Raw genomic sequence first — 72089 nt, 5'->3', positions numbered from 1 at the left:
CGCCATTTTGGCTGGCAGTTAATTTGCATATCACCCTGATTAGCCAATGGGAAGGGTAGTGGAGGTACGGCTAATTACCATGTTTCTCTTTTATTAGATAGGATGTTATTAATTTAAGGTATTCAATATAAGTTTAATCTGTGAAGATTATCAGAAATACTTTCATCTTTATTGCTCCTAAAAATTTAATACTATTCATGATTATGTTTTTACTCAATTTCAAATAAATATGAATTGAGTTAAAGACATAGCTGAAAATCTGATGCTTTTATTTGAACTTATTTATTTGTGCTACCAAAATAAATGGTTTCTTCTTTAGTAAATATTAAACCATGTATATTTAAATTGATTTTAAAAATAGCTTTTTTAAATAATCAAGTCAATTATATAGCAATTACTCCTTCCTATTTTTTGCATGTATTATTAGGAGAGAAATTTGTATGCATTGTGTTAACTTATACAACTTAACAAAAGTAAGATAAATGACCCAATCAAAAAATGGCCAAAGGACCTAAATAGACACTTTCAAAAGAGGGCATACAGAAGCCCAAGAGACATATGAAAACATGCTCAAAGTCAATAATCATCTGAGAGATGCAAATCAAAATGACAATGAGGTACCATCTCACACCTGTCAGAGTGGCTATCATCAACAAATCAACAAATGACATGTGCTGGAGAGGATGTGGAGAAGAAGGAACCCTCTTGCTGGGAATGCAGACTGGTATAGCCACTCTGGAAAACAGTATAGAGTTTCCTCAAAAAATTAAAAATACAACTCCCATTTGACCCAGTAATCCCACTTCTAGGAATATATCTCAAGGACTCAGAAACACCAATCAGAAAGAATGATCATTGTTTTCCTGATTTCTTCACAAACATGTTTTGGATGAAAAGTTAGTTAGCTCAAATCCTTTTAGTTAGTTCTATACCTGTACAAAATGTAGGAAAGTACCTGGCCAGTTTGGCTCAGCTGTTGAGCATCAACCTATGAACCCGGAGGTCACAGTTTGATTCCTAGTTAAGGCACATGCCCAGGTTGCTGGCTTGATCTCCAGTAGGGGCGTGCAAGAGGCAGCCAATCAATAATTCTCTCTCATCATTGATGTTCCTATCATTGTCTCCCTCTCCCTTCTTCTCTGAAATTATATATATACTAGAGGCCTGATTCATGAATTGTGTGCAAGGGTAGGCCTTCCTTTCCCTGGCTGCTGGCACCGGCTTCCCTCTGGCACCCAGGACCCAGGCTTCCCTCACAGCTCCAGCTTCATCCGGAAGGATGTCCAGTCTAATTAGCATATTATGCTTTTAAATAAATATATATATATGTGTGTGTGTGTGTGTGTGTGTGTGTATATATATATATTTATATATATACATATATTTAAAAATGTAGGAAAGTATGAAAGACTATTTTTTACACCAAATTTTACCTATGTGCAAATACTTTAATGCCAAAAATCTCAAAAAAAAAAAAGATATTGATCTAATTGGGCTATGAAAAACACTAAATTGCCAGATAACAATCTATAATAATAACAGCATAATATGCTAATTAGACCAGACAAGGATGTATGTAGCCAAAGCTGCGAGGGAAGCCCAGATCCTGGGTCCTGGGTGCCAGAGGGAAGCCGGTGCCGGCAGCCGGGGAAAGGAAGGCCTACTCTTACACAAATTTCATGCATTGGGCCTCTAGTCTAATCTAATAAGAGACACATGGTAATTGGCGTACGACCGCTACCCTTCCCATTGGCTAATCAGGGAGATATGCAAATTAACTGTCAGCCAAGATGGCGGCCGGCAGCCAGGCAGCTTGAAACTAACATGAGGCTTGCTTGCTTCAGTGATGGAAGATTCCAATGTTCCCCGCGTGCCTTGCCGGCCTCTGAGCCTGCAGTTTGAAACATTTTAACAAATATAGAAGCTAAACAAAACCCCAGAAACCAGCTTTCAGCGAGCTGGGATCTCAGAGCTGGAGTCAGAGCTGGAGTTATACATTGTTTCGATTACCTACTTTTAGCAGCGGAGGCCTAAGAGCTGGAGCCTCAGAGCTAAAGCTGGCCCAGAATTTAAAAAAGAAAAAGAAAAAAAAGAGCGGTTGGGAGCTTCTGTCACCCGCCACCCTGAAAACAGCCCTCAGCCCCTCACCCAGACTGGCAAGGCACCCCAGTGGGGACCCCCACCCTGAAGGGTGTGTGACCAGCTGCAAACAGCCCTCAGCCCCTCACCCAGGCTGGCCAAGCACCCCAGTGGGGACCCCCACCCTAAATGGTGTGTGACCAGCTGCAAACAGCCATCATCCCCTCACCCAGGCTGGCCAGGCACCCCTGTGGGGACCCCCACCCTGATCCAGGACACCCTTCAGGGCAAACCAGCCAGCCCCACCCATGCACCAAGCCTCTATCCTATATAGCAAAAGGGTAATATGCCTCCCAGCACCGGCATCAGCGGATCTGAGAGGCCTCCCAGCACCGGGATCAGCATGACAGGGGGCAGCGCCTTAACCCCCTGATCTGCCCTGCTGTGTGTCTGACAGGGGGCGGTGCCCCAACTCCCCTTTCGGCCCTACTCTCTGAGTGACAGGGGGGAGCTCCTCAACCCCCTGATGGGCCGGCAGCGCCCCAATCCCTGGATTGGCCCTGCTCTGTGCATGACAGGGGGTGGCGCAGAAACCTCCCCATCAACCCTGCCTTGAGTGTGACAGGGGACCATGCCCCAACCCCCCAATCGGCCCTACCCTGAGCGTGACTGGGGGTGGCATCGCAACCTCCAGATCCGCCCTGCTCTGTGCATGACAGGGGGTGGCGCCCCAACTCCCCAATCGGCCCTGCTCTGAGCCCGACCAGGGGCTGCACCTCTGGATTGGGCCTGCCCTCTGCCACCTGGGAGCAGGCCTAAGCCAGCAGGGAGTTATCTCCCGAGGGGTCCCAGACTGCGAGAGGGCACAGGCCGGGCTGAGGGGCCCCCTCTTCCCCCCGAGTGCACAAGTTTTTGTGCACCGGGCCTCTAGTATAATAATAATAGAACAAAAGATTGTCATTTAAAACAGTATAATTGAGATGATTAGACCCATATATTGAGATATTTATAAGAAATAAATGCAGGTAATAATTACGAAAGAATATTTAAAAGCGTACAAAACAAACTGTAACTGCCTGGTAGTTTTGGGGGCGGGGGTATTTAAATTAAATTTGCTATTTTAATAATAGTTTTGTCAAAATTCACAGATTATTTTAACACAAAATCTGATATAATATAACTTTAATAAGCATCAAAGCTACAATAGTATCCCTTGGAATTCTGCAATATTGAGTCCACTGGAAATACTATGTGATATTATCATTTTTTAAAAAAATACATTGTCATTATTTTGGGAGAGGACAAAAGAGGGATAGAGAGAAATATTGATGAGAGATAAGCATCAATAGGCTGCCTTCTGCATGCCCCCTACTGGGGATTGAGTCTGCAACCATGGCATGTGCCCTGACTGGGACTCAAATTGTGACCTCTTGGTTTATAGGCTGACACTCAATTGCTGAGCCACACTGCCAGGCTATGTGATGTTATCTTGAAGCATCTTGAATATAGTCCATACAAGTAAGGACTTTATGCATGTGGTGTCTGGTATCTTAATATGAGTTTTATTAAATTTTACACTCAAATCATGAAAAGCAATTTGTATATTTCATGTTTATATTAATGTTGACAACAGGTGAATTCTAAGTATTTTGAACCAAATAATGACTGAGTTTTGACTGAAATACTGAATAATTTCCCAATACTTTGTCTTCAGACTTTTCAAAATATTTTCTGATATTTTCATAAACTTCTGTCATTTTTTGAAACAACAATTCATGCAAGTATCTATCAGGTTCCTAATATAAGTTTTTAGAGGTGCTCCATTGATGCAGCACTTATAACAAGTTCATTCAAGTAATATAGAACATTCTAGTTTCTAGAGTCAGATAACAACATTAAAATGATGCTTATAGAAGGTAAAATATCCTAACACAGATAACATTGAAAACTTTCATCATCAGTTAAGTGAAGTTTACATATTTATTTTTCCTTTTAATCCACTAACTCTTTCCATATAAGAAAAAGATTTTCAAAGGCGACATGTTCTTTCTGCTGGATCTAGAGTTATTTTGAACTGCAGGAAAGCAGTGCACTTTTGAGATGACCCTGATAATTGGCTTGTGTAGTGGTTTATGTAGTGAATATGCATGCTGTGAAGTGCTTACTTCTTGGTGTAACAACAAGGAAATCAGAGGCTACCCAGATATCTTGTATATCAAGAAGATTAAATATTTTCAAAGCTCTAATGAAACTATAGGAGTTTTGAGAAATTTGTTTGTACTTATTTTATTGAGACTCTTCAAATAACCATACATACACAGCAAGATTCATAGACTTGAAACTGTTTTTAAAATTCTATGTTATTTCTTGGATTACCTATATACCTTATTCATGACTAACTTACAGCTGCTGAGATATCAGTATTTACCAACAAGGCCAATATATTTTCCCCAGTTGCAATATAATGTTCTCATTTGGGTGTATTGATAATTTATACAGCTTAGTATGTTGACTTTGTAAAATGATTATCTTATATAATAAAAGGCTAACATGCAAATCGACTGAACAGTGGAACGACCAGTCGCTATGATGTGCACTGACCATCGGGGGCAGATGCTCAATGCAGGAGCTGCCCCTTGGTGGTCAGAGTGCTCCCACAGGGGGAGTACCACTCAGCCACAAGCCAGGCTCACAGCTGGTGAACGTAGCAGTGGTGGTTGGAGCCTCTCCCGCCCTGTGGCAGTGATAAGAATGTCTGACTGATGGCTTAGGCCCGCTCCCTGTCCACGGGGAACAGGCCTAAGCCATCACTAAGACATCCCTCGAGGGCTCCCAAACTGCGAGAGTGCACAGGCCGGGCTGAGGGACCCCCCACTGCACAAATTTCATGCACCAGGCCTCTAGTTATTTCATATTATTGATTAATTTAAAAATGTGCTCAAAGGCAATCATTTGAAACATGTTAGTTTTAAAAATTAGATGTGGCATTGACTTATACACAGCTATGGATCCAAATGTCTTTAAAATCAAACCACATTTCCCATAAAATAATGGGTAATGTTGTTGATTAAGTAATAATTCAAAATGTTGTTTAATTGTTCTTTAACTATTAACCACTAGAGAATTTTGATGAAAGGCACACCAATCTAATCATCACACATTGGTCAAATCGGTCTTGATCCTTAGAAGCTAAAAATCTATTTTATGTGCAAAATGATTATCATATAAAAACATGTTATAAGTGCTGCCTCAATGGAGTAACTCCTAAAAGCTCATATTAGGACCCTGTTAAATATTTGCTTGAATTATTGTTTCAAGATATGATGAAGATTATCAGAATGTCACATTATATTTTGAAAAGTTTTTGGAAAATAATATATTTTTAAAGATTAGAATAAGTTTCAAGAATGAGTAGGATTACTTCCAGAAGATAATGTAGGAGAAAATCCAGATACCTTTGGGTATGGTGATGACTTGTTAAATACAAAACCAAAAACACATCCATGAAAGAAATAATAATATGGACTTCATTAAAATTAAAAATTTATCTTTTTCTAAAGAGAATGTCAAAAGAATTAGAAGACAAGTCACACTGGAAGAAAATATTGCTAAAGACACATCCCATTAAAAAAAAATGTTGTCAAATGCATATAAAGAACACTAACAACTCACAAATGGCCAAACAATTTGATTAAAATTCAGACAAATACCTTAACAGACTTCAAAAAAGATATACATATGACAAATTAGTATGTGAAAAAATGCTTAACATCACATGCCATTAGGGAAATGCAAATTAAAACATCAATGAGATACCATTACACACCTATTAAAATGGCCAGTTTCTGGGAGATGACACCAAATGCTGGTAAGGATGTGGAGCAAAGGGAACTTTCATTCACTGTTCCTGGGATTGTAAAGTGATACAGCCAATCTGGGAGGTAGTAGTTTCTTACAAACTTAACATACTTTTGTCACATGATCCAGCAATTGCAGTCTGTGATATTTACTAGTACTTAAAGGCTCCCACAGGGGGAGTACCGCTCAGCCACAAGCCAGGCTCACAGCTGGTGAGTGTAGCGGCAGTGGTGGAAGCCTCTCCCCCCTCAGTGGCAGTGCAAAAATCTTCACATGGATGTTTGTAGCAGTTTTTTCATAATTGGCCAACTTGTAAGCAACTAACATGTTCTTCAGTGAGTGAACAGGTAAATAAACTGTGGCACATACAGATAATGGACTATCATTCAATGCTAAAAAGAAATGAGCTATCAAGCCATGAATAAACTTAGAGGAACTTTAAATGCTTAACATGAATTGAAAGAATCAAATCTGATAATCAGGCTACATTGATTTTAACTATTTGACATTTTGGAAAAGGCAAATCTATGGGAAAAGTAAAAAGACCAGTGGTGGCCAGGGGTTAGGGATGAGTAGGAAGATGACAGAGAACTTTTAAGTCAGTGAAAATAGTACTGTATACTACCATAAATATGGACCCATGAAATTATATATTTGTTCAGACCCCTAGGTGTATAACATCAAGAGTGAAATGTAAACTATAGGCATTGGGAGACAATTATGAAAAAATGTACATTCAAAATGTAACAAATGGGGTATATAGAAAATAGAAAGGATATGCATGTGTGGTAGCAGAGGATATATGAGAAATCTCTATACTTTACACTCAGTTTTTCTGTGAACCTAACACTTCACTATTAAAATAAAATGCTATTAAAAAAAAAAAAAGTGGCCTAGTATAAAACTCCATTTCTTTACCCATTTCTGAAATATCTTTACTATTCAGTCATTTTTGTATTCACGTAATTATGATCAGGTCCTCAGGGCAAAGCACAGTTTAAATTGCTTTCAGTTTATTAAGGCCAATTAATGAACATAGAAGGAAAGCAATTAATCATAATTAGGCTATTAGCAATTGTGACAAACAGTGCAATTTACCTCAAATTATCAAATGGAGGGGAAAAGGGAAAAAGAAAATAATCTAGGCCTAATTAATGACAATGAGAAAGGCTTTTGTTAGTATAGTGTTGTATTAGGATATAATTTCAGTACATAATAGAGAAAAAATTTGTCAGTGGCTTAAACAGAATCAAAGTTTATTTCTTCCAATGTTATATTCTGTATTGAACCTGTATAGCCTTTTTAGGGTTTTCGAGAGATCTCTATACCCAAATGTGATCACGTACCCTGTCTTCTCTGTCTTATGGCTGCTTTGCTTTTAGTGTGATGGCCACATCTGCATTTTACAAGATGGGCCTTTGTGGACTATATTCCAGGAACCTGGATTAAAAACAGAGAGAAAAGGAGTTCCATTACTTTGATGGAAAAACATGGAAATTGTATATATTATTTCTGGACACATCTTGGGTTGCCAGATTAAGTGAATAATGTAATATGATAACAAAACATAACATAACATAACAACATCTATATATATAAAAGCCAAGTGACTAAAATGACCAGAATGACTGGTCTCTATGATGCTCACTGCAGCCTGCCAACTGGCCAAATTGGGGCAGGGCTGTCTGGCCAACCTCTCTTGACCCCTTCCTCCAGTTAGCCCACCTCTCACATCTCCTCCCCCAAGCCAGCTGGCCCCAATTGGCCCCAATCCGGGTGGGGCAGTCAGACACCATCTGCTGGGGTCCAACCCCAGCAGGTCCAGGGGTTCCCAAAGGCGTAGACGGAGTCGGCGAAGAAGGAAGGACACAGAGACAGTGTTCAGTTGATCAGCAGCCTAGCCAGGATCTCCAGCCAAGTTCTGGTCTGGATCTCCAGAGAAGTTCTGCTTTTTATTGTCTTGTTGCATCCGTATTTATACCAGTTGATTTTAATCCTGTCAATTTCTATTACAAAGGTTAGGGCGTTTCTTATCTCCATTCCAGGGAGTAAAGATTATGTAGCTTAAGCATGATTGTTTGTAGTTAAAGTGATTAACTACCCGCCTGGCACTTAGTTAAGGAGTTTCCTCCCCTCCCTAACTTCAGGGAAAAATCCCTACCTGGGAAAACAACCTTTCTCAGAGAGGTGACCTTGGTTAAAACACACAGCGCTAAGGGAAGCAAACATATTAAGAACAGTATGCTATATACGCCAGGTCCCTTGAAACATATGCTGTGCAGATGTTACTTTCCTGCAGCAACTGTGTCAAGCAGCAAGGATGGACCGTCTTCCTGCAACCATCCATGCATGAATCTGTGCACTGGGCCTCTAGTACAATATAATAATACATAAAATAATATGTATAAATGATATAAAAATTATCTGAAATTATTTTATCTGGCCACTGTACTCATATTCCATTAACCAGAAATTAGTAAAATATCACCCAGTTTTAATGAAAACTAAGAAATGTAAGGCTATTTTGTATGGTCTTGTAGTGAGCTAATAATTAGTTGTTCTGTGATTATAAATATTGGAATTACAACTACAGCCTATAAATGCTATCTGCTAGGTCTGATATGACATAATAGCAAATTCAGTCTTTCTACTACCGAATGAAGGAACTAGGGATAAATGAAAGAATCTACCCCCAAATATATCCATAATTATTATGGATTTCCTATTTTAAAATCCCACTGTTCTAAAAATTTGCAGGCTTACTTTCCATGTAATCCACATCTATGTCATGAGGTCCTCAAGGTCGTCAACTGTGATATTGGAGCCATTTAATTCTCATTTTTTAAAGCTTATCTACTCTTTTCGTTATCACACTGGGCTAGTCTGGAACACAAAAGTCAGATCAGATATTTGAATCCCATCATACTTACTAAAAATTTAGTTGGTGATTCAGGTTTGTTTAAAATTTGTTTTCCTAATTGATTAAGATATTACATATGTATCCTTATCCTCCCATTGCCACCCCACCTCCCCACTCATGTCTGTGTCCATTGGGTAGGCTTGTATGCATGAATACAAGTGCTTTGGTTGATCTCATCCCCTTACTCCCACCCTCCCCTACCTTCCCTCTGAGGTTTGACGGTCTGATCAACACTTCTCTGTCTCTGGATCTGTTTTTGTTCATCAGTTTATGTTGTTCATTATAATCCACAAATGAGTGAGATCATGTGATATTTATCTTTCTCTGACTGGCTTATTTTGTTTAGCATAATGCTCTCTAGTTCCATCCATGCTGTTGCAAATGGTAAGAATTCCTTCTTTTTTACCACAGCATAGTATTCCATTGTGTAGATGTACCACAGTTTTTTAATCCACTCATCTGCTGATGGGCACTTAGGCTCTTTCCAAATCTTAGCTATTGTAAATTGTGCTGCTACGAACACAGGGGTGCATATATCCTTTCTGACTGGTGTTTCTAGTTTCTTGGGATATATTTCTAGAAGTAGGATCACTGGGTCAATGGGAGTTCCATTTTTAGTTTTTTGAGGAAACTCCAAACTAAAAAGAAGGAATTTTTACCATTTGCAATTGCATGGATGAACTGGAGAGCATTATGTTAAGCGAAATAAGCCAGTCAGAGAAAGATAAATATCACATGATCTCACTCATTTGTGGAATATAATGAACAACATAAATTGATGAACAAAAACAGATCCAGAGACAGAAAAGCATTGATCAGACTATCAAACCTCAGAGGGAAGGTGGGGGAGGGTGGGAGTAAGGGGGAGAGATCAACCAAAGGACATGTATGCATGCATATAAGCCTAACCAATGGACACAGACACCAGGGGAGTGAGGGCATGAGTGGGGAGGTAGGGGAGGGGAATGGGGGAATAAGTACACATATGTAATACCTTAATCAATAAATAAAAAAAAGGAATGTTTTCTTTTATAGTAGATGAAATATTTTGAAACACATATTTTTACAAAGAGGTTTTAGCTTAGCAATTAAATAAATGAATAAATTAGGTTTGAACTATGGCTTGAAACCCAACTAAATCAAAACAAAATGAAGAATTAAAAAAATTATTGTTTTTTTCATAAACTTCTTGATTATCAGAAAAGTAGTCATAAATTAGAGGAACTTCTTCCGGTAAGTCAATATATTCTTTTAGTATATCAAATTCTATTTCATTATCTTCTTTTATTCATGTGAGAGGAACCCTAAGGTCTTTATTTGTCAGCATATAGAGACCCCTGAACCCCCTTTAGCAGATGCTCAGCTTCCCTCCTCCCTGGGGACCTCGATTGGTGGAGCTCTTCCCCTCCCAAATCTCCTGCAATTTCATCATGGCATGATAGGTAGTCTCAAAAACGCATCTTTGAAAATTTGTGCAAGAATGTCATTGAGGGAACCTCTTAGGGTGAGCACTGCTAGGGGAGGTTGTGCACCTGTAAAACTTTGACAGGTCCGGCACACTGTTCTCCCAGAGGAGGGGACTCCACACTGCTCCCTAGAAAATCTGCTGGTGCCTCTGCTGCCTCACTTTGTCCCCAGGACTGGTCCCCACTAGACAAGAAGCCTGTCAGTGTAATGGTTACAGTGCTCCCTCCCCAGTGTTCACAGTGTATATCTCCACTTTGGGGAGGTAGGGCATCTCTGAGATGTACTGGTATGTGCACGGCCTCTACAAGGAGAGTGGTGACGCTGGCTCAGCATCGTGAATGTATTTCATGATCAGGAATGGCACCAGTTAAAATTAAAAAAATAACTTTATTATTTAAAAGGGATCATATAATGGAATGATGAAGGCCAAAAACAGAAAAAAGAAAATAATAAAAGCAAAACTTACCCCAAGCCCCAAAGTAATGAAAAGATCAAAAAAGAAAGTATGCCATGGAGAACATAAAAACAAAATAAGAACAGAAAACAGAAATATCAAGGAGTGGGGGGAAAACAAGTTCTTCCCTTGGGACAGGATTAGTGCATTTAACAAGCAGCCCTTGTGCTGGCCCCTCCACAAGCAGCTCCTCCTCTGAGGCAGGAACCAGCATGGGTCCCAGGGAGGGTTCTTCTTCCAGGGCTGGTGGGGTCTTAGTTCTGTCGGGGGCCAGCCCTGGCTCCACAGCTGCAACTGCAGAGGCTGCTGGAGGTGGCACAGGCTCTGAAGGTGCACACGTCTCCAGCTCTGCTTCCAGCTCCTCAGGATCAACTGTAGGTGTTACAGGAGGAGCTGCATCTGCCCCCTGGGCTGGCGCTGGAGTTGTGAGAAGAGAAAAGGTCACCCACGTGCCAGTATTCCCTTGTGCCCCCCAGACACAGAACACAGCTAGAGCCCAGGACTCACCACAGGATGCCCTCCTCGCCCAAAGTCCAGCAGGTGGGTGGTCTGAGGCCAGGCTTTGCTCCTGGCCAGGCTCTGGGGGTGCTCCCTGTGTGTCTGGCCACAATCCCTCCCCATAAGCTCACCTGGACCTCCCCACCCATTCCACCCCCATCACCCCACCTTCTCACCCTTGGGCTCTGCCTCCTTGGGCTCCAGGTCTTCTGGCCTGGTGCAATTCGCACAGCCACAGCATTCCAGTGCAGAACTGAAAATTCCCATCCGTCTGTTGGGACTGAGCGGCTTTGAGGTAGGAGGCTTGTGGGGCCTGGGCAGCTCTGGTGGAGGATCCTTCTCCCTGCCCCCATGGCCCTGGTTCCCCAGACCCCTAGGTGGCCACACTCACTTCAGGCCTGCTGTGGCCCTCAGGGTTGTGGCTCACCGGCCCCTCCATGCTGGGCATGGTGCGGAGGTCTTCATGGACCAGCTCTGCTCCTCCTTGACCAGCTGCCGCTCCTCCTTGGCCAGCTGCGGCCTCTCCTTGGCCTGGGTTGAGTTCTGTAATGACAGTGTTTGGGAGCTGACTGGGAGGACTCAAGCCTGGCCCTAGTCACTGCTGCTGCTGCCCACTGGACCTTCTGCTCCTGGATCAGGTCCAGCCCTGTGTCTACACACACATCCACTGAGGGGAAATGACACTCACCTCCAGGGCTCAGGATAGACCTTGGGCAGAGGGTTTCCCCCACACGCCACGTCCACCCAGACAGCCTTGACCTGGTGTGTGAACATGACTGGTCCTGACCCTTGAACCCAGCCTGTTCCTGTTCAGGACAGACTCTCCCCACATGAACACCCCCTTCATCCCCCACCCCCAAACATGGGGGAGGGGACACAGAGCTGCTCAGGTGGGATCAGAGTGGTATCCTGGCTCAAACAAAGTCTCCCTGTGTTACCTCGGGGTCCCACTGGGAAAAGAGCCACAGGCGTTGTCTACTCTGAGTGCGCATCCAGCAGCGGCCACGACTAAACACACTCTCATCGCTGCCTCTCTTGAGGCATCGGCTTCGGGACCTGGGGAGACAACACGAACACATTGTGTCCTCTCCCATCTCTCTATCCGAATGAGATGGGAGGGGCAGTTATAGAATGTGGCTGCCTGGTTACAGGGTTCCGGGTTCTGTCGGGCTCCATCGTCAGGAAGTGAGGTCACTGGCTGTACCCCTTTGCCCCAGCATCTTCTCAGACATGCTCAAGCATCTCCATTTTCAATTTGGATCTCTTTAATTTTTTCTTCTTATTTAATTGCTATGGCTAGCAATTCCAGTATTATGTCGAACAGGAGTGTTGAAAGTAGGCATCCCTGTCTCCTTCCTCTTCTTAGGTTTTAGTTTTTGCCCATTGAGTATGATGTTTGCTGTAGGTTTGTCATATAAGGCTTTTAATATGTTGAGGCCTGATTCAGTTTTGATAGACACTCTTTGAGGAACCATAAAATCATTCATTCAAACAGAGATCATGTCATTTTTCGCCATGCCTATTAGAGGCTTAGTCAAAGAGAGATTGACACTGAAGTCCTTGTTCTCCCCAAAGTCAGCCATGAAACCCCAGCTCCCTCTTAAGATTCAAAACTTTACTTTTTAACTCCTTTCTTCCTTCTATGCCAGGGGTGGGCAAACTTTTTGACTCGAGGGCCACAATGGGTTCTTAAACGGGACCGGAGAGCCAGAACAAAAGCATGGATGGAGTGTTTGTGTGAACTAATATAAATTCAAAGTAAACATCATTACATAAAAGGGTACGGTCTTTTTTTTTTTAGTTTTATTCATTTCAAATGGGCTGGATCCAGCCCGCGGGCCGTAGTTTGCCCAAGGCTGTTCTATGCCAATCCTTGCTTCTGCGCCTTCTTATAGTTGTGGTAGTTATTTTTATTATTTTTTGAAGGCATGAATGCAGATCTTCATATATATTATATTATTAAATTTGTATTATTTATTTCTGGCAACAAATATTGTGTTGCATTTATTAATGTATTTTTTAATTCTCTCATTTTCTTGTGTTCATGTGCTTAATTTTTTGATTTACAATAGGAATTTATTTTAAGATATTGAATTGTACAAAGCCAAGGAAACAGTCCTGGATAACCCCGGTATAGGTATAGGTCATTTAGGTATGTACTAAGCAGTGCTTCTTCTCCATCTATCAAGCTGCTAGAAATATCTATGAAAAACTTCTATATCAAAAGAGATGTAAAGTTATATTAAGTTTTCTAGAGAAACTAAGATGGCGGCATAGGTAAACACCGGGAAATTGCCGCCTCACACAACAATTGAAAATTACCGGCAAAGGACAGAGCAAACATCATCCAGAACAACAGAAAGGCTGGCTGAGTGTAAATTCTACAACTAGAAGGAAAGAAAAGCACGCTGAGAGCCAGAGGAGCTGCAGAGGTGAAGTGCAGAGGTACAAGTGCAGAGGTACGGCCGGCTTGCGTGCGCGAGTAAAGGGGGTGGCACCTGAGGACGCGGCTGTCTTTTTGAATTACAAGCTCCCGACTGCTCTGAACTCCGGTTCCGGGAAGTCTCTGGGGACCCAGGACTCATACGGGGAGAAGCTGGTCTGTCCGGCAGCGGGCGAACTTGAAGGCGGCTTTCCCTCAGAGGTGCTTGCAGCAATTAGCGGGTCACTGAGACCCGCGACTCCCAGGCGGAGAATCAGCCATAGCTCCTTGATCCGCCCTTTGATTCCCTGAGACCCCGCCCCACCCAGGCTGCGGCAGAGGCTTTTGCATGTGAATGTACCTAACTGCAGCCCAGCCAGGCAGACCCGGAACTTCCAAGAGAAGGCCCAAGGCCCCGCAGCGGCTTGCATTGCTTCACAGCTGAGCCTCTTTGTGGCTCCTGCTGTGTGGCCTCAGGCAGAGGCTGAATTAGCACCTCCTTAGATCCAGGAGCCACTGTACCCAGTGGTCAGAGGGGGACCATCCAGATTGCAACTCCTCAGATCCATAAGGGACACACTCAGGGAGCAGACTCAGTGAGCACCAAAGCCCCACTGAAGCAAGTCTTGCCCCAGAAGGGTGTCTTCAGCACAGAAGTTCTCCCACTTTAGACACAGCTGATTCTCACAGCCAATTGGCCTGGAGGTCAATTCCTCCCAGTGATCCTACAACAACCAAGGCACCAAGAGTGCACCAAGAGTGTCCACCCCAGGTAACTGGGGAGGCTGAGCTACTGGGCCCTACAGGACACCTGGCACGCAGGGCCACTCTATCAACACAGGGAAGCTGCCAAAATGCGGAGACAAAGAAACAGGTCACAAATGGCAGAAATGGAGGAAAGCAAACGATTGGATATAGAGTTCAAGGCCACGTTTATAAGGTTTTTCAAGAATTTTATGGAAACCACCGATAAATTTAATGAATCCCTCAATAAGTATAGTGAGACCATGGAGGACATGAAAAAGGACCAACTAGAAATTAAGCATACACTGACTGAAATAAAGAATAATTTACAGAGATCCAGCAGCAGACAAGAGGATCCCAAGAATCAAGTCAAAGATTTGAAATACAAAGAAACAAAAAATACCCAACCGAAAAAGAAAAAAGAAAAGAGATTCCAAAAATATGAAGATATTGTAAGGAACCTCTGGGACAACTTCAAGTGTACCAACATCAGAATTATAGGGGTGCCAGAAGGAGAGAGAGGGCAAGATATTGAAAACCTTTTTGAAGAAATAATGACAGAAAACTTCCCCTACCTGGTGAAAGAAATGGACTTCAAGTCCAGGAAGCGCAGAGAACCCCAAACAAAAGGAATCCAAAGAGGACCACACCAAGACACATCATAATTAAAATGCCAAGAGCAAAAGATAAAGAGAGAATCTTAAAAGCAGCAAGAGAAAGACAGTCAGTTACCTACAAGGGAGTACCCATACGACTGTCAGCTGATTTCTCAACAGAAACCATGCAGGCCAGAAGAGAGTGGCAAGAAATATTCAAAGTGATGAATAGCAAGAACCTGCAACCAAGATTACTTTATCCAGCAAAGCTATCATTCAGAATTGAAGGTCAGATAAAGAGCTTCACGGATAAGAAAAAGCTAAAGGAGTTCATCACCACCAAACCAGCATTATATGAAATGCTGAAAGGTATTCTTTAAGAAGAGGAAGAAGAAAAAGGAACTCTTACCATTTGCCACAGCATGGATGGAACTGGAGAGCAGATAAATACCACATGATCTCACTCATTTGTGGAATATAATGAACAACATAAACTGATGAACAAGGACTGATCCAGAGACGGAGAGGCATTGATTGGACTGTCGGGACTTGGAGGGAAGGTAGGGGAGGATGGGGGTAAGGAGGAAAGATCAACCAAAGGACTTATATGCAAGCATATAGGCCTAATCAATGGACATGGACAACGGGGGGGTGAGGGCATGAGCGGGGGGGTGGGGGGTAGAGGGTAACGTGGGGACAAGGACACATATGTAATATCTTAATCAATAAAAAATATATTAAAAAAAAAGTTTTCTAAAATGAGTTAAGACTAAACTCTAGGCACTGGTTGGCAAACTGCAGCTCGCGAACCACATGCGGCTCTTTGGCCCCTTGAGTGTGGCTCTTCCCCAAAATACCGACTTCTGTGCACGGGCCACGAAGTTTCAATCGCACTGAACGTGTGCACCCGCCTGTGGTATTTTGTGGAAGAGCCACACTCAAGGGGCCAAAGAGCTGCATGTGGCTCGCATGCCGCACTTTGCTGACCACTGCTCTAGGGTGAAGAGAAGCACCGTTGTGTGAGCATGTTACATAAAATGCAAAGAAGTGAGAACTATGAAGTTCAAATAATGGTTATTTATTAGAGGAGGGGCAGTCTGTGGTTGTCATGGCTCATAGGCAAAGGCCTCTAAGTGGCTGCCAAAGTTCTTTTCCGTTACTTGTAATAGTTGATTTATAATAATTGATTAAGCTATGCATTTGATTGTGTGGTCTAACTTTCTTGTGTTTTGTTTTACAATAAATATATTTTTAAAAGTTTTTTTTTTTTTTTTTTTTTTTTTAGAACTGAATTCTGGAAATAAACACACCTAAGTGTACTTCTTTAATTTTTAAGGGATTTATGTTACAAATGGAAATCTGGGGGAAAATGATAAGTATTAAAAGCAGAGTTCTAGACTATATTTGCTTAGAAAACAAATCAGGGAAATATTAACTCAGATGCGGTTCACAAAAAAAAGTGATATAAGGCATTAGTATGCATAATGTTCAAGTTTTAGGGCACATAGATGTATTTTATATATAAAGTGGGCCAGAGAAAAAATGTGTCATGAATATAAAGATGCACCTGGAATTGAAACTTTTTTTTCATTTGCAACATCTTCCATTTGTAAAGGAAAAATAACATTTCACGGAAATGATTCATGGGGATTATCTGAATATTGATTTTTCTGAACATGCTAAAGAGGATGTGGGTGAGGTAATTTTGTTTCAAATCTACACACATATATATGGATCAAAGTTAAGACTTTCAAGTGCAACAATATGGATTCCATAATTCCCATAGGATATTCTTCTAGTTTTCTTTTGTATGCTAATATAAGTTAATGCTTAATCCAAACCCCAACTAAGGATTTATGACTTTTAAAATAAAGTATGTTCTCAAACATCTGTATCTTCTCATTAACAAAGTTTTGAATTCTGCTTTATTAGATTCATGTTATTTATGATTCATTCATTTTTATCAAGAGTGTTTAGTGTTTCTACTGTTACTGCCTGTTAGATATTCAGTGATTCTGTATGTTGAGCTTGAGCACTGAATACAAAAGAAATGTTGTCCTATAGAAAATGTTTAAAAAGAAAGATGAATGTATATGAGAAAGTGTATATGTCACAATTTCACCCTGTGTTAAGGGCATTAAAGTGAGAAACACAGTACACAGGGAAACACAGTGGAAAATACAAATAATATTAATGGAGACTAAGGTAAATTGATAAAATGTCCCCACTTAACTTAGAGATGTTGAATATGAAATTAAAAATGCTTGCTAAACAGTAAATCTTGATCAGTATTAAAATATATCAATAAAGTGTGTTTTTCTGATTCAGGTATCACCTGATAGCATAAAATATTCCAATTAGATATGTAAGAAATTCTTAAAACACAAGTGGAACATCTAATTTGCATAGTAATACCGCTTGCATCTAAGGTTATGTCAGCCAGTGGGAGATTACTTCTTTCTTTCCATAAAGTATTTCCACTATTTAGTGAAGCCATTTTATCAGATCCAGGTATTTCACACCTTTCAGTACAAGATTCAAAATAGAAAGGCAAGACCTATACCAATACATTTATTACTCAGACACGCTCTTGTGTATATTTATTCAAATAGGTCAGCACCAAAGCCTAGAAATGGTGGCTTTGGTTTTAAAGTTTTGTTTGCTTCCTTTAACTGTGAATCTATCAGGAGGATAAATTGAACTACAATAATTTACTAATTTAAACATATAGTATAACTTCTAGATTTATTATACATCTGTAATTTTTACAGAAATCTACCATAGTATCATAGTCAGTTATTAAATTCAAGTGATTATTAAATTCAAGTGATAAAATTTAATATCTCAATAAATAATTATATAAAGTTATAATGAGAAAAAATTTTTGCAGTGGTAACAAATTTCTACAAATTTAGTATTTTATACAACACAAATTTGTTCTCTTAGTTTGGGGTTTGGAAATGTTCCTTCTGGAGACTCTAACATTGAATCAGTTTCCATATCATTTTTAGTTTCTAGGGGCCTCCTGTATTCCTTGGCTTGTGGCTTCATCCTCCATTATTTTTTAAATATATTTTATTGATTTTTTACAGAGAGGAAGGGAGAGGGATAGAGAGTTAGAAACATCGATGAAAGAGAAACATCGACCAGCTGCCTCCTGCACACCCCCTACTGGGGATGTGCCTGCGACCAAGGTACATGCCCTTGACCGGAATTGAACCTGGGACCTTTCAGTCCGCAGGCCGACACTCTATCCACTGAGCCAAACCAGTTAGGGCCATCCTCCATTTTTAAACAAGCGGAGTAACATCTCCTCATCTCTCTTATTCTCTGCTTCCATTGTCAAATCACCTTTTCTCTCACTTTCACATTTTTTATTTTATTTTGAACATGAGTTAACCCTGAACTATTGGTTTCAATGCTATCCCTTGCTATAACCTTTTCTTAGGATTTTTTTTTTTAATTTAAGCTTAGTTGTTATATTATTATTTTCAAGGGAACAATATAATTATTCAACATTTATATACCTTACAATGTGATCACACACTGAGTCTAGTAATCATTTGTCACTGTGCAAACTTATCACAATATTATTGACTATATTCCCCTTCACCCTTTTCACCCCTCCCCCCCTCACTTCTGGCAATCATCAGTTTTATCTGTTTCATTAAATCTGTTCTTGATTTGTTTGTTCTTTTTTTTTTTTTTTAGATTCCACATATAAGTGAAACCATAAGGAATTTGTCTTTATCTGACTTATTTCCCTTTGTATGTACCTTCTCTAGGTCCATCCATGTTGTTTCAAATGGCAAGATTTCATTTTTTTATGACTAATATTCCATTGTATATACGTACCACCTCTTTTTTATTCATTCATCTATCAATGGGCATCTAATTAATTCCATATTTTGAATATTGTAAATAATGCTGCAAGGAACTTAGAGAAGAATATATCTTTTCAAATTAGTGTTTTCATTTTCTTTGGATAAATACCTAGAAGTGCTGTTGGTGGGTTGTATGGTGCAGCCCCTGCGGAAAATAATATTGAGATTCCTCAAAAAAGTCTTACCATAATTTTCATCACAGGTGCTATAATTTATAAAAATAATTGAAATTAGTTCAATCTGAGCCTTTCATTTTTCCCCATTAACATGTTAGCAAGATGGTGAACAATTAAAGCTAATGTGACATAAATTATCCATAAAATTAATCAAAGTCTAGAATAACCAACATATAACTATAATTTGTTTGCCTGCCTCACTGTTAAATTTTGAAGAAAATTTATTATTTAAATAAAATAAAGTCAATATAACCAACTCTTCATAAACACCCTTATAAGTTCATTGGTCCTACCCAGATAATACAGGGTCATTTCTTTTAAAGAGTTTAACTTAATCACATATACGAAGTCCTCTTGTCCATGTAAGATAACATAGTCACAGGTTCTGAGAATTAGGACTCATCCATCTTAAGGAGGCCATGATTCATCTACCATAAAGACTTTACTTCATTTAATGTCCTTATAAAAGTTTGCTAGACACTTAATATTCTGAGCACTAAAATATTTCATGTCATTAAACTGGAAATAGTTGATCATTGCCTATAACGCTGTAGAGACCATCTATATTCAGGATGAAAGGAAACTATTACCCTAAATGAATGACCTTGAATAAGTAACTTAGTCATAAGTATCTGCTTCCATATTTTTTAATCTGTCATAAGAATATGAAGTGAAACACATAAATTGCCAATCTATACTAATAATAGCCTAAGTCAGTGGTCTGCAAACTGCGGCTCGAGAGCCACATGCGGCTCTTTGGCCCCTTGAGTGTGGCTCTTCCACAAAATACCAACTTGTGCGCATGGGCCACAAAGTTTCAATCGCACTGTACATGCGCGCCCACATGTGGTATTTTGTGGAAGAGCCACACTCAAGGGGCCAAAGAGCCGCATGTGGCTCGCGAGCCGCAGTTTGCCGACCACTGGCCTGGGTGGTCATCACACCCTCATGCCATGATGCCCTCACTCTGTCACAAGGAGACTGTGTGCACAGCAGGCGTGCGTGGGTGGGTGGAGCCTGGGGCTCCCACAGCTGCGTGTGCCACAGAAGCAGGACCCCCAGCTCTGGCCTACCTCTTTGGGGCAATCCATGGAGGAGCCCTGGGGTCCCAGGTCTTGCCCGATTTTGGGTACCGGGTCACTAGTATTAAATATTTTTTACTTAGGAAATGAAAATTTCATATCTTTAAAAATAATACTTTGCAATTTTGTTTTGATAATCACATAAGAAAATATATAAATTGCATTAGTGACATACCTGAAAGTGGTACATATACAATAGTAGTGGCTACTACAATTTTATATAGTGCTGATATATTTTTTATATACAGGAAAACTTCTAATTAGTGAGCCACAAAACAGATGCAAAGCAGTCATGTAAAAACACAGAATACCTAGTCTGGAGAGAAAGAGGACACCAAATGAATCTAGAGGCTTCAGATGATACAAAAAGATCCTAAGGAAAAGGGAAGTGTAGGGAGGCCACAGATCATTTGCACATTGGTATCATACTTTCTGAAATGTTTCTCTTGTTTTGGTGCTATTTTAAAATATAATTTTCATGCAGCCAGATAGTGAAAAAATAGTTCTGAGATAATTATGATAATATGGGCAACACAGTACATTAAAGAAGTAGCATACACAGACAATAGGACCTTTCTGCTTTGTTTACAAACCTGCCAGAATCTTTGTAATGTGCCTCAGGCTGAAATTATTGTTGCATCAATCAGATGCTCAAACCTCAGGCGGAAGGTAGGGGACGGTGGGGGTTAGGGGGAGAGATCAACCAAAGGACTTGTATGCGTGCATATAAGCCCAACCAATGGACACAGACACCAGGGGGATGAGGGCATGAGCTGGGGGGGGGGGGGGTGCACAATGCAATGGGGGGGTAAGCACATATATGTAATACCATAATCAAGAAGAAAGAAAGGAAGGAAGGAAGGAAGGAAGGAAGGAAGGAAGGAAGGAAGGAAGGAAGGAAGGAAGGAAGGAAGGAAGGAAGGAAGGAAGGAAGGAGAAAGAAAGAAGAAAGAAAGAAGAAAGAAAGAAGAAAGAAAGAAAGAAAGAAAGAAAGAAAGAAAGAAAGAAAGGGAAAATTTCTGTGTTTTAACCTGTTGGTAAGTGAAGCTCAAAAATGCTTTCTAACTTTCCAGAAACATTATTTTTAATATGCTGTCAAATTTGTAATACATTCTGGGAAGTGTAATATATTCTAGCAAGGGCTCATATGTTTTGTTTCCCCCATACTTAAATTAAGAAGTTGAATTAGTTCATTATTTCTAGTGGTACCTGTACTTTAAAATATAGAATCAGTTTTAGGTAGATATTGGTGAAAAATTACAATGAAGTTTCATTGGTAATCATTCTCTTGTTCTAAAACTATTTAAATACTTAAGTTTTTATTGAAATCTATTTTCAATAAAATTTTTTGAGTCATATTTACTCATAAAAGTATATGACATGTTTATTGATTTTATTTGGCTAGAATAAAACATAGAGAATATTCACTTATTTTAAATAGAAGGTTAAACTGAAGTAGAGAATGATAATAGTAATAACTGCAATGTATTGAATCCTTACCTCGTTCCATGTATTTTTTGAATAGCATAGCAATATTGCTTTCTGCTATGTTAATTAAAAATCTTATAAACAATTAGCATTATATACACCTTTTCTATTAAAATTTATAAGAGCCCGGTCAGCATGTTAAACGTAGTGGTTGAATGTAGACCTATAAACAAGGAGGTCACAATTTCATTCCAGTTATATATATATATATATATATATATTATATATTATATATTATATATATATTATATATTATATATTATATATTATATATTATATATTATATATTATATATTATATATTATATATTATATATTATATATTATATATTATATATTATATATTATATATTATATATTATATATTATATATTATATATATATATTATATATTATATATTATATATTATATATTATATATTATATATTATATATTATATATTATATATTATATATTATATATTATATATTATATATTATATATTATATATTATATATTATATATTATATATTATATATTATATATTATATATTATATATTAAAGATAATATGTTTAACAATCCTTCCAAGTAAACTGCTATGCCTTGCACTACATTGCAGTTTGGGGGAACTTCTATTCCCCTGCCTCAGATTTCCATGTGAAGAGGTTTTGTTAGATAGAGTCAGCCACTGTCTCTTGCACTCTATATTCAGTCTTCCCCACTGTGTGCCCTGCTGGTGTGTGGTGTGTGTTGTGTCGTGTTTCTCTGTGTGGAACCAGCCTATTAAATAGTCACAAACATTGGAGATCTTTTTCTTCTCGTTTTTCCTCTACTCCACCCTACTGTGAGAAATCAAACCCACTTAAACATATCCAGTCTTCTATGTCAATATTGTCCTAGGAATGGCTGTTCAAAGCTTCAGGATGGAGGTAGATACTCAGATCCTCAAATCTAGAGCTGCTTTTCTCCAATTAGCCTATGAATGTGACACAATATGCCACTCCAAAACATTCCACTCTGGCATAAGGATGATTTTGACCTAAAGGCACTTGAGAAATAGCAGATGCAAGAAAAACATTCTAATATTAGCTTTGCTTCCTGAAAACAGGAGATAAAACTCCCATGTGAATGATCCTCTCCCTGTACCAGGAGAAAAGAAACATTCTTCATCAGGGAGTCATAGCCAAGGGGAAATTCTGTACAAACAGACCTTGTTAAAATAATTATGGTCCTTTAGCATTCCCATAGTTCACTTACTTTTCCACAAATGGTTTTCTTTGTTCAACCTAGTATCAAAGCATTTAGGTTTTGTCATTTCTTGTTTCGTCATTTCTTGGGAGGGCTCTTGTGTAACATAAAACTTACATTTGTATGTTTTTCTCCTGTTAATGTCTTATGTCAATTTAATTCTCAAGCCCAGCCAAAAATTCAAAGAGGGTAGAATTTTGCCTGTTCTACACCTATCAGTGATAACGACAAAGTAGGGGTCCTCTTCTCCACTGGGTGCTGCTGCGGGTGGATTTTTATAATATCCCCCAAAAAGAGAATTGTCTGAGACTCACATGGGAGGATGAGTGATTTGCATTTGCATGGAATTAAATCACTCTATTTGTAAAGTCCCATTCCCTTAGTCCAGTCATGGAGGAAGTGTGGCTGGGATCTCAGTAGAGCTAAAATCAGACCCAGTGTCTGGCGTTTCTGTTCCATGTTAGAACCGGGTCCAGTTCAGCATCAGGCTTGTTGCAGTTCATTAGTCCATTGTGTGGGGTGGTCTGTATGGCTGATTAAAACACAAGAAAATGCCAGGAAGACAAGTGTGAGCCATGAGCCAAGCATATCGAAAGGAACCCAGAGCATAAGAGAATGAACTTCTCTGTTTAGAGGTTTATATCCTAAATTTCTGCTTGCTTGCAGTGGCCACGCCCTCTCTGGCCAACCATCTCCTGAGTGTTTTACAAAAAACTTGTTTATAATTCTGGCCTTCCCTTTTCTTCTTTTCTATTATCAATAACTAGTTAATTGCAATAGTACCATTGGTACAAAGCAGACATTTACATTTATACTACCTGACCCATTTTCTGTATACTCTGTTTACAACTAGGAAGGGGAAGAAAGGACTACTAGTCATTGAATCTCTAGAACACAATATTTTTTGGTGTACTCATAGAAATTACTCTAGAAATTCATAGGCCGAGGGGGCAAAGGGAAGGGGTACCTATAATAATGTCAACAATAAAAAAAAGAGAGACTTGTGGAAATGATATCCTTTGCTAAAATTTTAATATATGCTTTAAGTCCTATAGTTTTGTTCCTTTCACTTTTAACCTTGGATTTTTTTATACTGAATAATGAAATATATGAGCATATATTTATGTAGGCACAATTCAAGTAATTATATCAATTTTTTTCTCCTTGATTTAGTATAGATAAAATGAAAAATAGGTTGATAAGAAGTTCTATCAAATAACAAACTGTATATTTAGGAAGTGGCTTTCTAAAATATTTTACTTTAATGATATAAATATGTAACTTTAGATCCAGACAAACCCCTGGTAAATACCCATAAGTCATTCATTGTTAATTTCAATGCTCATAGTTGTGGCCTATCATGACAGAAAGTAAAGAAAGAGACTAAGTGCTCAATCAAACCATAGAAACAGGTAGGTGCAGATCTGTGTAAGGATAGAAAATCAGATGGATTAGTGCTAAACTATTATTAGGACCAAATAGAAAACTTTAAATTCTAACACTGAAAAATATAGAAGTTATCCTGATTATAAAGAGTATTAACCTTTTTTTAGTATAGGTGTGTATAGGTGGGGCAGAGATTTAGACATGCTTATCTCCATGGTTCAAACACAAGACTTAGGGACAGGGTTTTGAAAAGTAAGAACACAATTGCCCCAGTTACCTGACAACTATGAAAAATTGGTCTCTGTGGATGGATGGATGTGTGTCTGTTTGTATTAAAATTATTGCTCTGAACATATTCTCATCTTACCAAAAATTATCTGTCAAATAAGTCAACTCAGTAACCTGAGTTACTAAATTCAATTCATTTGAGATAACACCAATTTACTTGGAATGTTGTAATTTTATGGAGAGGTTTAGATTAAAATATAGAGATGATGGAATAAATTATACACACATTAATAATATTTTTTGTTTAGGGAAAATTTTTGCATTTGAAATAAAAATGTACTTATTAAGATAATTAGCTATATTAGAGACAATTCTATTTAAAATGTCTGAGTGATAAAATTCACATGTTAGATTTTAATTTAAAAGTTCTATGAAGATATTACTTTTTGCCAACACCATTGGATTTTAGGACAACTTGAGATGCAATCCATTCATAAAGTTATTTTTTTAGACTTACTTTTATGGATTAAATAATTAAGATTAAGGTACCAATGACTGAGGCTTAAAAAATATATAGTGTCCATTAACAAAATACCAAATGCCCTGGTTCTATAGAGTAAATTGTAGCAGTTTCTTTACTCCTTTAGAGAGTGTCATGTGATTCCATCTTTCTCTCCCTGTGAACCTTATCCTCTCTGCCATTTTCTGTCCCCAGATAAAAACCAGAATATATGAAATTATATTCTATCTTATGCTAAGATGATTAGATGTGTCCATAGGGAAGTCACTGACACTTTCTGAGCTCTAATTATATCATTTGTGAAATGAGACTTAAATCAGACCATTTTTTAAATGCTCTGTACTAAGTATCAAGAACAAACAAAAATGTGAAGAATATAATCCAAAGAATCAAATCTGTTAAAGGTAAATTTTTTTAAAGTAAAATCATATGATCACATCAGCTGAAGAAAGATTGCTTCCTACAGAGACAAGAACTGAATGACAAGCAGTTATGCAATGCTCTGGTCCTTGGAGTCCCTGGGTAACCAGACAGGAAAGATCTCACCAAGCACCTCAGGCGTTCAATTGAGACTTCAAAAAGGCTACCCTCTACCTCATCTTACTGTAGCTTGAAATCATTTCTTCAAAGTGTCTGCTGAAGATTTATTCAGACTGCTCCTTTTTCACGTGGACTATGATTGATTCACATTTCATTCAGTAAGGTAGATAAAATGGTCAATTTCCCTAGACTTTAGAACATTTAAGTTCCCAAATCTGTAGCTGAGATACTCTTAACTTTAAAAAATGCTATCTCTCTAAATGTGAATATTGGTTTTAGATGTGTACATTATGTGTTCTGTTTGGAAGAAGTTTTTAAATTTTATAGATTTATTGCCATGGTACAAAACTTTTTAAACTGAAGTTTAAAATTCCAACTTAAAATCGCATAAGTTAAAATAATATTTTAATAAAAAAGTAGTAGGAAGTTTCTATGAGACATTGAAATGGCTTTAGTTACACATCTTTGAGAAGTGGAAGAAAGCAAGTAATCTTCAGGTTCAAACACACACAACACACACACACACACACACACACACACACATATACATGGGCACATTCATTAGCATTTATATTTCATGGGTTCATGTGATCTAGTAGAAGTCCAAATATTTCAGGTTCACAATTCCTGGCTAAGGCATTCCTTGGAGAGAGTTCTTATTATTGCAAGATTATTTTTTTCCTGGAAAGTTATGTATGTATATTTACTAGAGAAAAGAGATAAAGCCTAGAGATTAGGGGCCTCTCTTTACCCCTCCAATTCTTTCATCTCAAAATTCATGTTACTTTAACACTTTGCAATTGATTTTTCATATAAATGGATAATTTTTAATTGGCTAATTGTTAATATTTAAAATACTATTGTTTTATAATTACTTAAATGCTTTTAAAATTATTTTATTTTAATATTTTAAATTATCCATTTTATAATAATTTATTCATTTTATGTATTTGAAATAAATGTAAATTCAATAATCTTACATCTCTGAGGAGTCAAGATATGTTTACCTCCAATTAGCCTTTTACAAAGAATAATAGCTACTTCTCAGATGTAGCTTAGATTCCTTACATTATATTTAAGAAGAAATTATCCTCAAAATAAAATGCCCCTGTGGCTTCCTGGCTCAAGGCTTACTCTTGACTTATTCCATTCACTCTACTGCACATACTTTCTGCATTAGCTTCCAATAGTTTGCCTGGCCTTTTTCTTTTTTCTGCCTTTTTTTTTTTTTTTTTTTTTTTTTTTACTTCCTTACATTGGTTACTATATTAGTTTCCTATTGCTACTATAATGAATTACTACAAATGTAGAAATTCAGTAGCTTTAAACAACACAAATTTCTTGTCTTACATTTCTGGAGGCCAAAAGTCCAAAATTAGTTTCCCTGGACTAATTAGTTTCCACTGTGTCAACAGGGCTGGTTGATCCTGGAAGCTCTGAGAGGATAATCTGTTCCTTTGCCTTTTTCAGCTTGCAGATCACTGTATTATCTGGTTTGTAGTTCATCTTTAAAGTTAATTACTGCAGTCCCTGCCTCCAAAATTCCATCACTTTTTTGTCTTCTGTAGTTAAATCTCCCATGACTCCCTTTTATAAGAACAGGTGATGGCATTTAGGGTTCCCAGAAAATCTAGGAGAGTTCCTTATCTCAAGGGGCCTAAAATATACCCCCTTTAAACTTTAGAGTGAGATAGGGATTTTCATAATTAAGAAACATGATCTTGGCCAGTACTTAAAGCTCCGGGTCAATTCTATAAGGAAAGAAACCCCACCCCCAAAAATAATATATGTGTAAGGATGGGAAAGTAAGAGATAATCAGTCATTATTTGAAGAGTATTTTTAAAATAAAGTACAGATTCAGCAATTTTCACTGCTGTCTTTAAAATTAATAAGAGTTCAAAAGGATAGTACATACAAAATCAATTTTAAAATCAATATTACTTTACTTTATCATTATAAAGCCAATGCAATATAATTTTTAAAAATATTACATACTATGGTGGCTTTATATGCAACCAGTCTAACAAAGTTGGAATAATTTTTTGCAAAATTCTTCTTTAGGTGTAGAATATGGTAACCCATGATAGAAATTAGCATGAGACTTGGAAAGTTAAAGTAAAGCAGAAGCTATGTTTTAAGCTCTGGAATTTGGTGTCGGTATTCAAGCACAGTCATAGCTCAAGCACATTGTGAATGATGTGCTAAATTACCTTGTGGTGTGAAGCAGCAGCAGGGGTACAGATGTTCCAGCTACCCCTGAATCTCCTTCTGTAGATTCTACAAGTCCTAAACCAGGTGAATGAACATCTCCAGCTCCATAGCAAAGGACACTAGGGTCTCCTGAATTTCATCTGCCTCACTGAAGTTGGAGGAGATGAGAGACATATGCAGGCAGGTTCATTTTTTCAGGTAAGTATGCTCTTCCGCATCCTTAAAAGATCTGCTTCATCCTTACTGCTTTTAATTTGTCCTCATGGGTTTCAGTTTGTTCTTCCATTTCACATCCATCCTTCCTTCACAGCTGCCTCATTGGCTGACCTATAGGTTTTTCAAACCCAATATCATATGCAGAAGCAACTGCCATCCAAAGACTTTTCAATCAGCCTCCCCTGATTTTATAAAAGTTCATATCTATAATTAATCTCTGATTCTTTGATACAGTTTTGATTGCAAAATACACGTATAGAATAAAAGCATTAAGAATCTAGAACCTAAAAGTTCATAGCAATTCCACTTGGTAAACTCTATAACATTTTAAAATAAAGTACTAGGAAAGCTGGATAAGTGAAAAGACACCCCATGATAGTTAGTGGGATGACATCCTATATAATAAAAGCCTAGGTGGCATTGCACAACATTGTCACAAGATGGCCGCCCTCATGTTGCCACAAGATGGCTGGCAAGGGAGGGCAGTTATGGGCGATCAGGCCAGCAGGGGAGGGCAGTTGGGAGTGATCGAGCTGGCAGGGGAGGGCAGTTGGGGGTGATTGGGCCAGCAGGGGAGCAGTTAGGGGTGATCAGGCTGGCAGGCAGAAGTGATTAGGGGCAATCAGGCAGGCAGACAGACAAGCTGTTAGGAGCCAGCAGTCCTGGATTGTGAGAGGGATGTCCAACTACTGGTGTAGGCCTGATCCCACAGGGCCTAGATTGGAGAGGGTGCCAGATTGGAGAGGGTGCGGGCTGGGCTGAGGGACACCTCGACCCCCATACATGAATTTCAAGCACCGAGCTTCTAGTGACATTATAAACTTGGTGTTTTTTTTAATTAACTTTTGTATTCAATTATACTTAATAAAATTCTACTTGTATATGTATTAGATATTTGATAAACCTTTTCTGAATATATATATGAATAAAAAATTTACAAATAGCAGGACAACTATGAACATAAAATATATAAATAGGTAAGCTTTTCTACAAGATATTAAGCCATTTCACAAAACCATAGCAATGAAAGCATATTACCATTTCAGGATCACAGTAAAGATTTGATTGCCTAAATTTTGAGTCAAAGTAAAAGTGATGTAAACACTGTATCTCATCAGTTTCACATGAGGGTTGCCCAATTTCATAAAAATTTGCATCTTCATAAAAAATCTAGAGTCAGATACGTAGCAGTGATAGAGCTAACGTAACATTGCTAATCAGACCTAAAATCAGTGTTTTCAGTTTAATTCATTTTTATATGTAGTAGTTTCCATTGCTGCTTACCAAGCTACCATAAGTTTAGTAACTGAAAACTGACAAAGTTATTATCTTTTAGTTCCATAGAAGTCTGACATGAGTTCACTGGGCTAAAATCAAGGTTTTTGCAGTCTTGGGTTCTTTTGGGGGGGTTCTGGCCCTTTCAGAGTCAGAGGATACCTACACTCCTTCCTACATCTTCAAAGGCAGTGGCATTGCACCTCTCTGACCATCCTTCTATAGTCTCTTCTCCCTCTCTGTGAACTCAGCCAGAGAATGTCCTCCAGTATTAATCACCCATGTGATTAGATTTAATTCCTTCAGACAATCCAAAACATCCCCTTCCCCCTTCAGTGTTCATAACTTAATCCCATCTGCAAAGTCTTTCAGATTTTACAGATTACAATGTGGACATTGTGAGGAGGGGGACCTTATTCTGCCTACCACACATATGGTCAATTAAAGTGATATAATGAGTGACTATATGAAAGGAAAACCAATTACAGAATGTTTCCCACTGCAATGCATGCAGTGTTTTTAGACCTTTGGATTTTCTCTCAGTACAGGAGTGCATTCAATTTCTTGACTCTCCCAATATGTGAAAGTTAAGACTTTTACTAAAACTTCTGACCTTGTTTTGACCAAAAGTGTCATGTCAGATGCTCTCCAAAATGTTAATCTACACTGCCTGGATCTATCACTGTAGTGATATTTCCAGAAAATTTAGAGCCTAGTTTAGACTGATAATGAGCAATCTAAGTCACAGTTTTATTCCAATTTGTGAGATTTTGTTTTTTTAGAAGCACCTTACTTCTTGCATATGGATAAGACATATGGTTGCCTTTTAATAGAGTTGATACTTAGATGATAAAAGTGTAATATTTTGTGAGATAATCAAATGTATTCAAAATATATCAATGAAGAAAATTCTTCAGAAAATAACTAAATAAATGAAGTTGATGATGGATAGTCTATAACTAGCTATACTAGAGAATGGAAAATTTGATGAAGCGAAAGAATAATTGAATAGAATGTTCAGTTATTAACTTGTATAAGCCTATTGTGAGTTAAGAGGTTGTAACTAGAAAATAGCTTGTTTGAGCTTGTGATTTAAGAGATGACTCATTTTTAGATGATAAAAAATTCTGGGCTGAGACTCTATATGGGTTATTGAAGTGGAATGGAAGAGAAGCACTGTGACAGATGGCCTTTTCACATGGATGTTCATATAGCATATATTAATGAGAAGAGTTTGAATGCAATAGAGGAAAGTAATGCAGGAGCTTAAGCTGTTAAAGGATTATAGAGGTTTAGCAGAGGTAAGTATATAATCCTTATTGGAAAGTAATGGGAAAGCAATTGACACATAACAGGTTACTCAGAGGCAGCAGAATTTTTAACAAATAATAGAAAAGCAATATTTTGAAAGTGATGTTTGGAAGCAAGGGTGATACCAGTGCCACCTCCATACCCTGAGTTATGTAGCATAAAAGAAAATAATACTGTTATATGGTAAAAAAAAAATATTAAAAACAAGGAGTAACATTAAAGGAACATTTGTTGACCATATAGGACTTTCAAAGTACATTCTAGAAAGTTGATAATTTGGAGGAAAAGACCTATTAAGTATAAATGTACATATCATGTTATAGGCAATTTAAATACATAACTACTAGTATGGTACAAGTACCAAGCAATCAGAATCTTTGTGCACGAGAAATAACCCATAGAGACATAGTCAATTTTTGCAGCTCAACATCAGTGTTGGAGTTCTGCGCTAGAGATGATAGATAGAGAGGATGCATTTAAGGCAGTGTCATAAATAAAAGGGGATACCAGGCACAGATGTTGTTGTAGAGAAGAGAACACATAGGTATGGGGCAATGACATTTGTATTAACTGTCATCATATGGTGTCAATAACTAAAATGATTGTTGCCATTTTTGTCAGCAGTGTGCAAACATATTGGAGACAAATGGTTAGTCACTCTTGAGAAGCACCTGACAGTAATTCTAAATAAAACCAACCAGACACCTTCTGGGATAACTATATCTAATGGTCATAGAAAGGAAAATTTCAAAGTCCTATGTATTACATTATGGGGAAGCAGACCTGCTTTTGTGGTCAAAGAGATGGTAGATTATCCTATCTGAAGAATTGGGTATTCTCTCCAACTGCACCTCTCTCTCTCTCTCTCTCTCTCTCGTGTGTGTGTGTGTGTGTGTGTGTGTGTGTGTGTGTGAGAGAGAGAGAGAGAGAGAGAGAGAGAGAGAGAGAGAGAGAGATTGAGTGCATGAGTTGGGTGGTCTTGATTTGAGCATTTTTGAAATGAACATCTATGCTGTATTCTCATAACTTTCTTTTGAACTCTTAGAATCAGCAATCAGTTATAAAGGCCTCTGGTCATAAAATGATTCTATACAGGAAATGACATTCAGTGTAAAGGTCAACCTCAGAAGAAGTACTATTTTGGAAAAGTGCTTCTGGACTCGTCTATGTTCTGATTTCTGGGGGAGAAAAAACACACAGCAGGAATTTTTACCTCAGGATGGCTCATGCACTCTACAATTTACTGTTTTTAGATAGACAACTTGAAGGAGCCTTTCTCATAGACAGGGACTCACTGAGAGCATAGAGAGCATAGCAAATGCAGTTTGACCTATTCTCTTAGAGTTACTTCTGTTTCCTGGTCCTCATGGCTGTTGCTAGTGCTTGCCCCTGCTCTAAAGGCAGCGTGAGTCTAAGAAAAACAAAGCCAACTATTGATTTACCATTTAGGGCAGCCCTCTGTGGAGATAACCTTTACTAGATTCATTTATTTGAAATTGTTATATGCCAAATTGGCATATATCAGATGTTTGGTTAATGAAAAGGAGAAAGTTACTCTTGAAAAATTCTAAAATTTAATCAACCTTACAGTCTACCTTTTCAGCTCTAAGTCCAATAAGTTAATAATGATTAGCAACTCTAGTTCTGCTGGATGACTTCAGATAAATGATTTATAACATGGGTAGGGCCCCTGGCACTACTCTTTAATCCTCTTGCCCTTTAATACCTTTCACTGATGTTTGTGCATCTCCATTCTTCTGCTGATATGAGCACTTTCCTGTGTAACCATCTCCTACTTCCTTCAGAAAAAATTTAATCCATTGGGTAAGAACTGCATCACTTTCAATACTTTCGCACAAAAAATTAATTCTATAAACACACACACTCACACACACATACATGCATATTCACTCTTCTCAGAGGGCTCTCTCTCTTCCCATTCCTCCACTGACTTTTGTTACTTCAGTCCATACCCATCTTTTTAAATTCCTTTTCAATAACTTGAATCTATTGCTATTTCACTGTTTAAGCTAATCTAGAGAGACCCTCAGGCCTTTCCCAAGAAAAATAACCCTCCCTTATCTCTGCACACTATTATGTCTTTCCATGAAATAGAAGTCACCCTTTTGTTATTTACTTTAACTTCTTAACATACTTCAATCTGAGCTCTTCTCTCATCTCTTATATAAGATTTTCACAATGAAGTCTTTTTGATCTCATGATTTGTCATTCCATTATATATCTTTTTCCTTACAGAGGAATCTAGAATATGTTTTATGTTATTAGTCACAGCCTCTGTACTGAATTATTTTCTTCTTTGGATTCTTTCAAAACATACTTTATTAGTTCTATAAAGTATAGAACTTCTATAAAGTATTAGTTCTATAAAGTATAGTATTAGCTCTTTCCACCTTCCTTCTAGATCTCTCATCAGAACTTTATTAACACCATTCTTTGTCATTCCTTCCATTTTTTTTTCTAAAATTCTACCCTCCTTTGTTCTATACAATTTCCCAAAGAAATTTATTTATTCTCATTGCTTCAGCTTCTGCTTATATGTCAAAGGTTAACTAATCTCCAGATCCAGTTTGGATTGGTGTACTTTGCAGCTAAAATTTGAGATCAACACCATCTTTTCAGATTATCTCCATCTGGATGTCCTATAGATAGTCAGAATCTCATTATCTTTCCCTAAAGTATTCATTCTCCTTTATTTTTACTGTTTTGTACATATATCCACTTCAATCAACTTTTAAAAGTCACCCTTAGTGTTTTCTTTACTTCATTTCCAATAAGACTTATCAGACAAGGGAAAGCAAACATAAATATCCCCAGCAATGTACTTCTTTTCATCTGTGCATTTTCTTGCTGTGTAGCCTGAACTATATTTGCCATAGGCATCTTAGATTGTACACATGCCTGCCCCAGTCTGCCTCTTCTATTCCAGTCTTCATTTTTCAACCTCTGTCTTTATCATCTTTTAATCTCCCAAGTTAGAAATCTCTGCCTTTAACTCTTCATTAAAAAACAAACAACTTTTGACATAGAGTCAATTGCTAAGTTTTGCTTATTTTTCTTCTTTGTTACATAGTGGATTGGTGATTTTTTTATATAGTAGATCAGTCCATTTGTTTTTGTCCTGCCTGACCACCTCTGATGGTTAATTTCATGTGTAGCAACGATCTAATACGCTACCCTTCCTTAAAAATGGCTGTAGCTTCCTTACTTGCCTCTTTTCCTCCAGCTTTTGCTCACTAGATCAATTGATCTTGCTGCTGACAAAGTCTATCTTAAATACAATATGACCAGTTATTTTAAACTGGAAATTTCAATGGTTTTTCATTCCCTTTGTAATAAAATGTGTTCCTTATAGTATGTTAGATTTGCCTCAACTTACATCTCTAAAACTGCATAAGTAAATCTGTATATAACCATTATTTAACAGCATTTACATAATTTGCTTTACAACCACATTATACTATCTGTGTCTTTTAAAAGTTTTTGGCCATTTTTTTTTTTTAAATCTTCTGTTCTGCTCTTGACTGACCCTACTACTTTCTTATTCTCTGTAGTTATATGTGTCCTAATTATTCAAGAATTCCTTACATGAGTTTCTGTGGTATATTGAAGCAAAACAAATAATTACAAGCAAATATCCTTAATGACAACGTATTAAATTTGTCTGCTCTAAAAAATATATTTTTCACATCTTGATTCCATTTCTTACTTATAATGGCAATTTGCTTTGAATCAGTGTCTTGTTGATTGTAGGATTTGCAGTAAAATCAATTTCAGAGTAAAATTGCAAATACAGCCAAAAATACAATTTCATCATATATATTAAAATTATCCTAGAGAAGTACTAAAAATCACAGTATAAGAAAGAAAAAAAATGACAGGTAAATTCAAGGAAGAAAATGATAAAAAAAAAAAAAGGTTATTTACACAATTGATGCATCTCTTGATTTTTTTTTTTTAAATAAAAGTTTCCTTGATGATTTTGATGGGACAAAAATCAAATACGAAATGCAAGAGTTGATAACATGGTATTATATTGCAATGTTAAAAAAATGCAACAGATAAGCAACTAAATTATCAAATTTCACACATACAGGCCCAAACCGGTTTGGCTCACTGGATAGAGCGTCAGCCTGTGGACTGAAGGTTCCCAGGTTCGATTCCGGTCAAGGGCATGTACTTTGGTTGCAGGCACATCCCCAGTAGGGAGTGTGCAGGAGGCAGCTGATCAATGTTTCTCTCTCATTGATATTTCTAACTCTCTATCCCTCTCCCTTCCTTTCTGTAAAAAGATCAATAAAATATATTTTAAAAAAATTTTCACACATACAAATATAACCTATATTATTAAATGAAGGATATATTCAACAGTTTTTATAATAATATTTAATTTAACTATTTACAATGAATGTTTATATATATTATTATATTAAATTAAATACATTTCACTATTTGCAATGACCTGTTGTCCTTAGTTTATATAAAGAGCCTTTTAGTTTATTTAAGGAGCCTTTATTGTTAGGTATCAATGAGGTTGATATACCCAAGTTGGATTTCATGAACTTGCTCAGTAAATTTACTTTCAGATAAGGTAATATTTCTGTGTTAATGTACTGCTATCTCTTCAGGTGCCCCATATATTTAAGTTTTAGAGGATAATTAATATTACATCCTTATTTTTTAAAAAATATGTGTCCAATACAGGACCTGGGACCTAACAGGTGGCCCCAAAACACCCATTGAATGGTATCCAAGAAAGTCTGCATTCACAGAGTGATCAAGTTCAATAGTTGAAAATATTTCCTACTAGAGAAGAAAAAGTCACAAAGTATTATGCTCACTCACCACTCAAATAAAATAAGAACTAAAGAGAAACATAGTAAAACACAGGAAGATGGAAAGAATGGAAACAAATAATACTTTCCAGCCAGAGAAAAAGACACATGCCAAGAAGCTTCTGCTGTTGATGAGCATCTTATTTTGTTGATGGAGAAGTATGATGGATACTACTTTAGACATTATATGTCTTGCTGATTCACATTCAGAATACACATCCATGCAAACGTGTATGATATAAGACTTGATATGTTCATGAAATAACTATCTTTTGGGGGGAAAAAATTCGCAAGGTAAAAAATATTTTTATTAATAGGTCTGAAATGATTTCCAAAGTAATGTTATATGAAATCAAGCAGAAATCAAATACTTCTTATATCACATAAAAACATTATGTGGAAATGTTTCAAAATTTACAATGATATAGGAGAAATTCCACAAAATGTTTATAAAAAAATCTAAAATCTCAATGTACTAGTGGAAAGTTCTTTATGTATTAACAATATGCTAATAAAGGCTGAGTTTAAAAATTAGGAGACTGGAGATTTTTTCAAAGGAGGATCATGAATGTAATAAATACATGAATCATTTTTGATAATATTCCAATTGCAGTTATTGCATTTTTTTTATCATAAGCAGTACACACGCCTTACTGACACATGGTTTAAGAATTCAATAGTGGAACATCATGTTATCATGAAGATAATTATGCTAATAATGCTTCTTCACATTACAGATAGTTACCTAGATGAATAAATACTATTTTTGTATTTCCTTTAAATGTATATAATTGGGGGGAGGGGAGACTTAGATTTCATTGCAAGCACCATACTCAGAAAATGTGTAAAAAATCTATATAAATAATTGAAGCCTTCAACTATGTGTGTGAATTTATTTGTAGTATGCATATAACATATTTGTTCTAGAGACGGTTTTCAAAAAATGTTTCACATTTGGAGCCTCTTAAAAATTATTCACACCTATTTATAAGGATGCTTTTCAGATAAAAAAAATTCTTGAGAGAATTATAAAGCATAAGTTTATGAAGTATAAAGTTTAAAAAATGTTGATTTGTAAAAATGTTTCTCTCTCTCTCTCTCTCTCTCTCTCTCTCTCTCTCTCTATATATATATATATATATATATATATATATATATATATTCAGCTCACATTAGGCTGAGAATAATTTGACTATCATATTCAGGGGGTGGGGAGAGAAAGAATAAAGAAAAAGGGAAAGAAGACAGAGAGGGAAGGAGGGAGGGAGGAAAAGAGCAAAACTTGGGAAGGAGGGAGCAGTAAGGGAGGGAAGGAGAGAGATAATGAGAGTTGGAGAGACAGTGCTCAAGCTGGAGATAGGAGCAGGAGGAGGGAGGGAAGCCCTAGGAAAGAGAGAGGGAGGAAAAGAGAAGAGATAAGAAAGAAGAGATCAAAACCATTCTCAGGGCAGAGCACCTGGTGCAGTGGATGGATACATTACCCAAAAGTACTGATGAGAAGATTAGGATTCACTCCTTAGGAATAGAATCTGAGGGCTGAAATACATATTTCAGAATTTCTATTACCCTCAACCATGTCAGAAATACACTCAGACAATTTGGAAATGTCAAAGGAGCTTCCCTAAGTAGAGCAGCACCTTGGAGTAGTGAGGTTCATAGGTGAAGAAGTTTCCTATTACCTGCTTACATATAAGGAAAGTTGGGACCTGTTATGTTACCCATGGATATTTCTTCTGCTAGTACTAAGTGAAGGTAAGGGAAAGTGAGACCCCAGGAATCAGTAGTCCCATCTTCCTCTCTATTGTCACTGCTTCCCCCCCACTCATTCCTCTCCCTCCCCCTCTCTTTTTTCCCTTCTTCGCCCTTTTCCTTCTTCCCCCTTCCCCTCTCCTTCCCTCTTCCCTCTCATAGAGTTCTAACCTTTTATTTTGGAGTGGATCTTGTTGGTAGTATGGTAAAGCTTATGGACCTCTTTTTAGAATGTATCTACAAATGCAAAATTACAAAAAAATAGAGGGAAAATTAAAGGAAACTAATTCTGTTAACATGGTAGTTAACAAACATTTTGTAATATGGAAACTTATGTGCTTCTGTATAAATTCAGTTAATAACATTATGTAGTGTTGTGTTAATAAAACACTAATTTCACAGTAGTGATAAGCACGATCGATTTTTCAGAAAATATGCAACAAGAACAATTATTTGTGGCATCTATTCTAAAAATGTCATAGGGTATTGCTCTTACTAATATGTTTCATGACCAGATATCCCTCTGATATCCTCCCTGGCTTATTTTGTAATTAAGACATTTTCTCTTTTAAAAATTACTTAGTGAGAGAGCAGGGTATGGGGGGAACTGCCTGATATAAATGTTCTCCAGATTTTTAACTGTCGAATATTAAGAAATCACTTCTGTTATCCTCAAGTTACTTTCCTAAGCCATGAGGACCAAAGTGTGGAAAGTCTACTGATTTGAGTAAAAAGAATTAATGAGAATGAGAAGCTCATTAATAGAGCTAAAGTTATTAGCTCAAAAGCTAATTCTACCAATATATCAGTGATTCTAAAACTCACAAATCTACATACAAACAAACACATTTATAGATATCCCATAAGCAAAATATATTTTCACTGTTAAAGGAATTATATATTATTTTTAAGTTATTAAAAGTCTAATCACTGGAAATACTTCTCAGTAGTCTTCGAGTTTAAAATATGTTTGTAAAATTCTACTTTTTAAATTCAGATAAAACCAAATTATTAAAAAGTATGATATGAAGCTTATTAATGTTATCTCCATAATTAATAATACTTTAAGTACATATAGAAAATTAGAGCAATCAAATGGCACTGAAATGCCATTTCCAAAAGCAAAGACAAGCTTTGCAAATCACTGCATTCTTAATTATTTAGTAATATTTGATATCAATGTCATTTTATTCAAATGTATGAACTGTCAGATGAACAATGAAAAGGTGTCATTAATTCTGTAAAAATGGAAAACTAAACAAATTATGTAAACATATTAAGTAAATAATAAAATATTATACTCATGGGAAGCAGTAAAAGTAAAAACAAAATAATTACACTCAATGCAATCTCATTTTAATTTCAACTCAAAGTGTCTCCTTTATGACACTGTAGCTCAGGGGTGGGCAAACTTTTTGACTCGAGGGCCACAATAGGTTCTTAAACTGGACTGGAGGGCCGGAACAAAAGCATGGATGGAGTGTTTGTGTGAACTAATATAAAATCAAAGTAAACATCATTACATAAAAGGGTACGGTCTTTTTTTTTTTTAGTTTTATTCATTTCAAATGGGCCGGATCCGGCCCACAGGCCGTAGTTTGCCCACGGCTGCTATAGCCTCATATCCCAATATGGGGAATGCCACAAAGTTAACATTTTATTATGCTTTGGATGTGTATTTAGATCAACCAAATTTTTACATTATGCTGACCATTTAAAAACCTCTATACAAAGTTTTTGTAGGGAGAACCAAGATGGCGGCATAGGTAAACACTGGAGAATGCTGCCTCGCACAACCACTTCAAAAATACAACTAAAAGACGGAACGGACATCACCCAGAACCACAGGAAAGCTGGCTGAGGGGAAATTCTTCAACTAGAAGGAAAGAGAATAGCATACCGGGACTCAGAGGAGGCGCAGTGCGGAAAATTCAAAGGTGCGGAGGTGCGCCTGGAGCGGGCTGGTGGCTGAGGGCGCGGTTGTCGTTTTCAATCGGGTGGGAGGCTCAGGCCCTGAGCTCCAGTTCTGGGCGAGTCTCTAGGGACCCAGACTCAAATGGGAGAAGCAGGACTGTCTGGCATCGGTCGGAATGCGAGGGCAGCTTTCTCTCCAAGGTTTGCAGTGATTGATGGGACTCTGAGAGGCAGAGCTTCTGGGGACGGGACTGAGAGCAGCCATAACTGCTCCCTCCTCCCACCCTGTTGATCCCTTGCGACCCGCCCCGCCCAAGCCCTGCACAGAGCCATTTGCCAGATAGCCTCAGGCAAAGGCTAAATTAGCACCTCCCCAGAGGACAGAAGTTTTCCCACTGCAGACACAGCTGACTCTCGCAGCCAGTTGGCCTGGAGGTCAAATCCCCCCAGTATTAACTACAACAATCAAAGCTTAACTACAACAAGACTGCGCACAAAGACCACTAGGGGGTGCACCAAGAAAGCATAAAAAAATGCGGAGACAAAGAAACAGGACAAAATTGTCAATGGAAGATATAGAGTTCAGAACCACACTCTTAAGGTCTCTCAAGAACTGTCTAGAAGCTGCCAATGAACTTAATGAGATCTACAAGAAATCTAATGACACCCTCGATGTTATGATAAAGAACCAACTAGAAATTAAGCATACACTGACTGGAATAAAGAATACTATACAGACTCCCGACAGCAGACCAGAGGAGCGCAAGAATCAAGTCAAAGATTTGAAATGCGAAGAAGCAAAAAACACCCAACCGGAAAAGCAAAATGAAAAAAGAATCTGAAAATACAAAGATAGTGTAAGGAGCCTTGCCGGGAGCCGGTCCAGGCTTGCTGTTTCAAAGGACCTGGCATATATGGCATACTGTTCTTAATATGTTTGCTCACCTTCTTGGCACTATGTGTTTTAACCAAGGTCTCTGAGAAAGGTTGTTTCCCCAGGTAGGGATTTTCCCCTGAAGTTAGGGAGGGAATAAAACCCCTCAACTAAGTGCCAGGCGGGTAATTAATCACTTTAACTACGAACAATCATGCTTAAGCTACATAATCTTTACTCCCTGGAATGGAGATAAGAAACGCCCTAACTTTTGTAATACAGATTGATAGGATTGAATCAACTGGTATAAATACAGATGTAACAAGACAGCAAGACACAGAACTTAGAAAACAGAACTTGGAAGACAGAACCAAGAAGACAGAACCTACACAGAACCTAGAGACAGAAGAACTTCGCTGGAGAGAAAATGGCAAAAGATCCTGGACTGAACCTGACTACAGAAATTGGTAAGAGAACCTGACTAGAACCTGGTGACTGAACCTGGCTGGAGAACCTGGAGAACCTAGCAAGAGAACATGGACACATAACCTGGCTGGAGATCCTAACCAGAACTTCGCTGGAGACCCAGACCAGAACTTGGCTGGAGATCCTGGCTAGAGATCCTGGCTAGGCTGCTGATCAACTGAACGCTGTCTCCGTGTCATTCCTTCTTTGCTGACTCCGTCCACACCTTTGGGGACCCCTGGACCTGCTGGGGCAGGACCTCAGCAGAGCCTCTGGGACAGCTTCAAGCGTACCAACATCAGAATTATAGGGGTGCCAGAAGATGAGAGAGAGCAAGATATTGAAAACCTATTTGAAGAAATAATGACAGAAAACTTCCCCTACCTGGTAAAAGAAATAGACTTACAACTCCAGGAAGCGCAGAGAACCCCAAACAAAAGGAATCCAAAGAGCACCACACCAAGACACATCATAATTAAAATGCCAAGAGCAAAAGACAAAGAGCGAATCTTAAAAGCAGCAAGAGAAAGACAGTCAGTTACCTACAAGGGAATACCCATACAACTGTCAGCTGATTTCTCAACAGAAACTTTGCAGGCCAGAAGGGAGTGGCAAGAAATATTCAAAGTGATGAATGCCAAGAACCTACAACCAAGATTACTTTATCCAGCAAAGCTATCATTCAGAATTGAAGATCAGATAAAGAGCTTCACAGATAAGGAAAAGCTAAAGGAGTTCATTACCACCAAACCAGTATTATATGAAATGCTGAAAGGTATCCTTTAAGAGGAGGAAGAAGAAGAAAAAGGTAAAGATACAAATTATGAACAACAGATATGCATCTATTGACAAGTTAATCTAAGAATCAAGTGAATAAATAATCTGATGAACAGAATGAACTGGTGATCATAATAGAATCAGGGACATAGAAAGGGAATGGACTGACTATTCTTTGGGGGGAAAGGGGTGTGGGAGATGCGGGAAGAGACTGGACAAAAATCGTGCACCTATGGATGAGGACAGTGGGTGAGGAGTGAGGGTGGAGGGTGGGGTGGGAACTGGAAGGAGGTGAGTTATGGGGGCAAAAAAGAGGAACAAATGTAATAATCTGAACAATAAAGATTTAATAAAAAAAAGTTTTTTTAAACTGCCTCATATATTTAATGAGAATTAGAAAATGTCCTAGACTAGATATCTGTTTCTTTAATTTTCCTTCTGGGCATCTGGTTCATTTCCAAGGGGTGAAATCAGATATTTGAATTGATATTCTACCTTTCTTTGATAGAAAACAGAACATAAGAGATACTGCACTTCTGCAAAGATTGTTTTCCAGCCTTAATACAATATCCATTATTGTCTTAGCACCAAACTCCTTTCTCCATAGCTAATTTGCAATTAAAGTCATGTATCTTTGTCAGAGTAATCACACTGCAACATCACTATGGAAGAGTACTACCATATCCTAGAGAAAGAAGCTTGGAGAGACAGGTAAAATTCACATAAGTTATATTTCAAAAACCTATATGATATTGACTCATCACATTTTATGGGGAAAATATTATAAAGGATTACTTAAGCTCTTTTAATAGCAGCATATTATTACCCCTTATTACCCTATATAATAAAAGCCGAATATGCTAACTGTACGGTTGTCTGGTTGTTCATTCAACCAATCAAAGCGTAATATGCTAATAATATGCTAAGATTGTTCAACTGCTTACTATGATGTGCACTGACCACCAGAGGGAAGACAGTCAACTGGCTGACCAGTCACTATGACATGCACTGACCACCAGGAGGTAGATGCTCCGACCGATAGGTTAGCTTGCTGCTGGGGTTCGGCTGATCAGGACTGAGCGAGATAGGCCAGACACACCCTGGACCCCTCCCGTGGTCCTTCCCTGGCTGGCCAACTTCCCGCATCCCTCCCCAGCCCCAATCGTGCACCGGTGGTGTCCCTCGACCTGGCATGAACAATCTGGGACCCCTCAGGGGATGTCGGAAAGCTAGTTTCTGCAGACCAGGCTGAATTCATGCACTGGGCCTCTAGTCTTATATACAAATCGACCAAATGTTGGAATGACCAGTCACTATGACATGCACTGACCACCAGGGTGTAGATGCTCAATGCAGGAGCTTCCCCAGGGGCAGCTCATGTATTGAACATCTGTCCCCTGAGAGGGAGGTGACCAGGGGTGGTGATTGAGGGGATGGGGCCAGCCAATGGACAGTGCCAGGCTGCCAGCCAACGTGGGTGCCAGTGGTGGCCCCCCAATAGCCCTGCCCACCAGTCACCCCACAGATGGCCTTGATCGCCAGCCAGGTCTAGGGACCCTATCCTATGTATTGGGAACAGTCTCTTGAATTTAAAAATTAAGACCTGGCAACACTAGTCTAACACTGAAAAAACACGATGATACAGTGATGATACGTAAGGACTCTGCTTTCACATTTTGTGGTAAACCCTGACTCTGACTCATAACTGTGTGACAAAGCCAATTACTTAAGTTCTCTCTGCTTCAGTTTTTCCACCCATAAGATGGGGAAAATGGTACTACTGCCTCAGAAGGATCATGTTATGTACTACTTTTTATAATCAGGGCAAAAAAATGCAGCTGCCCATACAACAGCAAGATGCCTTTGACCTGTATGAAAAGTATGGTCACTGGTGCATGCAGCGTCCTGGATTGCGAGAAAGATGTCCAATTGCTGGTTTAGGCCCAACATCCCACGAGGGGTCCTGAATTGAGAGAGGATGCAGGCCAGGCTGACCGACCCCGCCCCCCCCCCCCCCCATGCATGAATTTTATGCAGCTCTAGTTATGTATAATCCAGAATTGTTTTAAAAATTAATAAAATGTCTGTCAGTAACTAATATTTAATAGGTGGATAGTATGTATACCTTTCTTTCTTATTCAATGTCTTCTATTGATTAAAGCAACTGGTTGTATCCTAAATTGGTAATGGTATTTTTGAATGAGAAAGTATTATTTCTAAAGGTCCAAAAGACAGGAAATATAATTAATACTTATGAGCACTTACTCTGCATTTGGCATTATTCCTTACATTAAAATAGCCAATTTAAAAAATATATATTTTTATTGATTTTAGAGAGGAAAGAAGAGGAAGAGAGAGATAGAAACATCAATGATGAGAGAGAATCATTGATTGGCTGTCTTCTGCACTCCCCGCACAGGGGATTGGGCCAGAACCCAGGCTTGTGCCCTGACAGGGAATGGAACCATGACCTGCTGGTTCATAGGTCATTGCTCAACCACTGAGCCACTATGGCAGGGGTGGGAAAACTTTTTGACTCGAGGGCCACAATGGGTTCTTAAACTGGACCGGAGGGCCAGAACAAAAGCATGGATGGAGTGTTTGTGTGAACTAATATAAATTCAAAGTGAACATCATTACATAAAAGGGTAGGTCTTTTTTTTTTTTTTTTTTATTCATTTCAAACGGGCCGGATCCGGCCTGAGGGCCGTAGTTTGCCCACGGCTGCACTATGGCCAGGTCCAATTTTTTTTTTTTTTTTATTTCCCTACTTCGCTCATCACCAACTCTGAACTGCCTTCAGTTTTGGGAAAGTAGGAGCCACATCTGCCTACGTGCTCAGTTTAATACTTCAGAGTTTTCTCTAGTTTATCTTTCCTTCTTTAACTATATCCCCTACCAACTAATTTATCAAAACCTCAGAAATCAATCCATTTTACCCTTCATCTCCACTGTAACTACTCATAACAAATTATGAGGCTCCATAGCCTGGATTATAACTACACTTCTTTTGTACGATAATCAGACCTCAATAAAGTAGATTTTTTTTTAAAAAAAATCTTTTTTAGCCCTGGCCAGTGTGACCAGGTTGGTTGAGCAGAAAACTAGGCACCTGAGGGGTCGCCGATTTGATTCAGGGCTCATGTCCAGGTTGTGGCTTGAGCCTGCAACCTAGGAATTTAACCATGACATCCTGGCTCATAGGTTGATGCTCAACCCCTGAGCTATACCAGCTAGGCTACTGAGTTTTTTAATATCTGATCATTCAGATAGTTTGAACTTTAGTATAAATGTATACATGAACTCTCATGATGTACATAAATACTAATAGCAGCATTACTTGCGGTTGTCCAAATTTAAGTATATAAACTTCTAAGATGAAAACTGTACAGTAATACAAATAAATAGAAAACTGCTATAAGCATAACATGGATGAAACTCACAAATGTGTTGATTGACAGAAGGCAGACACAGAATAATACATATCTTATATTTCCATTTATATAAAGCTCAAAAGTGGTAAAACACAAGAAGTTAACATTGTGTCTAAAGAGAGAAGACAGGACCAGGTGAAGGCGAAGGGGCATAGGGAAGCTTTTTTTGGTGTGCACCTGATGTTCTATGCAGTGATGGCGAACCTTTTGAGCTCGACGTGTCAGCATTTTGAAAAACCCTACTTAACTCTGGTGCCGTGTCACATATAGAAATTTTTTGATATTTGCAACCATAGTAAAACAGAGATTTATATTTTTGATATTTATTTTATATATTTAAATGCCATTTAACAAAGAAAAATCAACCAAAAAAATGAGTTTGTGTGTCACCTCTGGCACGCGTGTCATAGGTTCGCCATCACTGACTGGGTGGTGTTTATAATATGTTCACTTTGAGATCATTCATTAAGCCCATTTATCATTGTGGTGGTTTTTCTGTATGGCGGTTACACTTGAATTTAAAAGGCTCATTAAAATGAAGAGTGCTCCGGTAGTTATTAAAGAGAATGAGGGTGTCAAGCTTGATTAAGAATACACATGGCTTTGTAATTAGTTGATAGCTACAGAATCCGTGTAACCGATAATAGAAGGATATGTTTTCAGTGAAAGCTGGGATGGGATTGTGACGAATACTGAATTTTTTAATTAGGGGTATAAATTTTGGCCTACACATGAACAGCTATTGAACTTTTTATTCCATTTTGTTAGGTTAAGAGCATTATCTGAAACCATAAGTTATTCTCTCTTAGAGAATTCGGAAAGTAGATTGATAAATTAACCATTATTTTTAAAAAATCAATTATCAGGCCTGTGTTCCCTTTGAACAGGGGTCTCTGCATCTTCCTTCCCTCCAGCATAGGCAAATAGCTGATTTCTGTTTCCACCTTTTGCTGTAAAATGGCAGAGGCTTTTTTTTTTTTTTTTTTTTTTGCTTAAAGTATTACAAAGGGTATTACAGATGGGTCCCTCCCCCCCTCCCCCCCCCCCGCCTTGACAGTCCCCTAGCCTCCCCTATCCCCCAGTGTCTTATGTCCATTGGTTATGCTTATATGCATGCATACAAGTCCTTTGGTTGATCTCTTACCCCCCTCCTTCCTGCCCCCCAACCCTCCCCGGCCTTCCCGCTGCAGTTTGACAATCTGTTTGAGGCAGCTCTGCCTCTGTATCTATTATTGTTCAAAAGTTTATAATGGTCTCTATTATCCATGAATGAGTGAGATCATGTGGTATTTTTCCTTCATTGACTGGCTTATTTCACTTAGCATAATGCTCTCTAGTTCCAGAGGCTTCGCGTTCACTCTGCAATGTGGCTTTTTCCCATTGCCACTCATGAGGAGGTCCATAAGCTTTCCACAGCGGGGAATGAAATGTTGGCTACCACTGTATTTTGTTAGAGACTTTGTCCGCATTTTACTCAACCTCTTATTTAATGCAGAGAATGACCCTCATTTTATCTTGGATTAAATCTCCCTAGATTCTTGGGGCTGTCCTCCCACCTCACTTGCCACTCGTATTTTACCCATCTTGCCACGAAGCTCCTCAGAATCCAGTACTGAGCTTTGCTTTTCTTTTTTCTCTTAACACTTTCTGAGTCATCTCATCCATTCTTGTGGTTTTTACATATAAATTCTGTGCCAATCATCTCCCAGGTTTCTGGCTGATGCTTCACACTTGTAAAAATCATAATCATAAGCTGAAAATATCTTTAATTTAGCCTTGATAAAATTTGATTAACACCATATGCCACATGCCAATAGCAGAAAACTTGACAGGACACAAATGCTTTTGAGAATTCAAAGCACTTAGCAATTGGTGTTTGTTTGGATTTTTTTAAAAAAAGGATGCATATTAATGAATATTTACATACCAGTTACCATATAAGGTAATTTAAATTCAATTTTTTATCTAGCTTGACATCTATAATATATATATATTTATATTCTATTTTAAAAAGAGCAAATTAAATCTTCCTATACTATTGCTGGGTTTTTGTTTTGTTTTTGGTTTGTTTATTTATATTTATCTTGTTCTAAGAACTGTTGGTTTATAATCTTGTAGCAATAAATGTTAACTTAGATTTCATTAAGAGTTATATCTATTTACCCCATAGATAATTATTTTTATTCACCAACATTATGACAGCATCTCATTAAGTATAAACTCAAGAATCTATAACAAATAAATATATATATTATTAATTAATATCAGAAACATTGCTATAGTACATTTTTCTTTTTAAAAATCACAAATACAATATAGTGGCCTGACTCATTAAATTTTATACATAAAGACAATCATATATGGAAGTTTGCTTCGTGTGTGTTTATGTATTAGTATATTCCACCTGGAATTTATGTTTGTATATAGTATGAGGTAAGGGGTCAAGAATCTTCTCATAGTTTATCTTATTGCCTCATTATCATTTATTGAAAATATCACAGTTTTGCAATGTTACTGCCTTATTACACATGTAATAACCCAAGAGACCATATGAAGGAAGTTTTGTTCCAATGGTGTATCTACCTGCTTGCCTGTTCACAATATCACCCTCTCTTGTTTATTGTTGCTTTTGATGTATGTAGCATGATGTAGTTGGCCCTCCATACCTGAGGGTTCCACATGCAGGGATTCAACCAACCTTAGATAGAAAATATTTGGGGAAAATGTTATATTGTTGCTGACGTGTACTATGTAGTTAGGCCTATGGTGGTTGCATCTGTACTAAAATATTCAGATTTTTTTCTTATAATTCATTAAATAACACAGTGTAACTACTACTTATGCAGTATTTACATTGTCTTAGGTATTATAAGTAATCGAGGGACGATTTAAAGAATATGGGAGCATATGGAAGTACTACACCATTTAATAAGTGACTTGAGCATCCAGGAATTTTTGGTATCTATGGGGGTCTGGGAACCCATCCCCTGTAGATACAGAGAGATGACTGTACAAATAACTTTCTCCCTTTTCAAGTTTGCCTTGGCTGTTATTTGGTTCTTTGAATTTCTGTACATATTTTTAAATGTTGGGATTTTTATTAAGATAACTTCAATTACATATGTTGCCTTAAGGAGAATTGACAACTTGAATTACTATGCACATACATATTGTTAGCTTCATTTAAAATATTTTATAGTCAATGTTCTTCTTAATTTCTAGTGACAGATATTTATAAAGATGTTTCCTTTACAAGCTTTGTATTGGTAATTAGTGCTTGCTTTCACACTCATTTTTCAGACTTGTAGGAGGTTGCTCAGTTTTTAGACTTTCAAAATTTTACCATTTGATGTTACATAATTTATTTTTATTGAATGTATTGTGATATGTGGATTTTTATATTTTTCCTTTTACTTCACTGAGTTTTTGCTTTTTATACGTTGAAGTCATATTATAGGATGCATATAATTCTAATACTGTTATACATATGTAATGAACCATTTATCATTTCAAAGTACTCCTCTCTTTATCTCCAAATATACATGCTTTAAAGCCTACTTTGTTTAATACAAGCACAGCTATATAAGATTTCTTGTTATTGTTCCCATGATATAAATTTTTCCTTCTTCTACTTTCAGTCTTTCTATTTAAAGTGCTTCTTTTCTGCAGCATATAGTTGAATTTTGTTTTCCTCTAACCTGACATTAGTATTTTTATTTCAGTATATGATCATTTCTTTTTCAATTAATTACAAATTACAAATATTTGAGGGTCATAGCTACTATGTTACTTTTTAAATATTTTTCGCTCTTTATTTGTTTTTATCTGGCCTTCTGTACTCTGTTTTGTTGTTGTTGTTCTCTCATTTCTGACTCTTTAAATTAATAAAGTAAGTTTAGCTGTAATATATTCAATACAACTCTCTTAATACCCTGAATACTAACCTTATAAAAAACAAAGATTTATAAAATGCACTTATAGTTAAAATAAATGCTCCTGAATGTTATCTTTGGATATCTAAGTTTGAAAGATTAAATACTTAATCAATCAATAGTTGATCAATTAATTTGACTAGGCTTTACTCCAAATCTTGTCATATACTAACTATAGAAATTTAGATACCTTTGGAACATGCAGTTATGTAAATATCTCTTATTAACCATACTGAGATTATCAGAGAAAACTACAGAAACCTCATATAGAACTATCTCAGTAACTGAGTCATTCTTACTTAATAAATAAGCCACCAGTATTATGTATAAATACTAGAGGCCCAATGCACAAAATTTGTGCAAGGGGCTCGGCCCTGAGACCCTGCCCCCCCACTGGTCATTCCAGAATGTTGTTCTGCTGTTCAGTCTAATTACTATATTAACTCTTCATTATATAGGATAATATGTACAGTATTATAGATATGTATGCATAATAAGTATATACATACAATATATATGCATTTTATATTTCTGTTATTTTACATAATATGCATACACATAGGAATCCTATCTAATAATAGACAAACATGGTAATTAACCATACCTCCGACATGCTTCCCATTGGCTAATCAGGGCGATATGCAAATTAACTGCCAACCAAGATGGCGGCTGGCAGCCAGGCAGCTGAAGTGAACAGGAGGCTTGCTTGCTCCAGTGATAGAGGAAGCCAAGGTTCCCTGCCTGCCGCAGCCAACCTCTGAGCTTGCACTCTAAGAAACAATGTTGCAAGTATAGAAGCTAAACAATCCCCAGAAACCTGCTTTCAGCCAGCCAGGCTTCAGTCAGCAGGACCACAACATTGTTTCAATTATAGAACAAATGCAGATACCTGCTTTCAGCAGCTGAGGTCTCAGAGCTGGAGCCAAGCCTCAGAGCTAAAGCCAGCTCTCAGCTCCAGTGACAGCCATAGAAGGTAAATAAATCCCAGAATAAAAAAAAAGAATAAAAGGAGAGGTTGGGAGTTTCAGTAGTCCACCAGCCTGAAAACAGCCATCATCCCCTCATCCGGGCTGACCAGGCACCTCAGTGGGGACCCCCACCCTGAAGCAACAAGATGGTGGCTAATTTGCATACTGAAGGAGGGCGGCAGTGGGCAAGGCTGTCCGCCGTCTGGAACCGGATCTGTGACCCTGCCTGGTGGGGGGCAGTGCTTGAGGCTGTCCACAGTCCCGGGACCTGGATCCATGACCCTTCCCTGCAGGGCAGCAGCTTGCACAGGGGTGGATCGGCTGGGGTTGGTCAGGGCAGGACGCCTGGCTTCCACGCAGCCCCAGTCACTCTGGGCAGGTAAGCAGAGCAGAGAGCCTCTGGACAGGGGAGGCAGGTTGGCGGAGGGCGGCCTGTACTCCCCACATAGCGGTGGTGACAGCTGTGAGTGCGCCAAGCAGAACCTGCAGGCTGAGCTGAAGTAGTGCCTGCAGGCCATCAGCACCCAGGAGTGGCTGCACAAGATCCGCCTCCTGGCCCAGAAGGTGCAGGATCTCAGGGACAGCCACCGTGGCAGGCCAGACTGGCGTCCTCCTGGCTGCATCACGGGGGTTTGCGGATCTGCAAAGCCAGAGGCCTCCAGGGTGCACATCCCCCCCTGGCGTGTGAACATCCCCCAGCACACTGTCACCCTCCCACGCCTGCAACAGTTGCAAACCAAGACGTGCACCAGTTCCCCCGCCTCTCCACCGCACTTCCATCAACCCAGCATGCCTAACACCCCCACAGGATGTGCACACATGCCCTCTGATGCGCTCACGTCCTTTGGAGAGTGTCTGGGTGTTCTGGGTGCTGAGGGTGGGCACCTGTGAGATGACAGTGAGAAGGCGGAGTGGTGATGTCCTGTTCCCATGGAGGTCAGTGCAGCTATGACATCACCTCTGGGGGGTTAATGCAGGTGCTGAGGCGGGAGCAGATGCAGACAGACACACCTGGTGGGTGCAGGCGGCCCTCTCTGAGGTGCCTTCGGTCAGCGTTCAAGATCAAGAACCTAGAGGCGGAGAGGAATTCCATCCTCTCAGAGAAACAGTGGGATAGTCAGGGCAACTGTAGAGGAGGAATGTGCACTTTGGGTGCCAGCACCCATGAGCGAAGGCTGCCCTGACTGAGCCTCGCTTGCTTGGGGCCTAGTGCACTCCTGCCAGGCAGTGGGTGACAGGACATGCTTTTCCCAATTAATGAGAGAAAACATTGATTCTCCTGCTGCCCACAAAGGTGGAAAGTAAAGTGGGGAGACCATGTGGTGAGTGAGCAAGGTTCCCTGTCTGGGGGTACCAAATATGCTGTTGGTTTCTTTCACCACTGACGAGAGATATACAGGGTGTCCCCCCAAAATGTATACACACTTTGAATACCTACTAATTCCATTGGTTTTAAGCGTAAGAAAGAAACAACAGTGGAGCTGTTATCTGTTAAAAGTGTGGGCACAAATAGGCAGTTGGACATTCCCTGAGGCGTCTCAGATTGGAGAGGGTGAAGGTCAGACTGAGGGGCCCCTTTCCCCGTCTACCTCAGTGCACAAATCTCGTGCACCGGGCTACTAGTAATAATAATAAGTAACATAAAGCACTACCATTTATATTTCTCTTATTATGAACCAGGCAATGTATTAAGCATTTTTTATTGATGTTTTTTAATATAGTTAGTACATCGTTTAATTTTTACATCAACCCTAAGAAGCACTTAGTACTTCATTACCTCCCCTTTACACATGAAGGAACTCAATCACACAGTTTGAGTGGATAAAGATGAGACAATGAAAAGTCCTGCCTTAAAAAAGTTGAATGGTGTTCAGAGAAGAAGAGGCCAGGGAACTTCCATTATTATTATTTTTCATTAGAGGCCCAGTGCACGAATTCATGCATGGGTTGGTCTGATCGGCCTGTCCCAATCAGGGTTGATCGGGGAGGACTGGCCAGGGGGAGGGGTTGCAGGTGGTTGGCCTGCTGGCCCTGCCTTTGATCGGGGTCACAGGGGTGGGGGGCTATTGGTGGCAATCCCGGCCCAGGGGAGGGGCTGAGGGTGGTTGGCCGGCTGGTCCTGCCCCCTGGTCAAACTCCTGGCTGAACTCCTGGTTGAGAGAACAATTTGCATATTAGCTTTTTTATTATATAGGATAAACTCTCAAATCACAAATCACTGTGACTTTAAAACTATGTAAATTTACTTCTCAGGCACAAAACAAACAAAAAGCAACTTAAAAATACAATTGCTAAAAAGGCCCTCAAATATCAAATAAATGATAGTAGAACAGATAAAGTGAAATAAACTTCACGTATAAATGTAGTGAAAACACAAACCTATTTATTTGGAAGTATCCATGCTTACACAGGAAGGCAATTTTGATGACACCTCTGATGTTTCACAGTTCACATAAAAAGGCTAACAAGGAAGAATGGATTGGGTAATAGAAATTATTATAACATTTCTTTCATTGCAATCTTCAAAAACTTATAGAGCCAATGAATTATTATCAGAAGAGATATAAAAAGAAGTGTTTTAATTTGTCATCCTTTGAAAATTATTTTTACAAACATGAGTTGTTCCATTTTTCAAAATAATACAGCATCCCATTTAAATTGTGATGAAAGGGACTAAATGTGTTCTGCTTCCTCTTCCCTAAGCAATTGAGGAAGATTATGACTACTTTTTTGGAAATGATTAAGAAAGCAGAATGAGTCACAACTGCTGGAAGTTAAACAGAGCTGCAATGGCAAATTGTTTTAGAGCAGATGTTTAAAGGAAATGAAACCAACATTTGAGAAGAGGGGTATTAGAGGACTGGAATAATCTTTTCAGTGACCTTCCTCATAGTCCACTTTTGACAGGCACGAGTTGCCAAATCACTGACTGTATGAAAAGAGTTGCTTTGAGTGGAGACTTTAACAGTCCTAATTACTGTAACTCTAAGTATTGAATATCTTTCTTCAGGCAGGTATTCTTTAATGATAATAACTATAAAAATACCATCAACAACTACTAGTAGTACTTATAGACACCTCCTCGAAGTGAAATACTTCCCATAAGTAGGATTAAAGTATTAAAAATAATATCCCTATTTGTGTATCAAGAAATAGAAACAGAAAAGTTATTTGAGTTGGCCCTAATTTTTTTCTATTGAATTTATTGGAGTGACAATGTTTAATGCAATTATACAGGTTTCAGATATACAATTCTACAATACATCTTCTATATACGTCCCTCATCACACCTTTCTCTCTGGCAATAGCCATGCTGTTTTCTATTATATTGGCCATGATTTTACCAATCACTTGAATAATTTCTGTAATAGTGTCAATTTAATTTCAGCTGTATTTTACCCCAAATGCAAACTTGCTCACAGTAATATTATGTCTTATATAGTTAGGATAATTCTGTTTTTGTTTGTTCATTTGAAGAAGAATATTATCAATAAAGAATGAATAAATTAAAAAATCACTTTTATTAATTCTGAATATATGCTTAGGAGTAGTGCAATGTCACCAGCACAACTACAAACATCTTTAGTGGAGAGTTAAAAGACTGGTATTATTTAAATGAAAATTTGTAATTTGTTCACTCATTGAAAAATAAAACAAAGCAACACATTTATGATTACCTAGTATCATAGGCAGAAAAACAGGCTCCAAATATATTCAAATGGGATTATCCAGCTGGGCCTAATTTAGTCACAAGGGCCCTTGAAAGTGGAAGAGAGAGGCAAAGGGGAAAGAACAGAGAGATGGCTTGTGATGAACGCTCAATTCAACGTTGCTGGCTTTGGGAATGGAGAAACAGGGCCATAAACCAAGGAATGAGGCAGCCTCTGGAAGCTTTAAGAATCTAGGAAGTGGATTCTCCCTAGAGCCTCCAGAAAAAATGCAGCTCTGTCTGCTGAAACCTTAATTATACCTTTTAAAACCATTTTGGTGCCCTGACCGATTTGGCTCAGCAGATACAGTGCCGGCCTGTGGACTGAAGGGTCCCAGGTTTGATTCCGGTCAAGGGCATGTACCTTGGTTGCGGGCACATCCCCAGTAGGGGGTGTGCAGAAGGCAGCTAAATCGATCTTTCTCTCTCATCGATGTTTCTAACTCTCTATCCCTCTCCCTTCCTCTCTGTAAAAAAATCAATAAAATATATTAAAAAAAAAAAACATTTTGGTTTTTTGACATCCAAAATTATAAGGCAATGCATTTGTTTTATCTTAAGCCACAAAATTTATGGATATTTTTTTTCCCCCACTGGAGATGTAAGAAACTATTACACTAACTATGGGGGATGTAAAACTTAAACTCTACTAATTTTATGTTTTCAGCTGCTACTCTAACAAAAAGACATCTGACAAGACAAAAACTGTTTGTTAACACATGCCGTCCACATCAGGCAGGACAAACCCAAGCCAAAGTGACACAAAGTGGGGCTCATGACTCCTGTGTATATAACATTTTCAACAAAGAACAATATATTTGTAGAGAAATTGTGGAACATACACTTTATAAAAAGTACAATGAAAATCATCAAATGATTTAAGAGGAGTGGCATTACCAAATAGAAACATTTCAACATGATTTCCTGCAGGTGGGCAATGCTGGATAGAATATGAATAAAAACCATTTTTGAGAAAAATGCAGTGGCTTTTCTTAGTTTAATTGCTGAAAAAATGCAGAGGGTTAAATAAAAATGAGACAGGGCAAGAATAGTTGCTAATGGAATGGATGGGAGAGGTGAAAAATGGAAAATTATGAGTGACTATTAAGCTTTTAATTTAATGAACTGGATATATGCCAATGCAATTTACTAAAATGGGAGAGATTTGCTAAAGAACAGTGTTGAGGACAAAAAAAGGAATTTCCATTTTAATAAGTTAACTTTTCAAGAACTAGTGAAAATATTGTTATTTAATACATGGACATATACACACATTTATAGGTGTATGCACATATACTAGACCTAAATGTAAATGCTGAACTAGTAAAGGTTTTAGAATACAACGTAGTTTAAAATCTTTATGACCTCTATAGGCAAAGATTTCTTTAAAAAGATACAAAACAAGATAAACATAAAGAAAAGAGATAAACTATTCTACTTTAAAATTAGATTTTCTGTTTATCTAGAGATATTATCAAATGAATGAAAACACAAGCAGCAGAGTGGGAGAATGTGCTTTATTTATTAGCCAACAAAACCTTGCAACAATAATATAAGTAGCCCTTGCGGGTTTGGGTCAGTGGATAGAATGTCAGCCTGCAGACTGAAGGGTCCCGGGTTCCATTCCGGTCAAGGGCATGTACCAGTTGCAGGTTTGATCTCTGGCCCTGGTCGGGGCTCATGCAGGAGGCTTTCAATCATTGTGTCTCTCTCACATCGATGTTTCTTTCTGTCTCTTCTCCTAACTTTCCACTTTCTATAAAAATAAAATGGAAAAATATCCTCAAGTGAGGATTAACAAAATAATAATAATCTACATTAATAAAAGAGAAACATGGTAATTGGCGTACGAATGCTACCCTTCCCATTGGCTAATCAGGGCGATATGCAAATTAACTGTCAGCCAAGATGGTGGCCGGCAGCCAGGCAGCTGATGCGAACAGGGAGGCTTGCTTGCTTCAGTGATGGAGGACTCCAACGTTCCCCGCCTGACTTACCGGCCTCTCAGCTGCAACTCTAAGCAACTATGTTGCAAATATAGAAGCTAAAAAATCCCCAGAAACCTGCTTTAATCAGCGGGGCTTCAGCCAGCCGGATCGCAACATTGTATACATTGTATCAAATACAGACGGTAAACCAAGGCCAGAAACCTGTTTTCAGCAGCCGAGGCCTCAGAGCTAAAGCTGGCCCAGAATAAAAAAGAAAAAAAAAAGAAAAAAAGGAGCTGTTGGGAGCTTCAGTCAACCGTCAGCCTGAAAACAGCCCTCAGCACCTCAGCCAGACAGGCCAGGCACCCTAGTGGGGACTCCCACCCTAAAGGGTGTGTGACCAGATGCAAACAGCCATCATCCCCTCACCCAGACTGGCCAGGTACCCAAGCGGGACCCCTATCCTGATCCAGGACACCCTTCAGGGCAAACCAGCCGGCCCCCAGCCGTGCACCAGGCCTCTATTCTATATAGTAAAAGGGTAATATGCGTCCCAGCACAGGCACTGGGATCAGCGGAGCCGCAAGGTCTCCCAGCACTGGGATCAGCGTGACAGGGGGCAGCGCCCTAACCCCCTGATCGGCCCTGCTCTGTGTGTGACAGGGTGCAGTGCCCCAACCCCCTGATTGGCCCTGCTCTGTGGGTGATAGAGGGTGGGACCCAAACCCCCCCTCCCATGGGCCCTGCTCTGTGTGTGACGGGGTAGAGCCATAACCTCCCCATAGGCCCTCCCTGAGTGTGACAGTCGCGGCACCCCAACCCCCTGATTGGCCCTGCTCTGTGGGTGATAGAGGGCGGCGCCCCAACCCCCTGATCCGCCCTGCTCTGTGTGTGACGAGGGGTGGTGCCCCAACCCCCCTGATGGGCCCTGCTCTGTGAGTGACAGTGGGGAGCTCCTCAACCCCCTGATCGGCCCTGCTCTATGTGTGACAGGGTACGGAGCCCCAACCCCCCTGATTGGCCCTGCCCTGTGCGTGACAGGGGGCAGCACCCCAAGACCCTGATCCGCCCTGCTCTGTGCGTGACAGGGGGTGGCGCCGCAACTTCCCTATTGACCCTGCCTTGAGTGTGACAGGGGGCGGTGCCCCAACCCCCCAATCGGCAGTACCCTGAGCGTGACTAGGGGTGGTATTGCAACCTCCAGATCCGCCCTGCTCTGTGCATGACAGGGGGCGGCACCCCAACTCCCCAATCGGCCCTGCTCTGAGCCTGACCAGGGGCTGCACCTAGGGATTGGGCCTGCCCTCTGCCACCCGGGAGCAGGCCTAAGCCAACAGGTTGTTATCTCCCGAGGGGTCCCAGACTGTGAGAGGGCACAGGCCGGGCTGAGGGACCCCCTCTCCCTCCCGAGTGCACAAATTTTTGTGCACCGGGCCTCTAGTAAAATATAAGTATGTATATGTATACATATATACACATATGTATATGTATTAATGTATATACATGTTCACACATAGAATCTGGAAAAATAATTTAAAATAAAATAAATCAATTAATTAAAATGAGCACAAATCACTTCACAAAAGTGCATGTCAAAATAGTCAATGAACTCTTATGACTAGTTCATTATCTTAGTCATCAGAAAATTACAAAACAATAAAATAATATTACAATGCAATATCACTACATATCCCCCAGAGTGCCTTAAAAAATTAACACAAATGCACAAATATCAAGAGTTGGCAAGGATGTAAATGAATTAGATCACTCAGATATTGTTGATTGGAATCTAAATTGATGCAAATGATTTGAACTAATGTTTGACACATTTTACTAAATCTTTACATATGCATACCTTATTCCACTCTGAAGTATTTTACTTGAAGTTATATATTCAAGAGAAATTGGGACATATGCATACATATCTCTGCAGTCAGGCATATAAATTTATTGCAGGGAAAAAATAATCAGCACAAAGTAAAAATAATCTGCATATATATCATATTAGAAAGGGTAAGTACTTATATAGTAGAAATTATTTATCATGAAAGTTCACATAGTTGTTACCTTTGGGAAGAATGAAAGAAGTAAGTGGGAAGAAGGTAGATTTCTGGTGTGCTGCTTCTCTTTCATTCTTTCTTTAGTTACTAGTATAATCTACTAGAGGCCCAGTGCACGAAATTCATGCGGGGCTGGGGGTGTCCCTCAGCTTAGCCTGCACCCTCTCCAATCTGGGACCCCTCAGGGGATGTCTGACTGCTGGTTTAGGCCTGATTCTTGTGGGACATAAGAAATATGTTCCATCACGAATTGCATTCGCTTCGATCTCTCAGTCTTCACAATAACTTGCTGACATACCTGCCTCGAGAGATCCTCAACCTTATTCATTTGGAAGAATTGAGTTTGCGAGGAAATCCGTTGGTTGTTCGTTTTGTTAGAGATTTAACCTATGATCCTCCAACTCTCCTGGAATCAGCTGCTCGGACTATTAAAATTCAAAATATTTCCTACACTCCCTGTGATCTTCCTGGGAATCTTCTTAGATACTTGAGTTTAGCCAGCAATTGCCCAAGCCCAAAGTGTGGAGGAGTGTACTGTGACTGCTGTGTCAGACAAATAAAATCTGTGGACTTCTGTGAAAAGTACCGCCTCCCCCGATGCACTACTTGTGTTCACCAGAGTGCTCTTCGCCTTGCAGTTCCACATCCCAGGGCGAATCTGGCTCGGAGGATGAAGCTGGTGTTGCTGCACACGGAATGCAGAAAGTTCTTCTTGGTTGAAGAGTGCAGAGTTGAGTTTTACACTAAAAGACTGAGAAAAGGTTGTTAGAAAAGAAAGTAGACTGTGAGGTTCATTAGAAACATTATCTTCATCTTGAATGTCCATGAAAGAGTCAGAGGTGATATAAATAAAAGATTTTATGTATCATCTACCCATTCAGCAGGAATGAGTCCATTTCCATGTTTGGATTTTTTAAATGTAGTTCACTCTGAATGGCCTTTTTAAATTTGGCTGTTTGCAGTTTTCGCTCAAGTTTTGCATAACTCCCACAGCAGACTAGAACATTCTGAAGAGCAATGCTATAATAAACCTTGAGTGGTAACAATTAAGATAAAGAAATAAATGATCAAAGCTGTAAAAAAAAAAAGAAAAAAAAAAAGCAGTCGGACATCCCTCTCACAAGCTGAAACTGCTGGCTCCCAACTGCTTGCCTTCCTGCCTGCCTGATTGCCCCTAACCACTTCTGCCTGCCAGCCTGATCATCGCCTAACCACTCCCCTGCCAGCCTGATCAACACCTAACTGCTCCCCTGCCAGCCCGATTGCCCCCAACTGCCCTCCCCTGCTGGCCATCTTGTGGCGGCCATCTTGTGATCACAAGGGGTGGCCATCTTGTGTGAGGGCATGATGGTCAATTTTCATATTACCCCTTTATTTTATATATATAGGATATGGGTGCACTTTCATTGAAAACAATTCATCAAATGAGGCTATGTACTTTTAATATGCATGTTACAATTAATTTACTTGAAAAAGTACTTTCTGTGATGCAGAAATTAAAAATCAAATTTAACTGCAAAATTTGCATAACATGTTCTGTATCATTTTTTCATATTATTTGTGGGATTCTTCAGTATTGCCCACATTCTATACTCCTCTCTTACAACACATTGTAACATATTCATTAATGATACTTTATTATGTGACATGCAATTCTCAACACTTTTCAAATTGGCATTACTGTACAGAAATGTCTCATCAGTAATGCATTCCTGAAAAATTAATAAATGTCATTTAGATGTATTTATTAATTTGGGAAGAAAATTAACCAGGAAACAGAGCAACTATTTCACTATCCCAGTTGGAGGAGAAAATGTAACTTTTCACTTTCCTATGCCTCCAGATTTTGATCTTAGATTTAGTGAAACTGAAGTACAAAAATAAATGTCTTTACTATTTATACCAAAATTACAAATTCATTTAACTATTTCTCAGGTAATTACATAAAATGTCAAGCATTATTTAAATTACTTCAGAAATCCTCAAATATGCTTTAAAAATGAGTCTACTGATTCACAATGTAACAAATATTTAAGTGTGTGTATAGATAGAAATTCTTAAGCAAATGATGACATGCTAACAATTTTAACGTATTAATCTTAAAGCAAACAAATATCCAAATATATAGGAAGAGGACATAAAATCAGTGAAAAGCACGTGGTTAATTTAAACAGAAAAGTAAACATCAAGTTTTATTCATATTTGGTTTTGGGTATTTTATGAGGTTAATGGATTCTTAAATTTTTAAGCAAGCATGAATGTTGTTTTTTTAAATTTCACATTAAACACAAATTTTACATAAATTAAATGCATAATTAAAGACATATTCTCTGATGTTTCATATGTGTAGCTAGCCCATTGGTTAAACCATGTTTGCCACTTTATCCTTTTATAAAAGTTTTTGTAAAGTGTAATTGATATACAAATAACTGCACATATTTAATAGATACAATTTGATGAGTTAGGACATATGCATGTGCCAGTAAAACTATCACTGTAATCAAGGTAATAGATGTGTCCATCACCTTTAAGAGTATTCCCTGTCCCTTTTTGTTTTTAATTTGCTTTGCTTTGAGGTGTGTGTGTGTGTGTGTGTGTGTGTGTGTGTGTGTGTGTGTGTGTGTTTGGGTGGGTGGGGGGGATTATTTTGTAAGAACACGCTCTATTCTTAATTTTTTAGGTGCAAAATACAGTATTGTTAGCTAGGGGCACTAAGCTTACAGAAGATCTTTAGAACTTAACACGTCTTGCATAATTGGAACTGGAATTTAATACACACTGAACAACTCATCACTTTCACCTTCCCCCATGACCTGACAACCAATATTTTGTTCTCTGGTTCTATGAATTTGACGATCTTAGTTACCTAATTCAAATGGAATCACAGTATTTGTCTTTCTTGTAACTGGCTTATTTCACCTACTAACATCCTCAAGGTTTATTCATGTGGACACAAATGGCAGGATTTCCTTTTTTTTTTTTTTTTAAGGAAACAATAGAACAATTCTTTATTGTATCAATATACCACATTTTCCTTACCCATTCATCAGTGGATGGACATTTGAGGTGTTTCCATATCTTGGCTATTGTGAATAATGCTACAATAAATGTGGGGGTATAGATATCTCTTAGATTTCAATAATTTTGAATATATATCAAGCAGTGGGATTGCTGAATCTATTTTTAAATTTTGAGGCACCTTTATACTGTTTTCCATAGTGACTGCACCACTACTCATTCCCAAAAGCATACAAGGATTAAAATGTGTTCATATCCTCACCAATACTTGTAGTCTCTTGTTTCCTTAACTAGCCATCCTAACAAGTGTGAGGTAATATCTCATTATTGTTTTGATTTGCATTTCCCTGATGATGACTGATGTCCCTGCTGGCCATCTGTACATTTTCTTTGAATATAGTCCTATTCAAGTCTGCTGCCCATAATATATCAAAGTCCATTTTTTTCCTTCTTTTGCTGTTGAGTTGTAGAAGTTTGTTGTTGCTGCTGTTTTGGGTTTTTTTTTTGTTTAATATATTTGTTTGGTTTTGAGAGAGAGAGGAAGGGAGAGGGAGAGATCAAAACATTGATGAGAGATGAAGTCATTGATTGGCTGCCTCCTACATGGCCCCCACTGGGGATTGAGCCAGAACCAGAGCATGTGCCCTGACTGGGAGTCTAACCAGCAAACTCTTGGTTCCTGGGTCAGCGCTCCAACACTGAGCCAACACTGAGCCACACCAACTGGGTGAGTTGTAGAAGGTTTTCAAAAATATGTATTTTGATTATTGTCCCCTATCAGATACAGGTTTTACAAATATTTTCTCCTTTTCCATGGTTTTTGCTTGTGTTTATAAGCTTTAGTAGCAATTAAGCAGCTTAAGATAAAGCAATTAGGTGTAGTCAGTTGGCCATACAAAAGCCCTCTATCAAAATGAAATCTGCATGAAGGACTAGGCACTTGTTATTGATTTAAATACAAAGAATCTGGTTATTTCCAGATCCAAAACACATGCCACCATTAGGTACAGTTGAAGAGATTCGAAGTTAGAGTGTTTGGAAAATTTCCAACTGTCATCCCAATAAATGATGGAAAGAAGGATTGAACATTAAAGCATAAATCTCCCTGCCTCTCTGGTGAAATCTTCTCAGCACTTATATTAATATAATAAATAATTATTAAGTATGGCTTAAAGTCTATGAAATATGGCCCCAAGTTGTATAATCTTCTGCCATAAAAACATTTATGATAATGAAAAAGTCATAGAAACTGTGTCAAGGATTTTAAGAAGCAATTTTATAAAATTAAATTTTCTTTGTGTCTTTTGATTAAACAAGGAGACATATACCTTCAAATCTTATGTCATGGGTTCATTTTATAGGCAAAATGTGAATTATTTAAGATATATAATAATAAATATATGATATTTTTTAGAAAAAGTTACACTTATAAAGCAAAATCATTCATAAAGCAAACTGATATATGACTGGCCTGCTGAAATCTTTGATATACTTTGAATTTTCTGAAAAGACACAGATGACTGAAAGTTATGATTCAATTAGTTTTGAGCATAAACCATTTTATTATAGACAAAATTTGTGAGCTGCACCTTGTTATGAATATTAATTCTTTCTCTGTCTTCATTTATATTCCCCACTGAGATCCAGGCACTGAGTTAAAGAAAGAGTCTAGTACCAATAAAATAGCTAAGAATTAAGGAATTAAACTCGATTTTAATGTGCAGAAATAAAAAATTATCTCCTGAAATATGTGGTATAAATAATAATTAATTAAAATATATTAAAATATAAATACATATATTTTTAGAAAACAGTGTAAGGAGGAAGAAAAAATTTAGAAGGGTTCTTGGTTACAAGAATTTGCCTTTTTTTCAATCTAAAGATAAGAAAAGATGACTCCAAACCAAAATAAAAAATGTCTGGAATAGAACTCTACCTGATTATAAAATAAACTAGAGGCTTGGTGCACGAATTTGTTCACGGGTCAGAGAGGGGGCATCCCTCAGCCCAGCCTGCAGCCTCTCGCAATCTGGGATCCCTCGGGGGATGTTTGACTGCCTGTTTAGGCCCAATCCCTAGAACATCCTTCTCACAATATGGGACCGCTGGCTCCTAACCGCTTGCCTCCCTGCCTGATCACCCCTAACAACTCTTGCCTGCCTGCCTGATCACCCCTAACTGCCTTTACCTGCCTGCCTAATGGCCCCTAACCACTGGCCTGCTTGCCTGATTGCCCCTAACCACTCTGCCTGCCTGAATGATTGTCCCTAACCACTCTGCTTTCCTGATAACCCTTAACTGTCTCTGCTATGGCCCCCACCATGGTGGCTTCATTTGGAAAGAAGTCTGGAATGACATCTGGAAGTTCTTTGGGCTATCTGATCTAATTAGCATATTACACTTTTATTATTATAGATTATCAAAAGAAGGTGATACGCAGAATTTGGTGAGCTCAGACTCTCCTCACAGGTTCTTGATTCATGAAGTTTGAAGAATAAATTTGTGAACTAAATGGCTTTTTTTAGTAAAAGTGTGGAAATTTATTGGAAATATATACAAACTCCTGCATAGGGATTCCCAAGTGGGTAACCAGTGAAGCCTCTTTGTCTAAGGGTTTATAAGTGCTGGCAGCTCTTTGTCCATATACACTACCTTCTAATTGGACCCCTTCCCATTTTATGTCCCCTGTGCTCTCCTATTTGGCTACTCCTCCCCACCTTTCCCTTATATGGTATCAGTTCCAAAGTTTCAAAACCTACCCAGTGCCCCCCTCTTCTTCTTCCCCTTAGCTTGTAACATTACTCTGTGTATGTGAGATCAACAATCTGGCAGCTCGGAGCTGTCTCTGCCCATCACATGCGCATTCCTCTCCATGAACCCCCTTCCCTTAAACTGCCTCTCCTGTCTCTAAACTCCTTTCAAAGGTAATTAAATAAGCAGAGAAACTTCTCAGACTCATTCTGAGGTAAATTACACTTTTAAAAATATGTTTTTATATAACTTTTCAAAGCTAAAGCAGAACACTTCTGTATGAATATAATTGATCATCCCAAAGAAGGATAGCAATGACATTTCGGATATGTGTATTAGTAAGAAAGTACATAAATATTTATAAAAATAAATTTATATGTAATGATGCATTAAGTGTTTTTCAAAATATTTATAGATTAAATAAAACATTTGAACATAAATTACAAAGAATAAAATTAGTTGTAGTAGTAGATTTCAAATAAATGTCATTTGAATCATATTTCTTTTTCTTACTACAGAGCAAAAAGAGACTTTTTCTTTGTTTCTATTTTGTTATATGATTTAATTTTGTTTTTGCGTTTGGTGACTAGACAGGGTTTCTAATCTCCTAAGGAAAATCAGAAGAATTAGTCATGTAAGACAGTAAAAATAGCATGGTTCCTACTCAGAAAGAGCCCCCAAGTAATCGTTCCTGCATGATTCTATTTTCCTCAAGGTAGAGAGAGTGTTATAATTGATGATATGGGTATGGAATTATTATGTACTAACAGCAGTGCATGGTCTGTTGCCATGTGATATCTCCTGCTGCTTTATAATTAGCGTTGTGTGTGGTTTGGACAAGTGGCTGTGTGTGTCACGGACTGTTCACCAGGTAGAACATAATGGCTCCTTGGGAGCCAATTAACGGGGCCTGTCAAGGCCAATTTCAGCAATTCTCAGTTTGTGGATTGTAAGCCAAAGAGCTGTAATTGTGACAAACATATAGAGAAGCTGATGTGCAAAAACGTAATATCTGCTTTGACAAAACAAATTCTTTCCCATTTATCTTTGTTCATTATTATAACAAAGAATCATTGCTTAGAATTACCTGTGATTCTAAAATTGCTGAAGTGTTTGCCTACAAGAAATAACCAATGATTCTTATATTCCGCATAGAATCCAAATTTTAAATAAGAGAACAAAAGGAAGTAAAACGTGTCATTTTACAAAGAAAATAATAAAAAATACTTTTTAGGATATACCAAAAGAGTTTCTTTAGGAATTGAATCCATCATACAGCAACAAACACAAGAATTAGTTCTTTCTTTCTAATGTGCTTTTATTGTTGTTTTTTTCATTTATAGAAATCTCAAAATCATTCTAGTAAAAGCAGTGAGACACGAAAGTGTGCACGCTATATGATTCTATACATTTGAATTTCTATAATAGGAAAAATAATCTTTAAAGAAAGAAGTTAAATCAGTTTTAAATTGGGGTAACATGTTGGAGGATTTGCAGCACTAGAGTGTAAGGGAACTTTCTGTGGCAATGGAAATGTTTTCTATTGGGTTGTGGTTCCATGAGAATATTATACATTTGTGAAGTATGCCTCAAAAATGTATATTTAAAATGTGCATATTTTAATGTAGATTATATTTCAAAATGTTGATAAAATAAATAAAGCATTAAAGCAGACTTTGTGGCTTGCCCACTCCGAGGCCATTCATAGCATTTCTCTCTCCTTTCTTTACCTGCCGGAGATGTTGAATAAATATACTTCTTCTTAGACTACTTTGTAGCCTGGGCTTGTCTCGTGGGCCAGGACTGACTAATAAAATGTGAGTTGAAGTCAATGTCAACTTTCAGGAAAGTTTATTAAAAGAAGAGACTTAATGCTTTGACCCTTCAGAGTTTATTGCTACACTCTTTGCACTTCTGCCTTTCAAATGTAAGTGCAATGACTGAATTGAAAGCAGTCATTTCACACTCATGAAACTAAAAGCTCATGCCAGAGAGAGGAGACAGCAAACAGGAAGATGAGGCGTTTAATAGCACCTCTCAGCAGTCAATAGCCCCAAGATACTTATCTCTGGACTTATAACATGACTAATAAAAGTTTCACTGGTTAAAGAAATTTGAATTGCATTTTTCTTTTTGCTTGCAGTTGAATGCACTACTTCCTGTGTAAAGAATGTGATCCATGACTCAGCAGGCTTAACACTGAACTAATATAAAGAAAGAAACAATAACAGGGGGTTGTGTGTTTTTCTGTAATCTCCTAATTGTTTGTGATAGATGTATGGTGACTGTGTAAAGAGAAAAGCAACAGCTATAACAACAAAAACATGTTCAAAATGGCCACTAAAAATAGACTTTAAATGGTTTAGAATTTGAGGATGTTCACTGACGATTTTAAAGAATTTGACATTTTTCTTGTCAAAAAAGGAAGCATAATCTTTTGGGACATTTATTTAGATGAAGCCATACATAATCAATTATCCAAGTAATAAGTATTTGTAACAAAACATATCAAAGAAAAATTGGACCGGGCAAGTTAAACAAGCAAGAAAGAATTTATTCAAGACCATTGCAACAAGAGAGAGAGACTGAACTTTGTTTCAGTGAAACACAAACTCTGGTTTTTAAGTGGTGTGGTGAGCTAGTGGAAATGTACTAGAAGATGTTACGGTGAAGTCTGTCAGTGTGATTAGGTCATGTGTGTTTGCTAATTTGCACAGAGACTGTGAGATTGGGCACTGTTTTCTTCAATGATTATATTGCAACGGGATGGCTTTCAGGTCCTAGATAAAGTTATTCCTAGGTTGTAAAACTGACAAGACATTGAGAAAAGATTTACATCTCAAACTGTGGAGAAAGAATTTTCCATTGCAAATTTTCAAAAGTAAATGCTCTAAGAAAATGGTCAGGGGCCTAGAGCCAATTAGAAAAGAAAAGTTTGAAGTTCAGTCTAGCCGAAGGGAACACCGAGCTGTTTTAGTTAAATTCAACTCAATTTATGAGTTGGAGACAGGTCATACTTCTGCCATCTGTTAATACATTCTTAATGAAAGGGGGAGGAGAGAAGAGGTAGAGTTCCTCCTCATTTAATCATGGCCAGTGTATGCTTCTAACCAAGATAAAGTTCAGATATGAGCCTGGCCAGTCACTTCATATTTTGAGCAGATCTAGAGAATAATTGAGTGGTAACAGAAAGACATCTGAACGTCCTTTCTCTTCCCAACTGTTGCTAGCTAAGATTCCACTTCCAAGCCTCTGCTTTTATATTGTACATGTTATATTCAGACAGTTTAGGAAAATATAGGCCATGTAAGTACTTTGTCTCTGAAGAAGGATTGGAAGTACAAGTGCATACAATCTGGAGGACCAGAAAAGGGCATAAAAGCAAATGATGGTGATTAAGTAAAATTAAACCTTTTGTGCTCTCATCTTGTAGGGTAAAGAGTATCACTCTCATGCAAAGTTTTGAAATAGTTATATTTTGAGTCATACTAAGTTGGGCTCAAATTACCTGAATTTCTGTTAGACGTGGCAATTAGGTCTTTGGTTCCTGACCTGCACTCATCTTGGCTTTTCAGATGTTCCACCTTCTTAGAGTTCTAATGCTTCTGTCTCTCCTAGCCACAGTTTATCCTTTGGATTGATTAGTTTGAAGTCAGGGAGGTAGTAGAAATCTTTCAGTTGTCAGGAGTACGACCCAACTCCTCATTGAAAAATACTAAGAATTTCTTTAATGTGGTGATAAATTATATCACAAGGGTTAAGAGCATGTACACTGGAATTGGACTCCCTGGATTTGAAAACCTTCCCAGCTACTTCATAGTTGTGTAACTGTTGGCAAGTTAAGGTAAACTGTGTGTATGTGTTCTAATTTGAAACAGAAAAAAATAATAACACATGACTTATCAAGTTATTGTGAGTATTAAATGAAGCTTAGACTTAATATGCACTGTAGGAGTATTTATTATTGTCAATTTTATTATTACAAATTCAGTAACTTATGACTAAGAACCAATCCTGGCATATAGGCAAGAACATAATTCCCAAAGACGGTCTTCCCATTTGTTTCCTTTTGCCCATGCAAACATGTGTAACCCAATGGAGGCTGCTTCAAATATTTCTTCTCATAAAGGGTGGAATCATGCTGACCCAGCACTTATTAGAGTCTGGACTGAATTAGTAGGCTCAGCAAAAATACACAGATATTCTTCTCTCTAGGAGCTAATTATTTTGAAAATTTCATGGCTAAAGAATTTTTTTTGTTAGGGTATGTTTGAATAATGGGATAAATTTAGAGTAAATAGAAGCTTTTATCTTCATCTGTCTTCTGAGTTTTACAGTACACACCGCCGACCCCCTGATCCCCACCCCCACCACCACCAAAGTGTTTTTCCAGGGTCAGGAACTATAAATTGTTTGAACACCTTACATAATACCTAATATTGTTAATTTTAAAGGTTACTCTTTTCTTTTTTTAAATATATCTCTATTGATTTCAGAGAGGAAGGGAGAGGGAAAGAGAGATAGAAACATCAATGATGAGAGAGAATCATTGATTGGCTGCCTCCCACACGTCCCCCACTGGGGATGAAGTCCGCAACCCAGGCATGTGCCCCTGGCTGGAATCAAACCTGAGACCCTTCAGTCCACAGGCCAACGCTCTATCCACTGAGCCAAACCAGCTAGAGCTAAAGGTTACTCTTATTGAAAAGATTATCATACAAAGCTATTGGCTCATGTCTTTTCTTCTCTGCATATCCTCAATGACCAGCTACTTAAACTCCTCTCTCACAAACAGTGCAACAGTTACCCAGCAATTACTCTCACCAATTTACATTGACAGCCTGTATCTTAATAATCTCCCTGAGAATCTTTCCCCTGGGAAGATTTCAGATAAATAGTAAGCAGTATACAGAGGAGAGGGAAAAATTCTCATACATGAAAGTCTATATTGGCAGCGTCTATGTTCTAGATTTGTTTTCTGTTAATATTAATTCATCATTAAAACATTCAAAGGAAAACAAAGGTACCTCTAAATTTTATAGCTAGTACAAATTAACTATATTAATTGCAAAAATGAAGATTATCTAATTACCCTTTAAACTTAGTAACTACAACATATTTTAAAATATATTTATTTGCAAGGGATTTTGATTTTTCTATTATTGTGGTGTTTTCATCTGCTCAATAGAAACTAGTAGACTTTTAAGAGATGGATAACACATACACAAATCAAACCTACTTCATTTTCTTTTAATTTTGTTTATTTTAGTGTTGGTTGGCAAAGAAGTGGTATTTTAAAAATCCTTTTAAATTACCTATTTATTTTAGAAAGGTAGACCTGGGATTCCTGAATTTCTTTGTGTCTCCATTCAAATCCATAGTTACTTTTGTTTTATTTTAAAAAATGTAATAAACTTTTATTTTAAAATAAGATTTATATATAAAGTGCGTTTAGGTCCTTTAGTAGACAAAGCTGGGGAAAATACTGTGTATGCTAACCTAGTTCAAAACTCATCTGTACCTCTACTGGGTTTCCAAAATGTGTGCAATATTACATGGTTCATTGTAGCTGTTGGTCTTTGCTTAGCTATAATCTCCCCTTTAAACAGTGAGGAATTTGATGAGTTTATAATCATATATCATTGCTCAAATGGCTTTCACTTTCATCTTCCTTTGGTGGTGGAGATATAGGGTTGCCTTTTCCCATCCTATAAGTCCCCAAATTGCTAGACATTTTGTTTCTCAAATTACTTTCTCTTCTCTTTATAAATCAGCAACTGATTTCTATTATTTTCCTTTTTTTTATGATGAGTTACTAATATTCTGTCTTTAACCTTTTTTTATATAGATACAATTATATTAAGCTCATGAACTAGCTTCCCAGTAACCATGGAAAAGTTTCTTGACCACCTATTTAAACATTCTTTCAACTTTCTACATTTGTTTCCATCAACCACTCAGAAGTAATGTCTTACATAACTTAGTATCAAAATCCTAAGAAAGCTTCCTTTGAAATAATAGTTCACCAACTTCATTTTCCAGTATTTCTATAATCTCTCTCCAAAATGCTATCATTATAAGAAATGATTTTCATAGAGAAGTAGAAGAATGAGAAAGTCAGCCTACCCTTTTCCATGTAGTGAACAAATTACCACAGAAAAATTAAAGACTTGTCTTGAGAATGCATTAGGAGGAACAATATTCTCCGGGGGTGGGGGGGTGGGGGGGTGGGGCAGGCGGGCAAAACAAACAAACTAGGTTCTCCTCAGGGCTATCGTGGGGAAGTAAAAATTAAGAGAAGTGGTTTAGGACAAACAGTGGGTGTTCTGATACAAGAAACTCAGTTCCAAAGGAAAATGTGAGTCTTTAAAAGCAAGAAGGGTTGAGAGATCGATTCTGATTAGAGTTTGTACAGAGAAGCAAGAGAATAATCCCAGGTGCATAGTGATAGATAATGAGTCACTCCTCATGGTGACTCAAATAATTTAAAATTTAATACATTTTGAGCGAAAGAACACAGGTATCAAGCAACACATCTATAGGCATCTTTTAGGCTGCTGGAGTCACCACCAAGAGAAAAAAAAAGGAAACTCATATACCCTGGGGCACTTTTTTGCCTTAAATAGAAATGTTGTGCCTTGCATAGTGTTGGACATGTGGCTTGCTCAAAAATTATTTATTGGATGAAGAGATATGAACACAATCCAAATAAAGACATCGATGACAGTAACATTAATGAAAACAAAAGGAAGACATTGACCTTGCTCTCAGGAAAGTTGGGTTCTGATCTAAAGCTGTGCTTCTAGACCTTCCAATCCACAGTGTGTGACTATACCCTATGGGAACTTTTCACTGTCTGAAAATGTAGAAAGAATTAAAAATGCAGAGGGAATTAGAGTGTGTCCAACCTTCTTTTTATTATGAAAAGTGTGCAATTTCAATAACTCCCTTTTTTCAGTAAATCACAAATGAGTGAATTTTCTTCTTGTTTGATATGTATTATATTTAGGAAATAAAGTGAGGAAAACCTCCAAACTTGGCACCTTTCCAACCTTCATTTTGTAGTTATGCATTTCTCAATCTATCAGGTGCTCTATACCACCAGCAGCAATTATCTTTGTATTAGCAAACCCCACTGTTAGTCTGGCATGGAGATACTCACCTACAGTGCCTGTAATTATTGATGCATTTTTCTTTTTCAAAATGTCAGACAGTGTTTATGTGTAATCATCAGGCTTACCTCCTGTGTCTGCTCTATCCACGAGTACAAATATGGAAGGTAGCAAATCTCTCTAGTTTAATTTGAGCCTCAGAATCCCATGAATTCTTAGAACAAAAATACTGGGATTCTACAATATTTAAATTGTGTTGCCTAACTATCTCAATGAATTATGAAATGGGTTGTGATTACTAAGCCTAGGAGGATGCTGCCTGATTGGTGATTATACAGCAATGCTATATTTTTCCATTGATTATGCTAATTTTCTTTATATTGTACTGAATAAAAAATTGTTAGCACCTGCCTCTCACATCATGAAAGATACTTGGCATATTTATTGACCCAGACAGCTTATTTTTGTGTGTAGAATTTATAGGAAACTGTTTTAGATTACACATCTTTTTCACAAAATTTTTTTTTGCTTTTTGGCATTTTCCTTCTATGAAATTTTGTGTATATATAATTTTAGATAATGATGTTCAGAGATGAGAAATATAATTTGTGTAGGGTAAATTAATAGTTCAGAACTATGTCTTTTTTGTATTTTTGCTAATATATAGCTGCTATACTCCCCTCTCCCTTCTTGCTCGTTCCAAAGGAAGACTTTTTCCATTGTTTCTGTAAAATAGGAGTCTACAGTTTGTAGACAGAATTTCCAGGTAGAAATTCAGGTTTTAACACTCTGTGATCTTGACAAAGGTCCTTGAAACTTATCTGCCTCTCTTTCCTCTATTCTGAAAACATCATACTAGTAATTACATAGTGGGACTAACCAAAGGATTAAGGTATGTGAGATTACCTGGCATATAACAATCACATAAACAACTTACCAACACTTAACTTTCTCAGAATCAATTCTGGTCATAGATATAAACAGATGGATAGATAGATTCATGATAGAAAGAAAGAGAGATAGAAAATAGATAGATAGGTACATAGATACATAGATGATGATGATGATGATAGATAGATAGATAGATAGATGATAGATAGATAGATAGATAGATGATAGATAGATAGATAGATAGATGATAGATAGATGATAGATAGATACAATTTTTTATTTTGTCTGCCATTCCAGTTAATAGGAAGTTCAGTTTAAGTTTGCGTCTTTGAAAATGGAAAAATAAAACAAGTTCCCTTTGCAAAGTGACTAATGATGTGTAAATAAATCAGAAGACTTGACCAATATATCAGCTACAAGTTTTTCCTAAAAAGTAAAATAATCATTATTTTTCATCAGATAGAAGGGTTATAAAATATGATAATCTTTAAAAAATATTCAGTGACAAAAAAATGTAAAAGCTCCATTTTATGAGACTAAATATTGTCATGTATGTGTTTGCGTCTCTAACAAAACCAGGAACTAAGAGTCATTTGTACACAGTGTTTCCTTCCGTTCTAATTCCACATGCTTTCTATCACTATTTCTTTCTCTTTGTAAGCTCCGAAGGGAGTCCAACTCTGAGATTACCTAATTGAAGATTTAGGCGTTTCCCAGCTTCTAATCTAAATAATCATTCTCTAAGGTTCTGAAGCTTCAGGGACAACATGCTTGAAAAAAATCCTTTAATATTAATTTAAAATAAATTTCTGAGTCTACTCCAGATCACTGAATAAGAATTTCAGCAGAGGATACCCAGAAATCTCAACATTAGGAAGTATCACAGATGCTTCTTAGGTGCAGTGAATTTTGAGAGTCACTGTTCTATGGACAAAATATTTATGAACAGAAACTGCAAACCACCTAAGACCACGTTTTTGGATTTTGCATCATCACCCTTGTTGCTCATCTCAAACCGGTTATGTGATGATTTCCTAAATATATACTATGCCTATCTCAGAACTAGTTT

The sequence above is a fragment of the Myotis myotis genome, unplaced genomic scaffold (assembly GCF_014108235.1).
Source record: "Myotis myotis isolate mMyoMyo1 unplaced genomic scaffold, mMyoMyo1.p scaffold_m19_p_3, whole genome shotgun sequence".
Taxonomy (NCBI): domain Eukaryota; kingdom Metazoa; phylum Chordata; class Mammalia; order Chiroptera; family Vespertilionidae; genus Myotis; species Myotis myotis.
The sequence above is the reverse complement of the archived record's forward strand: the minus strand, read 5'-3'. Positions refer to the sequence as shown.